The 72,089-nt window shown below is 42.1% G+C and overlaps 2 pseudogenes; both read left to right on the forward strand.

The window, feature by feature from the left end:
• Window positions 1-3,774: 3,774 nt before the first annotated feature.
• On the forward strand, window positions 3,775-15,655 carry LOC104660850 (annotated as a pseudogene).
• A 17,795-nt stretch (window positions 15,656-33,450) lies between these two features.
• Window positions 33,451-54,353, forward strand: LOC104665233 (annotated as a pseudogene).
• The last annotated feature ends 17,736 nt before the right edge of the window (window positions 54,354-72,089 follow it).

The following is a 72,089-nucleotide window of genomic DNA, read 5'->3' on the forward strand; positions in this document are numbered from 1 at the left end:
AGAGTATCGTTATTGAAGGTCAAATGAATGAAATGAAGCGAGAAGAGAAGTTTGGAGAAAAAAGAATAAAAAGAAATGAACAAAGCCTCCAGAAAATTTGGGACTATGTGAAAAGACCAAATCTACATCAGATTCCTGTACCTGAAAGTGACTAGTAGAAGGGAAAAAGTTGGAAAACACTCTGCAGGATATTATCCAGGAGCACTTCCCCAACCTAGCAAGGCCGACCAACATTCAAATTCAGGAAACACAGAGAATGCCACAAAGATACTCCTGGAGAAGAGCAACTCCAAGACACGTAATTGTAAGATTCACCAAAGTTGAAATGAAGAAAAAAATGTTAAGGGCCGCCAGAGAGGGAGTTCTGATTACCTACAAAGGGAATCCATCAGACTAACAGCGGATCTCTTGGCAGAAACTCTACAAGCCAGAAGAGAGTGGGGTCCAATATTAGACATTCTTAAAGAAAAGAATTTTCATCCCAGAATTTCTATCCAGTCAAACTAAGCTTCATAAGTGAAGGAGAAAAAAAATCCTTTACAGACAAGGAAATGCTGAGAGATTTTGTCACCAACAGGCCTGCCCTACAAGAGCTGCTGAAGGAAGCACTAAACATGGAAAGGAACAATCAGTACCAGTCACTGTAAAAACATGCCAAAATGTAAAGATCATCGACGCTAGGAGGAAACTGCATCAACTAACGAGCAAAATAACCAGCTAACATCACAATGAAAGGATCAAGTTCACACATAACAATATTAATCTTAAATGTAGATGGGCTAAATGGTCCAATTAAAAGACACAGACTGGAAAATTGGATAAAGAGTCAAGACCCATCAGCGTGCTGTATTCAGAAGACCTAGCTCACGTACAGGACACACATATTTATAATCCCAAAGGATTATAAATCGTGCTGCTACAAAGACACATGCACACATATGTTTATTACAGCACTATTCACAATAGCAAAGACTTGGAACCCACCCAAATGTCTATCGATGACAGACTGGATTAAGAAAATGTGGCACATATGCACCATGGAATACTACGCAGCCATAAAACAGCATGAGTTCGTGTCCTTTGTAGGGACATGGATGCAGTTGGAAACCATGATTCTCAGCAAACTATTGTAAGAATAGAAAACCAAATACCGCATGTTCTTACTCATAGGTGGGAATTGAACAATGAGAACACTTGGACACACGACAGGGAGCATCACACACTGGGGTCTGTTGTGGGGTGGGTGGAGGGGAAGGGAAAGCATTAGGAGATATACCGAATGTGAATGATGAGTTAACGGGTGCAGTACACCAACATGGCATATGTATACATATGAAACAAACCTGCACATTGTGCACATGTACCCTAGAACATAAAGTATAAAAAAAATTTTTAAAAAGCCAAAGGAAATTAAAAAGAAAAGAAAAGAAATGATGGAAGCCCAAAATTACGGTTATTGAAACTAATGATAATTCTTTAAGTTTTCGTCATATTCTCACCTAAGTGAGAGTACAGACACTCCAAAATAGAACCACACATGCTAGATGTTATACACTCCCACTGAAAATTTAAGGAAACAGATAGCTCTCACAACAGATCATATTTTTTCTGTAAAAAAAGATTCCAGTCTACCTGAGTGAGCATAATCAGGAAGTCCCCTCTGCTTTAACTTTTACCAAGAAAAGTGACCAGAAGTACTCTGATGTTAACCAATCAATTTATTTCTATGGCTTTGTTTACTGATCTGCATTTGACAAAACCCACTGTTATGTTATTGTATTGCCCAGGGGGAGTCATCACTGTATCTGTAGAGGGAGAGCTGCCCCTAATCATAAATGACAAATAAAAGCCAATTACATCTATAACTAAATTAGTTGTAATTTTGTCTTGTCACACATGTTCACAGTAAGCAAAGGCCAGTGGAGTCTCTCAGGCTGTATCATTCTCACCCTGACCTTCCTGCCTCTCTCTTTCTCTTACAAGGACCTTTATGATGACACTGGGCGCTACTGAGATAATCCAGAATAAGCTTTCCATCTGAAGATAAACAACTGCATCACCGTTGAACAGTGCTTTTTCCAAGAAAATTAATGCATGTGTTCCAAGTCTTAGGATGTGGATTTTGTTTTTTTTCTTTAAACAAAGTTTCACTCATGTTGCCCCGGCTGGAGTGCAGTGGGGTGATCTCAACTCAGTGTAACCTCCACCTCCCAGGTTCAAATGATTCTCCTGCCTCAGCCTCCCAAGTAGCTGGGATTACAGGTGCCCACAACCATGCCCAGCTAATTATTGCATTTTTAGTAGAAACAGGGTTTCACCATGTTGGCAAGGTTGGTCTCGAATTCCTGACCTCGTGATTTGCCCATCTCATCTTCCCAACGTGTTGGGATTACAGGCGTGAGCCACCGCACCCTGCCCGGATGTGGACATTTTTAAGCGGCCATTACTCTGTCTCATACAGGTCACTTTCATAAACATTACCCGCAACAAAAATACGTTTTGCCTTCCTTCCATGTCTCAATTTTCTGTCTGCACAAACCACAGTGAAACATACTAGCTCTGCTAAGAAGTGGCTGGATGACCCTAGGCCACTCGTTTGACCTCCCTCAGCCTCTTTCCTCATCTGCAGTGTAAGGCTGACTCTTACTGCATCAGAAAATGACAGTGGAAGAGTAAATTAACATGTGTAAGACATTAGTCACAGAGCCTGTTACCTGATAAGCCCTCTGTAAACATTCCTTTCAGTCCTTTCCTTTCACCATCCCATTTTTCTTGCCTTCAACCATCTTCTCCTTCAACTCCTTTCTCTTCGGTAACTTTCTCAGTCTAACCTGCCAATTAAAGAAGCCACGAGACTCCGTCTCAAAAAGAAAAAGAAAAAAATACAGTAAAGAAGGCTCTGTTGGAGCCTGGATAGGGGAAAATATACCAGAGAGGGACAGGGTCACAACAGGAAAATCACATTGAATTGTAATTGGTAAGAGGTAGGAAAATCTCAAGTGTTCTGTTTTCCTGGTTAATCATCACTGGCAACCACATTTTGAAAAATGATAATAATAACTATTATCGGATGACACTTCAAATGAAAATATAAGTAGGACATGAAACACTGTCCTTAGCAAAAAAACCTCAACAATTGGGGAAAGAAAAAAAAATAGCCCTGGCATGGAGGTCCCTGGGAACCCTCACATCTGCAGGAGTCTGCAGCCTGTCCCAGGCAATGGGGTGCAACCCAGATCACAAACGTCCCTGTTCTCACGGAGCTCATGCTCTCATGGGCAGGAAGACAGACATGCAAAGAGATTTAGAATGTGAAGTCAAGTGTTGACAAGAGCTCCGGAGGGAGCAGAGCATGGAAAGGTCAGAAATGGAAGACCCAGGGTCTCTGAAGGAGGTGTGAGGAAAGAAGTCTAAGGATGCCCTGATGTGAGCAGGACCTGAGGACAGTGTGGAGGGAGCCATGCAGACCCCTGGTGAAGAGGATTTCAAAGAGAAAATTGCCGAGGTCAGAAGTGTTGAAGGAATGGAGGTCGTGCCGCTGATCTTGACCCAGTAGGACAGTAGGACAAGAAAACACACACACACACAAAGGGGTGTGTGAGTTCAGTCTCAGCCAAGCACCTCATGGGGTGTGTGTGTGTGTGTGTGTGTCTTCAAGGCTGATGATTGAAGAGATCTTCTCAGGACCCAGGGCCCCATCTTTTCACCCCAATACATTGTTCTCAATATTGACTGATGCTCTCTCCACCTCCTAGCCTCTGGAACTCACTCACCATGGCCCAAGTCACGACTGAAGCCCAGCCAACCAAAGTTTCTGAGGGGAAGGATGTTCTGGTACTTGTCTACAATTTGCCCCAGAATGTTGCTGCCTACATCTGGTACAAAGGGCAAATAATGGACCTCCACCATTACATTACAGCATATACAATAGACACTGAAATGATTATATTTGGGCCTGCATACAGTGGATGAGAAACTGTATATCCCAATGCATCCCTGTTGATCCAGAATGTCACCCAGAAGGACACAGGATCCTACACCATTCAAATCACACAGCGAGGTGATGGAACTAAAGGAGTAACTGGACATTTCACCTTATACCGTGAGTGATTCCACATGATCCCTGGGTGTTGGGGGGTGGGGGTCACTTCTACTTTGCACACACAGGATGGTCAGGCCTCAACTGTGCCTGTGTCCCTCTCTGCATTATGTCCCATGTTGGGGTTTCGGCATTTAGTGCAGGACACACACAGAGGAGACAAACTACAACAGATCAGAATTCCTTTCCTGCCTCCAGACCCTGCAGACACTTGCTGCACAGGAAGGACAGTCTGATGGGGGGGGGGGGGTGCACAGCAGGAAGAGTTCAGTCTCAGCCAAGCACCTCATGCCCTCTTCATAAACTTGATCCTGAGAAAGACCCTGGAGAACTGAGTAGGGCTTTGCCTAAGAGGCCCCTTGAGATACTCTCAGAAATGCTCGGCCCTGGAAACCTCAACTCCAGACCCCTGTCCCTAAATCCTTACTCCAGATAAAGCTGAGGAGCCTGTGTCAGGGCTGGGTTGTGGCAGGGCTTACTGGGACCAAGGATTCACCAGCTGTCTGAGGACTGTGTCTCCTGGAGCTGCTCACCAGCCAGGGCTCAGCCCTCAGAGCCTCATCTGGGCAAGGACAGAGCTTTCTTCACCTGAGACTCAGAGTGGAGAGGACAGAAAGACAAGCTTTGTAGGCCATCAGTCAACTGCCTTGTGAGGCTTAGGACACTCCATAGAAAGTCTAATGTCCCCAGAAGCAGAAACAGAAGAGAGAAAATGGACCTGGCAGCAGCTTGTCCACTGGGATCTGACCTAAAGGTGTTCTCTCATGGAAGTGAAAAATAATAAATACTGTTTGTGTGAACACCTCCACTGTGCCAAGTATTAGGTCAGGTGACTGAAGAATTTACAATTTATTCACAGATAGCATGAAAAGCCACAGTCCATTCACCTTTTAGCTTATTTGACTGAGAGAAAACTGAGGCACAGGAAGGCACAGTCACTGAACCAGAATCACACAAACACAAAAGGCAGATCAGGGTCACATGAGGTCTGTCTGCAGCCACAGGCCCATCCTCTCCTCCACCAGAAGTGAGGAATTACTGGGTTCCAAGGACCCCGTAGTCATTTATTGGCTCAAATCCTCTCTTCTTAGGCATCCAAAGCTCAGAGGAGTGAGAGCAAATGGTCAGCTGATTAGTCTGTACTCCAGAACTAAATTACCTGCCTCAACCATCAGAGTCAGTGCAAAAAATGTCCAGGCCTCCCCCTCAGATCTTAACCCCTATCACTGAACCTGAAATCCTGTGTTTCCCAAAGTGTCCATGTCACTGTCATGACAGCATAAAGGAGAGGGCCTGTTTTCTTTCCCCACTCACACCCTGCACCAGCACGAGCCCTGTGAGAGACACACACTCAGGTGCTCTCACATAACAAATGCAGGAATTGAATGAAGAAATGAATGATCCATAACCTCTTTAGAGACTGGATCTCAGTTGCAGAATCCTAGAAGGTCTAGCCACATCTTTCCCTTGTCCTTCAGAGGCTGACACCCATCTTTCATCCCACCGTTACGTCTTGCCCCTAAAGACACCCCACCTCATGTAAGTCAAAACCCTTTGGCCACTGGAGGATTTTCAGGACTCCCTGGTCCTGGACTGTTGAACTGGGTCACCTGGTCCCTGGGGTCTCTGAAGTCATTGTAGCCCCCACTGTTCACTGCCATGCTGTCTCTGCCTCTCTCTGCTTCTCTGTGTCCCTCATCTACCTCCCACTTCATTCTAACTGGCAAGCCCCGTCCTGCACAGCTTCTTCCTCCACCCCTAGGCCTTCCCCAGACAATCCCTCTAACTAGGCTGCCTTCTATTCCCTTCCTGCTAACACTGTGAAATGGTCCACCTCTCAGGTAATAGGAAAGGCACAGAAATGTCCTGGAGTTTGCACTCCTGCCAGGCTTCATCTTGAGCCAATGTCCCCAAGTCACTAAGGGAATAAGCTTCCACTGTATCCCCATCCAGGGCTCTTTCCCTTTGTGAGGCTGATCTGTGCACAAGACCATGGGACAGGGATAGGCAGCTCCTCCATCAATTCTTATAATTCCAAGACATGTTCTTCTGGCCTCCTACACAAACAAAACCAATTTATTCAGATGATGATTTGCAGTAAAGAAAGATTTTAATGACTCCAAGTCTGCCAAATAGGACGACGGAGGTATATTTTTTCTCAAATCAGCTTCCCTAGTGGATCAGGGGTTAGAAATTAATTTTTTTAAAATTTTGAAATCTTTTTTTAAATATACTTTAAGTTCTAGGGTACATGTACACAACGTGCAGGTTTGTTATATATGTATATATTTGCCATGTTGGTGTGCTGCATCCATCAACTCGTCAGCACCCATCAACTCATCATTTACACCAGGTATAACTATCATTGCAACGCCATCCCCAACCCCTTCCCATAATAGGCCCCCGTATGTGTTGTTCCCCTTCCCGTGTCCAAGTGATCTTATTGTTCAATTCCCACCTATGAGTGAGAACACATGGTGCTTGGTTTTCTGTTCTTGTGATAGTTCGCTGAGAATGATGGTTTCCAGCTGCATCCATGTCCCTACAAAGGACACGAACTCATCCTTTTTTTATGGCTACATAGTATTCCATGGTGTATATATGCCAAATTTTCTTAATCCAGTCTGTCACTGATGGACATTTGGGTTGATTCCAAGTCTTTGCTATTGTGAATAGTGTCACAATAAGCATATGTGTGCACGTGTCTTTATAGCAGCATGATTTAGAATCCTTTGGGTATATACCCAGTAATGGGATGGCTGAGTCATATGGTATTTCTAGTTCTAGATCCTTGAGGAATCACCATTCTGTTTTCCACAATGGTTGAACTAGTTTACAATCCCACCAACAGTGTAAAAATATTCATATTTCTCCACATCCTCTCCAGCACCAGTTGTTTCCTGACTTTTTAATGATTGGCATTCTAACTGGTGTGAGATGGTATCTCATTGTGGTTTTGATTTGCATTTCTCTGATGGCCAGTGATGATGAGCATTTTTTCATGTGTCTGTTGGCTGCATGAATGTCTTCTTTTGAGAAATGTCTGTTCACATCCTTTGCCCACTTTTTGATGGGGTTGTTTGTTTTTTTCTTGTAAATTTGTATGAGTTCTTTGTAGGTTCTGGATATTAGCTCTTTGTCAGATGAGTAGATTGCAAAAATTTCTTCCCATTCTGTAGGTTGCCTGTTCACTCTGATGATAGTTTATCTTGCTGTGCAGAAGCTCTTTAGTGTAATTAGATCCCGTTTGTCAATTTTGGCTTTTGTTGTCTTTGTTTTTGGTGTTTTAGACATGAAATCTTAGCCCATGCCTATGTCCTGAGTGGTATTACCTAGGTTTTCTTCTAGGGTTTTTATGGTATTAGGTCTAACATTTAAGTCTCTAATCCATCTTGAATTAATTTTCGTATAAGGAGTAAGGAAAGGATCCAGTTTCAGCTTTCTTCTTATGGCTAGCCAATTTTCCCAGCACTATTTATTAAATAGGGAATCCTTTCCCCATTTCTTGTTTTTGTCAGGTTTGTCAAAGTTCTGATGGCTGTAGATGTGTGGTATTATTTCTGAGGGATCTGTTCTGTTCCATTGCTCTGTATCTCTGTTTTGGTACCAGTACCATGATGTTTTAGTTACTGTAGCCTTGTAGTATAGCTTGAAGGCAGGTAGCCTGATGCATCCAGCTCTGTTCTTTTGCGTTAGGATTGTCTTGGCAATGCGGGCTATTTCTTGGTTCCATACGAACTTTAAAGCAGTTTCTCCAATTCTGTGAAGAAACTCCTTGGTAGCTTGATAGGGATCGCATTGAATCTATAAATTACCTTTGGCAGTATGGCCATTTTCACGATATTGATCCTTCCTCTCCATGAGCATGGTATGTTTTTCCATTTGTTTGTGTCCTCTTTCATTTCACTGCAGAGGTTTGTAGTTCTCCTTAAAGATGTCCTTTACATCCCTTGTAAGTTGTATTCCTAGATATTTTATTCTCTTTGAAGCAATTGTCAATGGAATTTCATTCATGATTTGGCTCTCTGTTTGTCTGTTACTGGTGTAAAGAATGCTTCTGATTTTTACACGTTAATATTGTGTCCAGAGACTTTGCTGAAGTTGCTTATCAGCTTAAGGAGATTTCGGGCTGAGACGATGGGGTATTCTATATATACAATCATGTCATCTGCAAACAGGGACAATTTGACTTCTTCTTTTCCTAACTGAATGCCCTTTATATCTTTATCTTGCCTGATTGCCCTAACCAGAACTTCCAACACTATGTTGAATAGGAGTGGTGAGAGAGGGCATCCCTGCCTTGTGCCAGTTTTCAAAGAGAATGCTTCCAGTTTTTGCTCATTCGGTATGATATTGGCTGTGGGTTTGTTACAAATAGCTCTTAATATTTTGAGATATGTTCCATCAATACAGAATTTATTGAGAGTTTTTAACATGAAGAACTTTTGAATTTTGTCCAAGGCCTTATCTGCATCTATTGAGATAATCATATGGTTTTTGTCTTTGGTTCTGTTTATATGCTGGATTACATTTATTGATCTGTGTAGGTTGAACCAGCCTTGCATCCCAGGGATGAAGCTCACTTGATCATGGTGGATAAGCTTTTTGATGTGCTGCTGGATTCGGTTTGCCAGTATTTTATTGAGGATTTTTGCATCGATGTTCTTCAGGGATATTGGTCTAAAATTCTCTTTTTTTTATTGTGTCTCTGCCAGGCTTTGGTATCAGAATGATGCTGGCCTCATAAAATGAGTTAGAGAGGATTCCCTCTTTCTATTGATTGGAATAGTTTCAGAAGGAATGGTACCAGCTGTCAACATTAGACAGAGATTTTCAAGAATAGTTTCAGGGGCACAGGACTAAAAAATGGGTACTGCTGATTGTTTGGGGATGGAATCATGGGGGCAGAGGGAAATGATCTGTTTGTGCTTGAATCCGCCTCTAGGTGGGGACCAAGTGACTGGCTGAGTCATTAGTCATGGGTATGGATAAGGTCAGCCGGTTGCCAGAATGCAAAGAATGAGAAACATCTCAAAAGACCAATCTCAGGTTCTACGATAGTGATGTTATCTATAGGAGCAATTAGTTATGAATTTTGTAAACTCTGGCCAAATGACATTTGAGCAGTAAGGGATTATAGAAACTGTGCCTACATTTTAGTAGAATTCACTGCCCTCCTATAATCTTACTCTCATGGTCTTTCACCAGTTTTACGAAGGCAATCCCTGGGCAAAAGAAGGGTATTAGTGTTATGGAGGAACTATTATCATTCTTGCTTCAAAGTTAAACCATAAACTAAATTCCTCCCATGGTTAGCCTGGCCTATGTCCAGGAATGAGTGAGGACAGCCAGCCTGAGACTAGATGCCAGATGGAGTCAGCCATGCTAGTTTGCTGTCACTGTTGGAATCTTTGCACTGACTCACCAGGGTGTCAGAGGCTGGACAGGCTTGTAGTCTCCAAAGCCCATGGGCTGATTTCACCCATTTCACTCGTGACTCCATCCTTAGCCTACTATGGAGCTCGCATTCTCCAGTCACTTCCTAGAGACTTCTGGTTTCCTGTCAGGCATATGAGAAGCTTGAAATTTGTCACTCGGTTCTAACAGTAAGTAAACGGCTGAACAAACTCAAAAATCGACAACTTGTTAAAATACCTCAGAGATGGCCAGGCACACTGGCTCACGCCTGTAATCCCAGCACTTTGGGAGGCTGAGGAGGGCGGATCACGAGGTCAGGAGGTCAAGACCATCCTGGCAAACACGGTGAAAACCCATCTCTACTAAAAGTACAAACAAATGAGCTAGGCGTGCTGGCGGGTGCCTTTAGTCCCAGCTACACGCGAGGCTGAGGCAGGAGAGTGGCATGAACCCGGGAGGCAGAGCTTACCGTGAACCAAGATTGTGCCACAGCACTCCAGCCTCGGCAATAGAGTGAGACTCCATCTCAGGAAAAAAAAAAAAGTGCTGTTAGAGAAATGAAGAATGCTTTTGATGCTTACTGGTAGAATGCACGCAGCTGAGGAAAGAATCCCTAGCTTGAGGATGTGTCAATAGAAACTTCCATAAATGAAACAGGAAAGTTCAAAAAGAGTAGGGGGAAAAATTGGAGCAATATATTCAACTTCATATTTACCATTTTGTATTGACAACAGCAATTTTTAAATTTTGTAGTTATTGTACAACTACCAAGGCTGTAACATTCACGTAATGGGAATACTGGTGGGTTCGGGGACCTGTTGGAAGTGGTCAGTGGGTGCTATCTGATGGTGTTCCTGCCTGGGCCACACTCGATTGTTTCCTTATGATGATGCCATTTTCATAAGTTGGGATTCTTCATATGGGGGACACATGACCCATTGGCATCTCACTTAGACTCTTCTTAATTCACACAAACTTAAACTCTAGTTGTATTTCCTGAGGTTGAGAGAAAATGAAGAAAGTACTTCACATACCTGTTTTGGGCTCCTCCCAATTTTTCCTAACTCTGTACAGAAATTAGAAACAGGGAGTTCTTTCTATATTTACTAACATAACACACATCACTTCTTTTAATTCGGCATCATTCCTCCCTTTATGTAATTGACACACTGACCAGTTCTGTCCTTTTAACAGGACTCTTTCTACTTAAGGACTTGTTAATTTCAAATCACCTTTGGCATCTTTCTTTGAGCATAATGTGATCCTGCTGAATTCTCCCCACACCTAAACCTTAATTGGGTATCAAGAGAAATACTACTACCATCAACTCATCTTAGATATTTGGACCATCTGTAAAAATTTCCACTTATGACAACATTTTAACGTTTCCTTCAAATTTTTTGTTTTGTTTTGTTTTGTTACTAGAGTCAGATCATAACATGAGGTCTAAACTCCTGACAACTTTTTATGGGAAAATTACAATATTACAAATTGAGCATTCCAAATCCAGAAATCCAAAATCTGAAATGCACCAAAATCCAACACTTCTGACCTCTGATGTGATGCTAAAAAGAAATGCTCACTGGAGCATTTTGGATTTTAAATTTTTCAGATTTGGGATGCTAACCCAATACATCTACTGCAAATATTCCAAAATAAAAAAAGTTAGAACTCCAAAACACCTGGTTTTAAGCTTTCTGCATAAGGAACACTTTATCTGTATGAACTATAGGCATGAAGCTGCACAGGAGATCTCTAGAACCTCCTCATCCTGCATAACTGAAACTGCACACCTACGGAACAATGCCCTATTCCCCCGACACAGCTCCTGGAAAATGCTATTCTACTCTCTGATTCACTCTGGAATCCACTGAGATGAGGTAAATCGAGTAGTCAAACTCAGAATCAGAGAGTAGAATGTCTAATGAGAGAAAGTATCCGCAGGACTTCTTCCCAAATATTGGTCTAATAGCCACCAAACACATATGGTCCATGAGGGCCAGACTTCCATCATCAGTTCATGCTCGCCCTTTCCACCAGTCAGTTCTGCATTTGCAAACATCCACATGTATTTCTAGAAAGATCCACATGGTCCTCACCTGCCCTCTACAGGAGGAAGGGAGCATCATGGACACAGAACAGGGAACATAGTCTTGGTCCAAAGCTGTCAGCCCTTGCCTGTCCCCTTCGTTCTTTGTAGGTCATTCCTTGGACTTTACTCTATCTTTAGAGGTCACTGGCTCAAGTCAGCTGGGAAAGCTGCCTCACCTTGTGGCTCCACTCCCTGATGACTGAACTGACCTCCAGGCTTGACTCTGGTCTCCCCTGTGTTATTTCTGCTAAAGTACCCAGTCCTAGGCCAGGCTTCCCAGTAACCAAAGGGTTTAAGGACACCGGGAAGTTCCATCATCCATCTCTAGGATGCCCTTGGAAAGGGAAGCTGCAGAGAAAACATACTTTGGGGGGCAAAGTAAGACTGAAACTAATAAGATTCCAGCACTGCACGCTCCAGGTGAGGATCACAAGGTGGACAATGCATGCAGTTGGAGAGGGAGGGACTCAGAGAGGCACCAGGGGCTGTGACTGCCGGTCCCATGTCTTTCCATGACCCAATGCTGCTGCTGAATTCACACTTGAGAAAGTCTGTGCTTCTCCCACATACAGAAGGCAGCCTCACAATCTCTGAGCCCTCAGATTGCTATGCATCTGTCTTGTAACACACACACTTGCCATGGGCTTTTAAAGACTTGGGTGGACTGAGAAGTGTGAAATGCCATCTCTGATTGAAATATGTCTTTGGAAGAATCAAAGGTGCCACAGAGGGCAATCTTCTCTCTGTTATGTGCACAGTGGAGACTCCCAAGCCCTCCATCTCCAGCAGCAACTTAAACCCCAGGGAGGCCGTGGAGACTGTGATCTTATCTTGTGATTCTGACACTCAGGACGCAAGCTACCTGTGGTGGATAAATGGTCAGAGCCTCCCTATCAGTCGCAGTTGTAGCTGTCTGAAAAGAACAGGACCCTCGTTCTATCTGGTGTCACAAAGGATACTGCAGGACCCTATGAATGTGAAATGAAGAACCCAGTGAGTTCCAGCCACAGTGACCCAGTCACCCTGAATCTCATCTGTGAGTATCTTCTGTTCCTCTGTGAGCCAGGCTGTCATCCCAAATACAAATGGCCAGAGGCCAGGCCTCTCAGTCCCTCTCAGGTGCAAGTACAGAGAACTTTACCCCTGGACATCAAAGCTGGCCATGACTACTAAGAGTAGGCTTAGGCTTGATCTACAATGGGAGAGAAGAGGCTGCTCCAGTCATGGGAGACTCATGGTCCACAGGTTATGATGGGAGAAACAGGTCAATGTCTCAAGCTGCAGATCAGTGAACACAGCAGGGATTTGGCTGGGACTTCAGTGTTGTGACTTAGCTCACAGGGTCACTGTGGCCCTTCCACAGATGAGGATTTTCCCTTCCCTCTGACAACATCACCTGTGACTTTATTCTCTTTGCTCCAGATATCTTGGATGCCTCCACAATTTCTTCTTCAAACACCTATTACCATCCAGGGGAACTCCCCAAGCTCTCCTGCCTCACAGACTCTCACCCACTGGCAGAGCATTCTTGGCCGATTGATGGCAAGTTCCAGAAATCAGCACAAGTGTTCTTTATCCCCCAAATCACCAAAACATATAGAGGGGTCTATATCTGTTTCATCCATAGCTCAGTCACTGGTGGAAGAAATCTCGTAATCAAGAGGGTCATAGTCCCTGGTAAGTGGATCCCTGAAGCATTCACAATATGTTTTCCAGTGAAGTCTATCTGACTATCAGGGAAGAGCCACCTGCCCTCTGCAAAGGGAGAGGGAAAATCAAAAACCCAGGACAGGGATATGTTTCTGCTTCAAAACCACCAGCTTTTGCCTGTCCCCTTCACTTTTTCTAGATCATTCCTTGCAGTCTGCTCTATCTTTGGGTGTCACTGGCTCAAGTAAGTCGTCATGAAACACCTGCAAAAAACCGCCCCTCCTTGTGCCACCACAGCCGGATGACTGAACTGACCTCCAGGTTTGACTCTGGTCTCCCCTGTCTTCTTTCTGCTGAAACATCCAGTCCCAGGCCAGGCTGCTCAGTATCTTCAGGGTTTCAGGACAATGGGAAGTCCCATTATTACTCATCTCTACAATGTCCTTGGAAATGGAAGCTGCAGAGAAATCACATCTAGCGGGGCAAAGTAGCATGGAATTTGGAAGGGGCCCAGCATTTGCACATTCCGGGTAAGGAACCCAAAGTGAGCCAGTCAGCCAGCTGATTAGAGAGGCACTGGGAGGTGTAACAGGGGCTGTGGCTCCCACTGACGTGTCTGTCCATAACCCAACACTGCTGTTCATTTCGCACTTGAGAAAGTCTGTGCTTCCCTAAGACACAGCAGGCGGCCTCATAGTCTTTGAGCCATTAGATCATCATGAATCTGTCTTGTGACACACGCACCAGCTATTGACTTTCAAGGACTCAGGTGGGCTGAGAGGTGGGAGATGCCAACTCTGACTGAAGGATGCCTGTGGAGGAATCAAAGGTGCCACACAGGACAAACTTCTCTCTGTTATCGACACAGTGGAACTGCCGGAGCCCTACATCACCAGCAAGAATTTCAACCCCATGGAGAATAAGAATGTTGTAGCCTTAACCTGTGAACCTAAGACTCAGGGCTACACCTATGTGGGGAGGGTAAATTGTCAGAGCCTCCCGGTCAGTCCCAGGCTAAAGCAATCCGGTAAAAACAGGATCCTCATTCTAACCAGTGTCACAAGAAATGACACAGGACCCTATGAATGTGAAATATGGGGCCGAGTTGGTAGCATCTGCAGTGACCCAGTCACCCTGGATGTCCTTTGTATCTTTAGTTTCTCTGTGGCCAGGCCACCAGATAAAATCCAAATGACCAGAGATCAGGCATCTTAGTCTCTCTCAGGTACGAGTACGGACACTTTTATTTCTGGACACCCAAGCTGGCCATGACTCCCTGCCCTGGGAAAATCTGGGTAGGCACAGCCTCAACCAAGAATACAAGGGGAGGGGATGCTTTTGTCATGGGAGACTTGGCATCTACGGCCTGTGATGGGAGAAACAGATGAATACCTCAGGCCTCGTCTCAGTGAACACACAAGGGTTTGGCTGGGCCTTGAGGGTGTGTCTTGGCTTAGAGGGACACTGGTCCCTTTAAGAGACCAGGAACATCCCCCTCCCTTGGATGACTTCACCTGTGGCTTTATTCTCTTTACTCCAGTTGGTCCAGATGTCCCCAGCATTTTCCCTTCACTCACCGATTACCAATCAGGAGAAAACCTTTACTTGTCCTGCTTCACGGATTCTAACCCACCGGCAAAGTATACTTGGTCAATGCATGGGAAGTTTCTGCAATCAAGACAAGAGCTCTTTATCCTCCAAACTACTACAAAGCATACCAGGATCTATGGTTGCTCTGCTCATAACTCAACCACTGGCAGGGAACGTTCCATATTCAAGATGATCAGAGTCTCTGGTAAGTGGATCCCTGCATCACTGGCAATAGGGTTTTAGGTAGAGTCTATCTGGCTTTCAGAGAAGACTCAGGAAAACATTTTAATTCCCAGCCTGTGTCCCATGGGCAGAAGCAAATCCTAAATTCTACTCTTGAACCCTCCCAATTTGTCTCTACAGACTCTCTTCTCCTTGTTTTTCTGTTTTCTCATGACTGACATTGTGTCCAGCCTGAGAAAGGTAGGGAGGGGACTTTGTCAGCCCTGAGCCCTATGTGGTGGAAGAGTCTTCATAGAGGGACAAGAAGGAGAGTCCTCAAGATCAAGTTGCTTCTTGCTGTCACCAACACATCCCTTTCTACCACGTCTTTGTTTTCTTTTACTTACTCCATGAGCTACAAGGAACATCTGAGGCTTTGAAATAAGCTCAAATTTTTCCCCCAAATGAGAGGAGGAAGCCCCTTGGATGAGAGAGGAGCAGCTCAGACTGCTGCCTGCTCTGCTCTGGGCTTCTCCAGTGACTGGCCCTTCCTGACTCCATCTGGTGTGGGACCAGCATGTGTGGAGAAAGAGTCCTGGTGGCCTCTCCTGAATTCGGTTAAATCGAACTGCCAGTTGAAGTGAAGGCTAGGTTTCAGGGAAATTAGAAGAGAGGAAGCCTCGGGGCAGGCTCTTGAGCTGTGTCATGGCTCTGAAGTCAGCGGCTGTATGAGACTGTTGACACAGCACGTGGGACACAGCACAGAGGACAGTGAGTGATGCACACTTGTAGAAACAGGGAGATTCACCTCTGGGGCTCTGCATGGCAGGAAAGGGGCAATACCAAAAAGTGTGTATTTATAGAGTGTAAGACTACCAGGACACTTTATATATATATCTAATATAAGACTTATCTTTAACTATTTCTAAGTGTGCAATTTAGTATTGTGTAACCATCACACTATCCATTTCCAGTACTTTTTCCTTTTACCATATCAAACCTCTGCACAAAAGAAACGGTAACTCTCAACCCTTCTCCCCCTAACCCTTAGCACCCACCATTCTACTTTCTTTCTCAATGTAACTCGCTATTCTATCTTTTATAAATGGAATTATATAATAATTATCCTTTTGTGTCTGGCTTATATCAGTTAGCATAATGTCTTCAAGGTTCATCCATTTTGCACGATGTATTGGAATTTTATTCCTTGTTAAGGTTGAATAACATTTCGATGTATAGATATATCTCATTTGCCAACCCACTTATCTTTCAATGGACATTTCCGTTGTTTCCATTTTTGGCTATTGTGAGTAATGCTTCTCTGAACATCAATGTGCAAATATTTGTTCAAATTTCTTTCAATTCTATAGGCAATATGTCCAGAAGTGGAATTGCTGGATCAAATGGTAATTTATTGTTTGATTTTTTGAGAAACAGCCACACCACTTTCTACAGTGGCTATAACATTTTCCATTCTCATCAGCAATGCACTAGAGCTCCAATTTTTCCATCTGTTTGAAAACACTTGTTGTTTTGTGTTGTTGTCGTTGTTGTTTATCAAAGTCATCCTAAAGTGTGTGAGGTGGTGTCACATTGTGGTTTCGATTTGCGTATCTCTAAGTATTCGTGACGCTGAGGAACTTTCTGTGGGCTTACTGGATATTTGTATATCTTCCTTGGAGAAAACTCAATTTTAATCCTTTGCTCATTTTTTAATTGGGTTTTTGGATGTTTGCTGTTGTTGACTTGTAGTTTTTCATGTATTCTGGAAATTAATTTTGTATCCCACATGCAATTTGCAAATATATTTCTCATTTCATGGGTTGCCTTTTTACTTTCTTGATAATATTCTTTGATATATAAAAAGTTTTGATTTTTAAGAAGTCCAATTTATCCATTTTATTTGTTGCCTATGCTTTTGTTGTTACAACCAAGTAATCATTGTGAAATCCAGTATCATGAAGCTTTTCTCCTATGCTTTCTTCTAATAGTTGTATAGATTTTGCTCTTACATTTAGATCTTTGATCTATTGTGGGTTAATTTTTGTATATTTTGTTAGGTAAAAGTTCCACTCATTCTTGCCCTTGGATATCCAGCTTTCCCAATTCATTTGGTGAAAGCACTGTCCTTTCCCCTTTGAACGATCTTGGCACAATTGATGAAAATCATTTGGCCATATATGCAAGTATTTCTTTCTGGGCTCTCTGTTCTATTGCACTAATTTCTATGTCCTCCTTTATGCCAGTACCACACTGTAATGGTTACTGGGGCGTTGTAGTAAATGCTGAAATCAGGAAGTGTGAGTCCTGCAGCTTCTTTCCTCCTCTTCAAGGTTGTTTGTCTATTTAGAGTCATGAGATTCAATGTAAATTTTAGGACAGATTTTTCTTTTTCTGCAAAAATGTCACTGAGATTCTGATAGGAAGTGTGTTGAATCTGCAGCTCACTTTGGGTAGCTCTGTCCTCCTAACAATACTGAGTCTTCTAATTCATGAAAACAGAATGTCTTTCATTTTATTGATGTCATCATTAGGCAATATTTTATGGATTTCAGGTATAATCATTTCAGCTCTTTGGTTAAACTTATTCCTAAATAGTTTATTCTTTTTGATATTAATACAAATTAAAATTTTTGTCTTAATTTCCCTTCAGATTGTTCATGGTTAGTGTATTAAAATACAACTGATGTTTGAATGTTGATTTTGTATTATGCAACATTACTGAATTCATTTATTAATTCTAATAAGTTTGTTCCATCTTTAGGATTTTCTACATATAAGTTCAAGTTATCTGCTAACCGAAATAATTTTACTCCTTTCTTCCAATTTGAATGTCTTTTTTTAAATTCTCACCTAGTTTTTCTAACTAGACATTTCAAAGCTACATTGAATAGAAGTGTCAAAAGCAGCATCCTTGTCTTGTTCCTGCTCATACAGGGAAAGCTTTCAGTCTTTCTCCATTGAGTATGATATTAACATTGGGTTTCTCACATATTGCCTTTATGTTGAGGTGGTTTCCTTCCATTCTTAGTTAGAACGTTTTTATTATGAAAAAACATTGAGTTTCATCAAATGCTTTTATTGATTCAATCTTATTACTGGTTATAGTTCTATTCATATTTTTGTGTTTTTCTAGGAATTTGTCTATTTCATCTAAGTTATACAATTTATTGGCATACAATTATTTACAGTAATTTTAAAATCATTTTATTAGAATTGGTAATAATCATTTCATTTTTTTCTTTTTTTTTTTGTCTTTTTTTTTTTTTTTTTTTTTAAGAGAGAGAGACAGGCTCTTACTCTGTAGGCCAGCCAATGATGAAATATAGTGGCGTGATTATGACTTACCGCCGCCTCAACCTCCTGGGCTCAAGCAATTCTCATTCTTCAACCTCCCAAGATACAATGACTACAGATGCATGCCAATATGCCCAGCTAATTGGTTTTTAATTTTTTTTATAGAGACAGGGTCTCCCCATGTTACCTACGCTGGTCCAAACACCTGGCCTCAAGAAATCCTCACATTGTGACCTCCCAAAGTGCTACTATTAAAATATAACCCACCATACTCAGACTCCATTTTCATTTCTGATTTTAGTAATTTTAATCTTCTCTCTTTTCTTTTTAGTCAGTCTAGTAAATGGTCATCAATTTTCTTGATTTTAGTTTGAAGAATCAACTTTTTGTTTCATTAATTTTCTATATTATTTTTCCTTTCTCCATTTTATTTTTATCCACTCTAATCCTTATTGTTTCCTTCATTCATTGTGCTTGGGTTAATTTCTACTTCTTTCATACCCTGAAGTATGAGAGAGCTTGCTTCTTACCATTCTTTTAAAGGTTTAACGTAGTCAGTGAAACAAGATGCCACACACTGACGAACCAATGTCAGCTGCTATATTACTACCATCGTCATTACCGTTGAGGTCAAATACTCCTAGAATGAATTCTCAGATCCACCTATTACTAGCCATATGACATCAGGAAAGATTTCACACTACACTAAGCTTCTGTCTTTTCATTGGCAAAATGGAAACAATGTCTACCTGACAGGGTTAGTGTGAGAATTAAATGAAGTACAGGTAAAGTATTTAGCACAGGGCCTGGCACATAGGACATGCCCCTCAACAGTACCTATTTACACATATATAGAGAACAAGGGGTAACACATAAAACTCTAGGACATGGTTACTGACAACTTGTAGGAGAGAAAGGAAAAAACCTAAGTGCAAAGAATCAATCCTGGTATGTTAGTTTTTACCAGCTGAGATGCATCCAGGATGGGATTAGACATATAAGATAATGTATCAGGGAAGATACCTGTGAGGGATTGTGGGCAGGCATGAAGGTAGTGTGGGAGAACTCACAGACCACTATGCAAAGCTGACTCCTGTGTAAAAGAAAGAGAAAGAAATTTTAGGTATCAATGCAGTTCTAAGAGAGTATTTGCAAGGCTGATGGGGAGTCCTCCACCAGTTACACATTAAAGTAAAAGACAGCCCCAGAGAACTAGATTTACTTTCATGCCCTTGCTGGGAGTCTGTGGGAAGGAAGCTTTCTGTGCAAAGGAGGTGGGGAATTTAAAATGCACTGACCTGGGCCTTCTGTCAATCATGTCCCTGCCATGAAAACCTGGCAGGGTCTCATTCACGGCTGCCACCACAGAGACACTGAGAAAAATATGCAACCATGAAAAGGTGGAAAAGTGGAAAGTTCCAATGACATAGAAAATAGCAATCAGCCTTACTCACATCTGAAAGCTTTCTGAAATATCTGAATGCGGTAGAGAATTGACAGGACTGATCACCAACTGAGAAACATGGTGAGAGGGGAAATCAACTGCAAGAATATAATCATCTCCCATCAACTTTCCAACAGAAATAATATATTCCTTGAAGAAACAGTTATACAGCACCTCATGTTGCATGCTTGCTCTGAGGCTTCCCCCAGTAAAATGACATCACCTCCATTCCTTCTTTTCCATTCTTTCCATGACAGCTCCTTTAAGAAGAGGACATCTACCCTGGGTTAATCCGATATAGCAACCGTGATGTCATTTCTGTATTTCAGGAAGACTGGCAGGTATAATGGCCTTTTCTCTTGTCCTGTTTCCTCCAGGGCTGACTACCATGTTTGGGAGAGGGAAAAGACTTATTGGCCTGTATCTGGGACTGGATCTCCTCCTTCCTCCACCAAACTCCTGCTTCTCAGCACTAATTCCTGCAGTTCCCTTTCTCCCTGGCCTTTATGCTCCCTGTACCCCCACTGTCTTTTAGACATAATTATCTCCAGCCTCTGCCTGTTTGTTTCTCAGATTCAAATGAGAAACACAATTTCACATTGTGAAACCGTTTTCATTATTTTTAACATCTCTCAATAGTATAATTCTCTCCATTCCATAAAGCTCAACCACTTCTCAAAGTGCTGCTTGACTTCTTGTCTCCAGACTTTGAAACCTTCCTTGCATATGATTGCCTCATTAACTTTCTAAAATCTAGTTAATTCACTTAATCAAGAATCTCCAGGGGTCTACTCTAGCCTATTTGGTAAGTTCACATTTCTTCTATTTACTAATCCTTCTCACTCCCTTTACCTCTACTTCCTAGTATAATGCCTCCATCCTAACTAGAACTGTTTTCCTACACATCCTGCCCCTTCACCCATATAGACAAAAAATTTTTAGTTCCAATGCTATGCCTAAAAACAGGGTGAACTCCCCTCCACCATCTGCACTACAGACTTAACCACACCCTTCATCACAAGCAATCTCTGACCTCATGGAGAAAAAAGACTTTAGGATTTACCTGTGAACCTGAGACTCAAAACGCAACCTGTGTGTGGTTGAGACACTTTCCTGATGACCAATTCACGTGTTCAGAAAAGATACAGAAATGAAAATGGCAAGGTCCCTACCCCAGGGGACATAAAGCATAAGACAGGAAATGAGACCTGAGAATAATCATGATACCAAAATAGAAAAAAAAGTGGAGGCCACAAGAAATCAGAGAAATCTGATGGGAAATATAGCTACACATTGGAATCACTGGAAAACATTTTTAAAAGTGGCTGCTCGAGCCTCACCCATGAGTTCCAGTTTAAAGGTCTGGAGAGGGACAGAGACACTGGTAATTTTTAAGTCTTCCCTGATACTACAAACATGTAACGAAAATGGAGAACTCTTGTTGTAATAGGTAGAACTTAAAACTAAATCAATGATTTTCAGTAGAAGTACTGGAATTACCTAAGGACCGTTTTCAACATATGTAAGACTACACTTTTTTGGCCCTACCTGTTAATGGGCTACACCAAGAACTCAGTAATCCAGTTGGGAAACAGAAGCTGAATGGAAAAAGCACTTTATTTGATATATTAAAATATATATAAAGCACTTTCAAATGAGGGATAAGTGATGCTAAACCTTCTCTAAATAATATTTATGGGAATGTTAAAAATATGAGTATTCTAGGCTGGGAGCGGTGGCTCACACCTGTAACCCCAGCACTTTGGGAGGCCGAGTGGGGAGATCATGAGGTCAGGAGATCGAGACCACCCTGGCTAACATGGTGAAACCCCGTCTCTACTAAAAATACAAAAACAAACTTAGCTGTGGGTGGTGGCAGTCGCCTGTAGCCCCAGCTACTCCGGAGGCTGAGGCAGGATGATGGTGTGAACCTGGGAGGCGGAGGTTGCAGTGAGAAGAGATTGTGCCACTGCACTCCAGCCTGGGCGACAGAGTGAGACTCTGTGTCAAAAATAAATAAATAAATAAAATTTAAAAAATGAGTATTCTAAAAACTATATAACATTTCTGGAAATTGAATACGTTATCAGTCATAGTGTCATATGCCACAGAAGTAACTAGATTTCTATGTGAGCTGTGTCTTTGCCATAATAAACCTAATAAAAGTCTCATTAGATTTTTAACCATAGTCATTTTAAATCTTTGTCATTCCCAGACAGTTGCTTTGGTTATTCCTTGAACTGTTTATAATCAGCTACAGTCCAAAATTGCTTTTTCTTCGAGGAGATATATGGAAAACACTCTGACAACGACTCTTGAATACAAGTTTCTGATAACTTCAAGATCGTACCACTGGACTCTCTGAGAACTTTCAAATTTTTAATGAACAGGCTGATACCTTCACGAAATTCAAGACAAAGAAGAAGACAAGAACTCAGTTTTATTGAACTAAACAATCAAAAAGATAATGTTTTCATAACTTTTTATTTGAAAATGTGCTGATTCGTTGAATGTTTTATTCTCCAGATTTATGAACTTTTTCTTTTAAGCTATTTATACTTACAACAATTTGGTAAAGTATACCTTTGTAAACAAAAATAGAAACATTTGCTTTTGCTCCCAATATGAGTGACTCAGAATTGGAAAACTATTCATGTGTATTCATATGTTTATGGTAATAAAGTTATTTGCACAAGTTCAGTAAGAATTTTCTCTTTTTATAACAGGACACATTTGAAAACATTGATTATATTACCAAGGTTTTGACTGGATTTTCTATTTGAGAATATCTGTAGAATAAACCCATAGGGAATGCAGGCAAACTCTGAAGTTGGCCTTGGTTTGGCTTCCTAGTCTCAAGAGGTTTTTGACTCACATAGTCTCAAAATAAAGGGATGGAGGAAGATCTACCAAGCAAATGGAGAACAAAAAAAAGCAGGGTTGCAATCCTAGTCTCAGATAAAACAGACTTTAAACCATCAAAGATCAAAAGGTACAGAGAAGGTCATTACATAATGGTTAAGGAATCAATTCAACAGGAAGAGCTAACTATCCTAAATATATATGCACCCAATACAGGAGCACCCAGATTCATAAAGCAAGCCCTTAGAGACTTACAAAGAGACTTAGAATCCCATAGAATAATAATAGGAGACTTCAACACCCCACTGTCAACATTAGACAGATCAACTAGACAGAAAGTTAACAAGGATATCCAGGAATTGAACTCAACTCTGCACCAAGTGGACCTAATAGACATCTACAGAGCTCTCCACCCCAAATCAACAGAATATACATTCTTCTCAGCACCACATTACACTTATTTCAATATTGACCACATAATTGGAAGTAAAGCACTCCTCAGCAAATGTAAAAAAACAGAAATTACAACAAACTGTCTCTCAGACCACAGTGGAATCACACTACAACTCAGGACTAAGAAACTCAATCAAAACCGCTCACCTACAGGGAAACTGAACAACCTGCTCCTGAATGACTACTGGGTACATAACGAAATGAAGGCAGAAACAAAGATGTTCTTTGAAACCAATGAGAACAAAGATACAACATACTAGAATCTCTGGGACACATTTAAAGCACTGTGTAGAGGGAAATTTATAGCACTGAATACCCACAAACGAAAGCTGGAAAGATCTAAATTTGACACCCTAACATCACAATTAAAATAACGAGAGAAACAAGAGCAAACACATTCAAAAGCTAGCAAAAGGCAAAAAATAACTAAGATCAGAGCAGAACTGAAGGAGATAGAGACACGAAAAATCCTCCAAAAAATCAATGAATCCAAGAGATGGTTTTTTGAAAAGATCAACAAAATTGATAGACTGCTAGCAAGACTAATAAAGAAGAAAAGAGAGAAGAATCAAATAGACGCAATAAAAAATGAAAAATGGGATATCACCACCGACCACACAGAAATACAAACTACCATCAGAGAATACTATAAACACCTCTACGCAAATCAACTAGAAAATCTAGAAGAAATGGATAATTTCCTGGACACTTACACTCTCCCAAGACTAAACCAGGAAGAAGTTGAATCCCTGAATAGACCAATAGCAGGCTCTGAAATTGAGGCAATAATTAATAGACTACCAACCAAAAAAAGTCCAGGACCAGACGGATTCATGGCCGAATTCTACCAGAGGTACAAGGAGGAGCTGGTACCATTCCTTCTGAAACCGTTGCAATCAATAGAAAAAGAGGGAATCCTCCCTAACTCATTTGATGAGGCCAACATCATCCTGATACCAAAGCCTGGCAGAGACACAACAAAAAAAGAGAATTTTAGACCAATATCCCTGATGAACATCGATGCAAAAATCCTCAATAAAATACTGGCAAACCGAATCCAGCAACACATCAAAATGCTTATCCACCATGATCAAGTGGGCTTCATCCCTGGGATGCAAGGTTGGTTCAACATATGCAAATCAATAAATGTAATACAGCATATAAAGAGAACCAAACACAAAAACTATATGATTATCTCAATAGATGCAGAAGAGGCCTTTGAGAAAATTCAGTAACCCTTCATGCTAAAAATTCTCAATAAATTCTGTATTGATGGAACATATCTCAAAATAATAACAGCTATTTATGACAAACCCACAGCCAATATCATACTGAATGGGCAAAAGCTGGAAGCATTCCCTTTGAAAACTGGCACAAGACAGGGATGCCCTCTCTCACCACTCCTATTCAACAGTGTTGGAAGTTCTGGCTAGGGCACAGGCAAGAGAAGGAAATAAAGGGTATTCCGTTAGGAAAAGAAGAAGTCAAATTGTCCCTGTTTGCAGATGACATGATTGTATATTTAGAAAACCCCATTGTCTCAGCCCAAAATCTCCTTAAGCTGATAAGCAACTTCAGCAAAGTCTCAGGATACAAAATCAATGTGCAAAAATCACAAGCATTCTTATACACCAGGAACAGACAAACAGAGAGCCAAATCATGAATGAACTTCCATTCACAATTGCTTCAAAGAGAATAAAATACCTAGGAATACAACTTACAAGGGATGTAAAGGACCTCTTCAAGGAGAACTACAAACCACTGCTCAGTGAAATCAAAGAGGACACAAACAAATGGAAGAACACACCATGCTCATAGATAGGAAGAATCAATATCGTGAAAATGGCCATACTGCCCAAGGTAATTTATAGATTCAATGCCATCCCCATCAAGCTACCAATGACTTTCTTCACAGAATTGGAAAAAACTGCTTTAAAGTTCATATGGAACCAAGAAAGAGCCCGCATTGCCAAGACGATCCTAAAGCAAAAGAACAGAGCTGGATGTATCACGCTACCTGCCTTCAAACTATACTACAAGGCTACAGTAACCAAAACAGCATAGCTCTGGTGCCAAAACAGAGATATAGAGCAATGGAACAGAACAGAGCCCTCAGAAATAATAACACACATCTACAAACATCTGAACTTTGACAAACCTGACAAAAACAAGAAATGGGGAAAGGATTCCCTATTTAATGAATGGTGCTGGGAAAATTGGCTAGTCATAAGTAGAAAGCTGAAATTGGATCCTTTCCTTACTCCTTATACAAAAATTAATTCAAGATGGATTAGGACTTAAATGTTAGACCTAATACCATAAAAACCCTAGAAGAAAACCTAGGTAATACTAATCAGGACATACACATGGACAAGGACTTTATGACTAAAACACCAAAAGCAACGGCAGCAAAAGCCAAAATTGACAAATGGGATCTAATTAAACTAAAGAGCTTCTGCACAGCAAAAGAAACTACCATCAGAGTGAGGAGGCAACCTATAGAATGGGAGAAAATTTTTGCAATCTACTCATCTGACAAAGGGCTAATATCCAGAACCTATAAAGAACTCAATCAAAATTACAAGAAAAAAAGAAACAACCCCGTCAAAAAGTGGGCAAAGGATATGAACAGACACTTCTCAAAAGAAGACATTCATACAGCCAACAGACACATGAAAAAATGCTCATCATCACTGGCCATCAAAGAAATACAAATCAAAAGCACAATGAGATACCATCTCACACCAGTTAGAATGGTGATCATGAAAAAGTCAGGAAACAACAGGTGCTGGAGAGGATGTGGAGAAATAGGAACACTTACACTGTTGGTGGGACTCTAAACTAGTTCAAACATTGTGGAAAACAGTGTGGCGATTCCTCAAGGATCTAGAACTAGAAATACCATTTGACCCAGAGATCCCATTACCAGGGGTATACCCAAAATATTATAAGTCATGCTGTTATAAAGACACATGCACACATATGTTTATTGCAGCACTATTCATAATAGCAAAGACTTGGAATCAACCCAAATGTCCATCAGTGACAGACTGGATTAAGAAAATGTGGCACATATACACCATGGAATACTATGCAGCCATAAAAAAGGATGAGATCATGTCCTTTGTAGGGACATGGATGCAGCTGGAAACCATCATTCTCAGCAAACTATCGCAAGAAAAGAAAACCAAATACCGCATGTTCTCATTTATAGGTGGGAATTGAACAATGGGATGTGGACACAGGAAGTGGATTATCACACACAGGGTCCTATTGTGGGGAGGGGGTGGGGGGAGGGATAGCATTAGGAGATATACCTAATGTAAATGACGAGTTAATGGGTGCACCACACCAGCATGGCAAATGTATACATATGTAACAAACCTGCACGTTGTGCACATGTACACTAGAACTTATAGTATAATAATAAAAAAGAAAGGGATGAGTTCATGTCCTTTGTAGGGACATGGATGCAGCTGGAAACCATCATTCTCAGCATACTATCACAAGAACAGGAAACCACACACCGCATGTTCTCATTCATAGGTGGGAATTGAACAATGAGAACACTTGGACACAGGACAGGGAACATCACACACCAGGGTCTGTGTGGGATGGGGGGAGAGAGGGGATAGCATTAGAAGATATACCTAGAGTAAATGATGAGTTAACGGGTGCAGCACACCAACATGGCACATGTATACATATGTAACAAACCTGCACGTTGTGCACATGTACCCTAGAACATAAAGTATAAAAAAATTTTATAAAGGCAAAGGAAATTAAAAAGAAAAGAAGAGAAATAATGGAAGCCCAAAACTATGGTTATTGAGACTAATGATAATTCTTTAAGTTTTGATCATATTCTCACGTAAGTGAGAGCACAGATACTTCAAAATAGAGCCTCACATGCTGGATGTTACATACTCCCACTGAAATTCTAAGGAAGCAGATAGCTCTCAAAACAGATCATGCTTTCCTGTAAATAGAAGATTTCAGTCTACATGAGTGAGCATAATAAGGAAGTCCCCTCTGCTTTAACTTTTACCAAAATAAGTGACCTGAAGTACTCTGATGTTAATCAATCAATTTATTTCTATGGCTTTGTTTACTGATTCACATTTGACAAAACCCAATGTTTTGTTATTGTATTGCCCAGGGGGAGTCATCACTGTATCTGTAGAGGGAGAGCTGCCCCAAATCATAAATCACAAATAAAACCCAACTACATCTATAATTAAATTAATTGAAATTTTGTCTTGTCACACATGTTCACAGAAAGCAATGGCCAGTGGAGTCTCTCAGGCTGCATCATTCTCCCTCTGACCCTCCTGCCTTTCTCTTTCACTTACAAGGACCTTTATGATGACACTAGGAGTCACCCAGATAATCCATAATAAACTTTCCATCTCAAGATACTCAACTGCATCACCGTTGAACAGTGTTTTTTCCAAGAAAAGTAAATGCATGTGTTCCAAGGGTTAGGATGGGAATTTTTTGTTTTTTTTTTTTTGAGACAGTTTCACTCATGTTGCCCCAGCTGGAATGCGGTGGGGTGATCTCAGCTTACTGCAACCTCCACCTCCCAGGTTCAAATGATTCTCCTGCCTCAGCCTAACAAGTAGCTGGGATTACAGGTGCCCGCCACCACGTCCAGCTAATTTTTGCATTTTTAGTAGTAACAGGGCTTCACCATGTTGGCCAGGCTGGCCTCGAATTCCTGACCTCGTGATTTGCCCGTGTCGACCTCCCAAAGTGCTAGGATTACAGGCGTGAGCCACTGCACCCAGCCCGGATGTGGACATTTTTAAGAGACTATTATTCTGCCTCATACAGGTCACTTTCATAAACATTACAACAAAAATATGTTTTGCCTTCCTTCCATGTCTCACTTTTCTGTCTACACAAACCACAGTGAAACATACTAGCTCTGCTATGAAATGGCTGGATGACCCTAGGTCCCTCATTTGACCTCCCTAAGCCTCTTTCCTCATCTGCAGTTTAAGGCTGACTCTTACTACATCGGAAAATGACAGTGGAAGAGTAAATTAACATGTGTAAGACATTAGTCACAGAACCTCGTACCTGATGCGCCATCGGTGAACATTCCTTTCAGTCCTTTCCTTTCACTATCCCATTTTTCTTGCCCTCACTCATCTTTTCCTTCAACTCCTTTCTCTTCAATAACTTTCTCAGTCTATCCTACCAATTAAAGAAGCCACAGAACCCATTCTCTCATGATTCTGATGTTATGTTCTTGTGACAGAGTCTGTTATCCACTCAAGGCAATGGTATTATGTATATGAAGAGGTCTGTTTGCAACAAGAAATCCTTTTTATGTTCACACAAAATTTATACACGATTTGTTTTAACTTACACATACCAGTCTCAGTTCTACCCTGTTATTTCATACATGCACTTCATTATTTTATTCTTCAGACTTTCTCCTTACACCTTAAAAATTAGGATAGTACAAAAGCAATAGTAATGGCCTGGGCCAGAAGAGGGTATTCCTTTAGCAAGATGAAAGCTTTCCTTTCTCAAGATGAATGCTATCTGCAAGGCAGTCCTGAAGCCCATTTCTGGGTTTGGCTTGCATCACAGCCACTCCACTCTAGGACACATTCTTAGATTCCCAGGAGATAATGATTGTCACGGAAGCCACACCCACTCTGAGCATTCCTACTGTTAGGTAAACAAATGTTTACAGAAGGTTGTGCATGAGTTACTCCTCCTAAACTCTTCTACTCCTGAAAGTTAAGCTTCCCCACTAACCAGCCTCATCTCCAGCTGGCCTGCCTGGACCCTGACTGGAAAGTACCTCCCCACTCTGGATGGCCAGGGTGGCACTTTCACCTATTCCCATAATTATAATAGCTCACACACTGATGCAGCACTCACTATGACCAGGCACTATCCTAAGAGCTTTTCATGTAGCTACAGTCCTGACAAAAATACCCTCAGTGCCACCACTCCATTTTTAGAGATTAAAAAAAAGAAAAAAAAACTGTGGCAAGGAAGTATGTACCCACTGTCACCTAACTCCATAATTTAACCTCATCCTCCACTTCATCTGCTAAGATGACACTCTAAAATTAACAAGGTCTCCTGAATGACACCCACCTTCAAAAGTGGTTTTTGTCCCATTTGCTTTCAAGATTTGACAGCCAGCATTTTGTTTTCTGTCTCATCCTTCACTTATGCACCTGTTCCCTAACACTGTTTTCACAACTGCACAGCCCTGCATAAAAGCTAGCTTATAGAAACCTCAATCACTTTTGGAAAAAAGAAAGGCCACGTTCCAAGTCACACAAAAAGTCATTTTTTATTCTATTGTCAACTATTTGCATGACCATTCTCTGGCCATAAACAAGTGCTCTAGAAACAGAAAGTGTAATAAGAAGAAAGTAGGAGGAGGGTGAGTTTCTAGATAGACACACAGGGAAAAGATGCCAAATCCAGAAAAACTCATAAAATTCATCCAGGGAGTGTTGCTTTGAACAATGACAGCCTCACCTGCCACGTTCCACGGTGTTGGCCTCTTACTTCCTTCTCAACCTGCCCTTCCTCGTCTTGCTTTCAACCAGCACAGGTCCCATAGGGCGGCCTCGATGTCAGGCCCTGGATGACATGTGAGGCTATAATGATACAACCACAACGTGAAAGTGTAAGTGTTTTTACTACTTACAGACACTAGGGAGCACTCGGCATACCTGGAGACCACAGATACAGAGGTCAGTGAGCCCAGGCAGAGAGGAGAGAAGAGACAGATAACCCAATGGCTTTAGTAAGTCCAGGTATTATCTGACATCTTTCAAGCAAAGAGCTCTTTTTTTTTTCTTTTTTTCTTTTTTATTATACTTTAAGTTCTAGGGTACATGTGCATAACGTGCAGGTTTGTTACATATGTGTATTTGTGCCATGTTGGTGTGCTGCACCCATCAACTCGTCAGCACCCATCAATTCATCATTTATATCATGTATAACTCCCCAATGCAATCCCTCCCCCCTCCCCCCTCCCCATGATAGGCCCCAGTGTGTGATGTTCCCCTTCCCGAGTCCAAGTGATCTCATTGTTCAGTTCCCACCTATGAGTGAGAACATGCGGTGTTTGGTTTTCTCTTCTTGTGATAGTTTGCTAAGAATGATGGTTTCCAGCTGCATCCATGTCCCTACAAAGGACACAAACTCATCCTTTTTTATGGCTGCATAGTATTCCATGGTGTATATGTGCCACATTTTCTTAATCCAGTCTGTCACAGATGGACATTTGGGTTGATTCCAAGTCTTTGCTATTGTGAATAGTGCTGCAATAAACATACGTGTGCATGTGTCTTTGTAATAGAATAATTTATAATCCTTTGGGTATATACCCAGTAGTGGGATGGCTGGGTCATATGGTACATCTAGTTCTAGATCCTTGAGGAATTGCCATACTGTTTTCCATAATGGTTGAACTAGTTTACAATCCCACCAACAGTGTAAAAGTGTTCCTATTTCTCCACATCCTCTCCAACACCTGTTGTTTCCTGATTTTTTAATGATTGCCATTCTAACTGGTGTGAGATGGTATCTCATTGTGGTTTTGATTTGCATTTCTCTGACGGCGAGTGATGAGCATTTTTTCATGTGTCTGTTGGCTGTATGAATGTCTTCTTTTGAGAAATGTCTGTTCATATCCTTTGTCCACTTTTTGATGGGGTTGTTTGTTTTTTTCTTGTATATTTGTTTGAGTTCTTTGTAGATTCTGGATATTAGCCCTTTGTCAGATGAGTAGATTGCAAAAATTTTTTTGAATGTGTTTAAAGCAAGCAGCAAACACTGGGACCAGGAGATAATGCTGTGACTGACAAGTGGTCAATTTAAATGTTAGGACAAATGTCAGAATTACCAGTTTAAAGAAAGCAGATAGAGAGAGAGAGTAGCCCAGTACACCAAGCAGGAAAGATGCCTCTAAGATCTTATCTCTGGCCACCAACTGGAGCCACTTGAACCAGATACAGTATTGAAAACAGCCATGGTGAGCAAGGCCTGCCTCTGATGGCAGGCAAATAAATTTACACCACAAAAAATGAATGCCAAGGTACCATGACACTATGAGCACTCATGACATCCCAGGACACCAGCAAGGTGTGGTACTGCGTCCTGGAGTCAGAGTGCTGGGTTCTGGTCCCTGGGAGTGAGAAAATGAAAGTGACTTGTCCCTGCTTCCCCGGCATTGATCCTCCCGCCCTGCTGCTCCATTTTCTGCTCCCAAGTCCATGTGCAGTGCTCAGCCCCAGACATCACTGCCACCAGGGTATTCACAGTGCCGCCTACTGCACGCAAACATACAGTCACAGAAGGCGACAAAAATCTGCATTCGGAATATCTGATTGTGAAAGAGGGAGAACAGTGAACGTGGAGCCGCAGAGACTGGAACTCACGGGGCTGGAAGGTGATGGAGCTGTAACATAACATATGTGTGACCTCGCGTGAAATGTGCAGATCCTTGTGGAATAAAACACGCAGCCTGGCCTAGGACTTCGGTCACCCACACTTCCCTTCCAGTCCACCAGAGGGCAGCAGAGTCCCTCCAGCCTGAAGCTTTCCCAGGTGATGCAGACCTCCCTCAGCAGAACCCATAGCCAAGCAGGGTCCACCCTCACCAAGGTCACCTCGGCCCAAGTCCTCAACGTCCTCCATGCTCCCCACACGGACTCTGTCAGCTCCTCCCTGACATGGCGGCCGCCAACCTAATACCACTCCCTCTGCAGGCAGCTCCTGCCCCACACACCTGCTCCTTCCCTGGGGTCAGCTAAAAAGACATCTCCCAGGGCAGCGATGGTGCAGGCCACACCACACTGCCCGCTTTCCCCTGATGACCTCCCTCCATCCTCATCAACTCTTTCTGTCACTGCTCCCTAAATGCCTGCCCCTGCTCCATCTGTCCTGTTTTCAGAGGCATCCCAGGCCAAGGCTAGCGCTGACACAGAACAGCGGCTGCCTGAGGGCCCACAGCCTCCCTGAGAATCAGTCAGACACCCTGACCTGCCTGCCCGCTGCACCCCATGGGGCTCAGAGCACGTGTGATGGTCACACACAGGCACCATCCAGGATGTGGCCACCTACCCCCTTCAGTCCCTTGGGAAGACAGACCTCTCCTGTGTCCCTGCCGGGAGAAGGGGGTATTATTGCTCTTTGCTCCCAGAACACAACTCACTCCCACCTGCCTTCTCAGGGGTGAGCAACGTCCCTCCAAACAGGATCTCTGGCGACTGCCTGTTCCTTCTCTACAGAGAGCAGCTTGGCCAGGTCAAAACCCTCAGGACAGACTCCTGGGTATGTCAGCACATGGAGGGCTGCGCCCATCACAGCCACGCAGTAAGTCGGGATGAATCTCTCTAGCTCTGAACCCTGCTCTGTCCCAGGCTCTCCTTCCTGAGTCTCCATGAGCCATGTTCCACGGGGTTCCTGGGTAACGCCCCACTTCCTCCTGCACCACCACGGGGAAGTGTACTGTGGTGACTACAGTACAATCTGATGTGCAGAGAAAAGAGGACACCAAGCATGGTCAGAAAGAAATGAGAAACCCTGAGCCCCAGCTCAGCCACCAGTCCCCAGGGAACAATAGCATGACTGAGAACTGTCCCTTTGACCATGGGACTCATAGCCCCCACTGAGCAACCAGCACAGGCCTCTCCTCCCAAGAGACATGAGAGATTCACCCTGCACACCTCCAGGAAGGACAGTTTCCTCTGGGACACCCAGGTCCTGAATGTCCATCCTTGGAAGCTGCAGCCAAGCTAGACACAATTAGAGAAACGAAGGATCCCTCACACCAGGCAACACACAGCTCACCCACAGCATTATGGGGTATCCCTGTGACAGGGACCTGGTGCAGCTCCAGCTTCCTGCACTGAAGGGGAGAGCCAGATGGAGATGAAAGTGAGCAAAGGGTGCAAATGTGCACCCTGATCCAGAGCCATGGGGACAGCAGGAGGCTGAGGCCCAGGACCGTGCTTGCCCAACCTACAGGGTATGTGTGTGACTGTGTGTGTCTGTTTGTGTCTCTTTTGTGTTTGTGTTTCTGCACATAGTGTGCATTGAGATTTGGTGACAGAATCACTGCTGGAAAGAGGCAGAGGCCTCCACAATTCCCAGGGACCTGACACACAGACAAATGAAAAAGAGAAGGAGGGACAAGGAGACAGGACTGAGAGGGGAGGGGACAGAGAGGTGTCCTGGGCACAGACCCCACCCATGAGCCTGAGAAGTGCTCCTCCCTCAGGAAGAGGCTCAGCACAGAAGGCGGAAGGACAGCACAGCTGACAGCCGTGCTCAGAAAGTTTCTGGATCCCAGGCTCATCTCCACAGAGGAGAACACGCAGGCAGCACAGGCCATGGGGCCCCTCTCAGCCCCACCCTACACACTACACATCACCTGGAAGGAGCTACTGCTCACAGGTGAGGAGAGAACTTCCTGTGAGAGGACAGGAGGAGGAAGTAGAATGATTGGATGGGGTTTCCTAGAGAGAACGGGGTCCTTAAAAGTAAAAGTCAGCACTTTGGGAGGCTGAGGTGGGTGGATCATCAGGTCAGGAGTTCAAGACCAGTCTGCTCAACATAGGGAAGCCCCGTCTCCACTAAAAACAAAAAAAATTAACTAGGTGTGGTGGTGTGCTCCTGTAATCCTAGCTACTCAGGAGGCTGAGGCAGGAGAATAGCATGAACCCAGGAGGCAGAGGTTACAGTGAACGGAGACTGTCCACTGCACACCAACCTAGCCAACAGTAAGAGACTCCGTCTCAAAAAAAAAAAAAAAAAAAAAAAAATACAGGAAAAAAGGCTCTGTTGGAGCCTGGATAGGGGAAAATATACCAGAGAGGAATAGGGGTCAAAACAGGAAAATCACATTGAACTGGAAGTGGTAAGAGGCAGGAAAATCTCAAGTGTTCTGTTTTCCTGGTTAAACATCACTGGCCACTACATTTTGAAAAATGATAATAAAAACTATTATCAAATGACACTTCAAATGAAAATATAAGCAGGGCATGAAACACTGTCCTCAGCAAAAAACCTCAACCATTGGGTAAAGAAAAAAAAATACCACCCCCCCTCCCCCGCATGGAGGGTCCTGGGAACTCTCACATCTACAGGAGTCTGAAGCCTGTCCCAGGCACTGGGGTACAAACAAGATCACAAAAGTCCCTGTCCTCACGGAGCTCATGCTCTCATGGAGAGGAAGACAGACATGCAAAGAGATCTGGAATGTGAGGTCAGGTGTTGACAAGAGCTCCGGAGGGAGCAGAGCAGGGAAAGGTTAGAAAGGGAAGACCCAGGGTCCCTGAAGGAGGTGTCCAGAAAGAAGTCTAAGGATGCCCTGATGTGAGCAGGACTGAGGGCATTTTGGAGGAAGCTATGCAGACCTCTGGGGAAGAGGATTCCAAACAGAAAAATGCCGAGGTCAGAAGTGTTGAAGGAATGGGGGTCATGCTGCTGACCTTGACCCAGTAGGACAGTAGGACACAAACACACAATCACAAACACACAAAAAAGGGGTGTGTGTTTGTGTGTGTCTTCAAGGCTGATGATTGAAGAGGTCATCTCAGGACCCAGGGCCCCATTTTTTCACGTCAATACATAGGTCTCAATACTGACTGACACTCTCTCCACCTCCTAGCATCACTTTCAATCTTCTGGAACCCACCCACCACTGCCCAAGTCACGATTGAAGCTCAGCCAACCAAAGTTTCTAAAGGGAAGGATATTCTTCTACTTGTCCACAATTTGCCCCAGAATCCTGCTGCCTACTTCTGGTACAAAGGGCAAATAATGGACCTCCACCATTACATTCAGCATATACAATAGACACTGAAAGAGTTATATTTGGGCCTGCATACAGTGGACGAGAAACAGTATATTCCAACGCTTCCCTGCTGATCCAGAGTGTCACCTAGAAGGACGCAGGATCCTACACCGTAGAAATCATAAAGCGAGGTGATAGGACTGAAGGAGTAACTGGACATTTCACCTTATACCGTGAGTGATTCCACATGATACCTGGGTGTTGGGGGGTGGGGGTCACTTCTACTTTGCACACACAGGATTGTCAGGCCTAGACTGTGCCTGTGTCCCACTCTGCGTGTGTCCCATGTTGGGGTTTCGGCATTTAGTGCAGGACACACACAGAAGAGACAAACTTCAGCAGATCAGAATTCCTTTCCTGCCTCCAGACCCTGCAGACACTTGCTGCACAGGAAGGACAGTCTGATGGGGGGTGCTCAGCAGGAGGAGATCAGTCTCAGCCAAGCACCTCATGCCCTCTTCATAAACTTGACCCTGAGAAAGACCCTGGAGAACTGAGTAGGGCTTTGCCTAAGAGGACCCCTGAGATACTCTCAGAGAAACTCAGCCCAAGAAGCCTCAACCCCAGTCCCCTGACCCTAAATCCTTACTCCAGATAAAGCTGAGGAGCCTGTGCCAGGGCTGGGTTGTGGCAGGGCTTACTAGGATGAAGGATTCACCAGCTGTCTGAGGACTGTGTCTCCTGGAGCTGCTCACTGCTACGGCTCAGCCCTCAGAGCCTCATCTGGGCAAGGACAGAACTTTCTTCACCTGAGACTCAGAGTGGAGAGGACAGAAAGACAAGCTTTGTAGGCCATTGGCCAACTGCCTTGCGAGGCTTAGGACACTCCCTAGGAAGTCTAATGTCCCCCGAAGCAGAAAGAGAAGAGAGAAAATGTAACTGGCAGCAGCTTCTCCACAGGGATCTGACCTAAAGGTGTTCTCTCATGGAAGTGAATAATAATAAATGCTGTTTGTGTGAACACCTCCACTGTGCCAAGCATTAGGTCAGGTGACTGTGAATAATTTACAGTTTATTCACAGATAGCATGAAAAGCCCCAGTCCATTTGTCATTTAGCTTATTTGACTGAGAGAAAACTGGGGCACAGGAAGGCACAGTCACTGAACCAGAGTCACACAAATGCAAAAGGCAGATCAGGGTCCCGTGAGGTCTGTCTCTAGTCACAGGCCCATCCTCTCTTCCACCAGAATTGAGGGCTTATTGGGTTCCAAGGACCCTGTAGTCATTTATTGGCTGAAATCCTCTCTTCTTAGGCATCCAAACCTCAGAGGAGTGAGAGCAAATGCTCAGCTGATTAGTTCTGTACTCCAGAACTAAATCACCTGCCGCAACCATCAGAGTCAGTGCAAAAAATGTCCAGGCCACCCCCTCAGTACTTAACCCCTATCACTGAACCTGAAATCCTGTGTTTCCCAAAGTGTCCATGTCACTGGCATGACAGGATAAAAGAGAGGACTTTGTTTTCCTTCCCCAATCACACCCTACACAGCACAAGTACAGTGAGAGACACACATTCAGGAGGTCTCACATAACAAATGAAGGAATTGAATGAAGAAATGAATGATCCATAACATCTTTAGAGACTGGATCTTGGATGCAGAATCCTACAAAGTTTTAGCCACACCTGTCCCTTGTCCTTCAGAGGCTGACACTCATGATTCATCCCCCCACTTCCTCTTGCCCCTAAAGCCATCCCACCTCATGTGTCACTCTTAAGCTCTTTGGCCACTGGAGGGTTTTGAGGGCTCCCTGGTCCTGGACTGGAAATTGGGGCACCTGGTCCCTGGGGTCTCTGAAGTCACTGTAGGTCCCACTGTTCACCGCCATGCTGCCTCTGCCCCTCTCTGCTTCTCTGTGTCCCTCATCTTCCTCCCACTTCATTCTAACTGGCAAGCCCTGTCCTGCACAGCTTCTTCTTTCACCGCTAGGCCTTCCCCAGACACTCCCTCTAACTAGGCTGACTGTTCTGTTCCCTTCCTGCTAACACTGCGGCCTGGCCCACCTCCCAGGAAATAGGAAAGGCACAGAAATCACCTGGAGTTGCCACTCCTCCCAGGCTTCATTTCGAGCCAATGTCCCCAGGTCACTAAGAGAATGAGCTTCCACTGTATCCCCATCCAGGGCTCTGTCCCTTTGTTAGGCTGTTCTGTGGACAACACCATAGGACAGGGATAGGCAGCTCCTCCATCCACTCTTATAATTCCCAGACAAGTTCTGGCCTCCTGCACAAACAAAATCAATTGATCCAGATGGTGATTGGCAGTAAAGAAAGATTTTAATGATGCCAAGTCTGCCAAAAAGGAGGACAGAGGTTTATTATTACTCAAATCAGCCTCCCTAGTGGATCACGGGTTAGAGATTTTCAAGGATAGTTTCGGGGCACAGGACTAAAAAATGAGTACTGCTGACTGTTTGGGGATGAAATCTTGAGGGCAGAGGGAAATGATCTGTTAGTGCTTGAATCCGCCTCTAGGTGGGGACCAAGTGACTGGCTGAGCCATTAGTCATGGGTATGGATGAGGTCAGCGGGTTGCCAGAATGCAAAGAATGAGAAACATCTCAAAAGACCAACCTCAGGTTCTACAATAGTGATGTTGTCTGTTGGAGCAATTACTTAAAAATTTTGTAAACTCTGGCCAAATGACATTTGAGCATTAAGGGATTATAGAAACTGTGCCTACATTTTAGCAGAATTCAGTTCCCTCCTATAATCTTACTCTCATGGTCTTTCACCAGTTTTACAAAGGCAATCTCTGGGCAAAATAAGGGTATTAGTTTTATCGAGGAACTATTATCATTGTTTCTTCAAAGTTAAACCATAAACTACATTCCTCCTATGGTTAGCCTGGCCTATGTCCAGGAATGAGTGAGGACAGCCAGCCTGAGACTAGATGCCAGATGGAGTCAGCCATGCTAGTTTGCTGTCACTGTTGGAATCTTTGCACTGACTCACCAAGGTGTCAGAGGCTGGACAGGCCTGCGGTCTCCAAAGCCAATGGGCTCATTTCACCCATTTCACCCACTTCACTCCATTTCACCCATTTCACTCCATCCTCAGCCTACTATGGAGCTCACATTCTCCAGTCACCTCCTAGAGACTCCGGGTTTCCTGTCAATCATATAACAAGTTTGAAATTTGTCACTCGGTTCTAACAGTAAGTAAACAGCTGAACAAACTCAAAAGTCAACACCTCATTAAAATCCCTCAGAGATGGCCGGGCACAGTGGCTCATGCCTGTAATCCCAGCACTTTGGGAGGGCGAGGCAGGCGGATCACAAGGTCAGGAGATCGAGACCATACTGGCAAACACGGTGAAACCCCACCTCTACTAAAAATACAAACAAATGAGCCAGGCATGGTGGCGGGCGCCTGTAGTCCCAGCTACATGGGAGGCTGAGTCAGGAAAATGGCGTGAACTTGCAGTGAGCCAAGATCGTACCACTGCACTCCAGCCTGGGCAACAGAGCGAGGCTCCATCTCAGAAATAAAATAAAATAAAATAAAATAAAGTGCTGTTAGAGAAATGAAGAATGCTTTTAATGCTTACTGGTAGAATGCACACAGCTGAGTAAAGACTCCTTAGCTTGAGGATGTGTCAATAGAAACTTCCAAAAGTGAAATAGGAAAGTTCAAAAAGAGTGGGGGGAAAAAAGTGGGACAACATACTCTACTTCACATTTAACAGTTTGTATTGACAATAGCAATTTTTAAATGTTGTAGTTGTGGGACAACTACCAAGGCTGTGACACACACGTAATGGGAATACTGGTGGTTTTGGGAACCTGTTGGAGGTGGCCAGGGATTGCTATCTGGTGGTTTTACTGCCTGGGCCACATACAATTGTTTCCTCATGATGATGACATTTTCATAAAGTGGGGTTCTTCGTGTGGGGGACACATGAGCTATTGGCGTCTCACTTAGACCCTTCCTAATTCACACAAACTGAAACTCTAGTTGTATTTCCTGAGGTTAAGAGAAAACGAAGAAAGCATTTCACATACCTGTTTTGGGCTCCTCCGCATTTTTCCTAACTATGCACAGAAATTAGAAACAGGGAGTTCCTTCTATATTTACTAACATAACACACTCACTTCCTTTAATTTGGCTTCATTCCTCCCTTTATTTAATTGACACACTGACCAGTTCTGTCCTTTTAACGGGACTCTCTCTACTTAAGGACTTGCTAATTTCAAATCACCTTTGGCATCCTTCTTCGAGCATGCTGGAATTTGATCCTGCTGGAATTCACCCCACACCTCAACCTTAACTGGGTATCAAGAGAAATACTACTACCAGCAATTGATCTTAGATATTTGGACCATCAGTAAAAATTTCCACTTATGACAACATTTCAATGATTCCTTCAAATTTTTTTTTTGTCTTGTTACTAGAGTCAGAACATAACATGAGGTCTAAACTCCGGAGAACTTTTTATGGGAAAATTACAGTATTACAAATTGAGCATCCCAAATCCAGAAATCCAAAATCTGAAATGCTCCAGAATCCAACACTTCTGACTCCTGATGTGATGCTGAAAAGAAGTGCTCACTGGAGCATTTTGGATTTTTAATTTTTCAGATTTGGGATGCTAAACCAGTACATCTACTACAAACATTCCAAAATAAAAAAAGAAGTTAGAAATCCAAAACACCTGGTTTTAACCTTTCTGCCTAAAGAACACTTTATCTGTATGAACTATAGGCATGAAGCTGTACAGGCGATCTCTAGAACCTCCTCAACCTGCCTAACTGAATCTGCACAGCCACGGAACAATGCTCTATTCCCCCAACCCCAGCTCCTGGAAACTACTATTCTACTCTCTGATTCACTTTGGAATCCCCTGAGATGAGGTACATAGAGTAGTCAAACTCATAAAATCAGAGAGTAGAATGTCTAGTGAGAGAAAATATCTGCAAGACTTCTTCCCAAATATTGTTCTAATAGCCACCAAACACATATGGACCGTGAGGGCCAGACTTTCGTCATCAGTTCATGTTCTCCCTTTCCACCAGTCAGTTCTGCATTTGCAAACATACACATGTATTTCTAGAAAGATCCACATTTTCCTCACCTTTCCTCTACAGAGGGAAGGGAACATCATGGACACAGAACAGGGAACATGGTCTTGGTCCAAAGCTATCAGCTCTTGCCTGTCTCCTCCACCCTTTGTAGGTCATTCCTTGGAATCTGCTCTATCTTTGGAGGTCACTGGCTCAAGTCAGTCACTACCAGACAGCTAGGAAAACTGCCCCACCTTGTGGCTCCACTACCTGATGACTGAACTGACCTCCAGGCTTGACTCTGGTCTCCTCTGTGTCATTTCTGCTGAAGTACCCAGTCCCAGGCCAGGCTTCCCAGTACCCAGAGGGTTTAAGGACAATGGGAAGTTCCATCATCTATCTCTAGGATATCCTTGAAAGGGAAGCTGCAGATAAAACATACCTTGGGGGGCAAAGTAAGACTGAAACTAAGAAGATCCCAGCACTGCATGCTCCAGGTGAGGACCACAGGGTGGCCAGGCAGGGAGTTGGAGAGGGAGGGACTCAGAGGGGCACCAGAGACTGTGACTGCTGGTCCCATGCCTTTCCATGACCCAATACTGCTGCTCAATTCACACTTGAGAAAGTCTGTACTTCTCCCATATAAAGCAGGCAACCTCACAATCTCTATGCCCTAAGATTGCCATGCATCTGTCTTGTAACACACACATCTGACATGGGCTTTTAAGGACTTGGGTTAGCTGAGAGGTGGGAAATGCCATCTCTAATTGAAAAATGTCTTTGGAGAAATCAAAGGTGCCACATAGGGCAATCTTCTCTCTGTTTTCTCCACAGTGGAGACTCCCAAGCCCTCCATCTCCAGCAGCAACTTAAATCCCAGGGAGGCTATGGAGACTGTGATCTTATCCTGTGATCCTGACAATCAGAACGCAAGCTACCTGTGGTGGATAAATGGTCAGAGCCTCCCTATCAGTCCCAGGTTGCAGCTGTCCGAAAACAACAGTATCCTCTTCTATTTGGTGTCACAAAGTATACTGCAGGACCCTATGAATGTGAAGTGAAGAGCCCAGTGAGTTCTAGCCACAGTGACCCAGTCACCCTGAATCTCATCTGTGAGTATCTTCTGTTCCTCTGTGAGCCAGGCTGCCATCCCAAATACACATGGCCAGAGGCCAGGCCTCTCGGTCCCTCTCAGGTCCAAGTACAGAGACCTTTACCCCTGGACATCAAAGCTGGCCATGACTACTAAGAGTAGGCTTAGACTTGATCCACAATGGGAGAGAAGAGGCTGCTCCTGTCATGGGAGACTTAGGGTCCACAGTTTATGATGGGAGAAACAGGTGAATGTCTCAGGCTCCAGATCAGTGAACACAGCAGGGATTTGGCTTGGATTTCAGTGTTGTGACTTAGCTCGCAGGGTCACTGTGGCCCTTCCATAGACCAGGATTTTCCCTTTCCTCTGACAATATCACCTGTGACTTTATTCTCTTTGCTCCAGTTGGCCTGAGTGTCCCCATCATTGCTTCTTCATACACCTATTACCATCCAGGGGAATTCTCCAAGCTCTCCTGCCTCACAGACTCTCACCCACTGGCAGAGCATTCTTGGCTGATTGATGGGAAGTTCCAGAAATCAGCACAAGTGTTCCTTATCCCTCAAATCACTAAAACATATAGAATGGTCTATGTCTGTTTCATGCATAACTCAGCTACTGGTGGAACAAATCTCATAATCAAGAAGATCATAGTGCATGGTAATTGGATCCCTGGAGCACTGGCAATATGTTTTCCAGGGAAGTCTATCTGACCATCAGGGAAGAGCCACCTGCCCTCTGCAAAGGGAGAGGGAAAATCAAAAACCCAGGACAGGGCATATGTTTCTGCTTCAAAACCACCAGCTTTTGCCTGTCCCCTTCACTCTTTTGACATCATTCTTTACACTATACAGTAACAATGAACAATCTGAAAGGAAATTAAGAAAAGAATTTCAATTCACATTAACATCAAAAGGAATAAAATATTTTGGAATAAGTTTAACCAAAAACGTCTAAGTGTTATACCATGAAAACTGCAAAGTGTTACTGAAAGACATTAAAGACAACATCAATATTTGGAAAAACATTTCATTTTCATGGATTGGAAGAATCAATATTGTTAGGAAGACAATACTACCCAAAGTGAGCTGCAGATTCAACGCAACCCCTACCAGAATCCCAGTAACATTTTTTGCAGAATTACAAAAACCTGTCCTAAATCTGACCTGACAGGCTCTTATTAATGTCTGACACAACAGAGACACTGAGGAAAAAATGCAACCATGGAAACGTGGAAAGTTTTGATAACATAGAAAATAGCAATCATTATATCTCACATCCCAAAGCCTTCAAAACTATACAAGTGCAGCATGAGCAGTACGTAATCGACTAAAAACCAATCACAAAGCTAGAAACGTGGTGAGAGAAAAAAAAAAAAAGACATGAATTTATTTGGCTTATCACCTCCCACTTTGGCGTACTTAACTGATGCTGAAAAGAAATGCTCACCAGAGCATTTTAGATTTTGAATTTTTTAGATTTGGGATGCTGAACCAGTAAGTATGTGACAAATGTTTCAGAATCAAAAAAGGTCAGAAATCCAAAACACTTTTTGTCCTAAGTCTTATGCATAAGAAACACTCAATCTGTGAACTGTAGGCATTAAGCTGTACAGCAGATCTCTAGAACATCCCCATCTTGCATGACTGAAACTGCACACCCATGAACAACTTCTGATTCTCCCCACTCCCAGCTCCTGGCAACAAGCAGTCTCTTCTCAGATTCACTCTAGAATCCATTTACATGAGGTCCCTAGAGTAGTCAAACCCATGGAATCAGAGACTAGAGTGTCCAATGAAAGAAAATATTTGCAAAACTTCTCCCCAAATTTGTCTCATATCCATCAAATACACATGGTCCATGAGGATCAGATTTCCAGCAGTTCATTCCCACTCTTTCCACCAGTGAGTTCCGCATTTGAAAATCTCCAGATGTATTTGTGAAAAAATCCACATAGTCCTCACCTGCTCTCTGCAGAAGGAGAGGAAACTTAAAGAACCCAGAACAGGGAACATGGCTCTGCTCCAAAGCCACCAGCTCTTGCCTGTCCCCTTCACTCTTTCTAGATCATTCCTTGCACTCTCCTCTGTCTTTGGAGGTCACTGGCTCAAGTAAGTCATCATGAAACACCTGCAGAAAACTGCCCCACCTTGTGCCTCCACTGCCTGATGACTGAACTGACCTCCAGTCTTGACTCTGGTCTACCCTGTCTTCTTTCTGCTGAAACATCCAGTCCCAGGCCAGTCTGCTCAGTATCTTCAGGGTTTCAAGACAATGAAATGTCTTGAATTTCAATGAGTAATAATGGGAAGTCCCATTATTACTCATCTCTAGAATGTCCTTGGAAATGGAAGCTGCAGAGAAATCACATCTAGGGGGGCAAAGTGGGATGGAATTTGGAAGAGGCCCAGCAGTTGCACATTCTAGGTAAGGAACCCAAGGTGAGCCAGCCAGACAGCTGATTTGAGAGAGACTGGGAGGGGTACCAGGGGCTGTGGCTCCCACTGACGTGTCTGTCCATGACCCAATACTACTGCTAAATTCACACTTGAGAAAGTCTGTGCTTCCGTAAGACAGAGCAGGTGGCCTCACAGTCTTTGAGCCCTTAGACCATCATGCATCTGTCCTGTGACACACGCACCAGCTATTGTCTTTCAAGGACTCGGGTGGGCTGAGAGGTAGGAGATGTCAACTCTGATTGAAGGATGCCTGTGGAGGAATCAAAGATGCCACACAGGACAATCTTCTCTCTGTTATCCACACAGCGGAACTGCCCAAGCCCTACATCACCAGCAACAACTTCAACCCCATGGAGAATAAGAATGTTGTAGCCTTAACTGTGAACCTAAGACTCAAGGCTACACCTACGTGTGGTGGGTAAATGGTCAGAGTCTCCCGGTCAGTCCCAGGCTAAAGCAACCCGGTAAAACTAGGATCCTCATTCTAGCCAATGTCACAAGAAATGACACAGGACCCTATGAATGTGAAATACAGTACCGAGTTGGTAGCATCCCCAGTGACCCAGTCACCCTGGATCTCCTTTGTATCTTTGGTTCTTCTGTGAACCAGGCCACCAGATAAAATCCAAATGACCAGAGGCCAGGCATCTCAGTCTCTCTCAGGTCCAAGTACAGACACTTTTATTTCTGGCACCCGAGCTGGTCATGACTCCCTGCCCTGGGAAAACCTGGGTAGGAACAGCCTTAGCCAAGAATATAAGGGGAGGAGATGCTCTCATCATGGGAGACTTGGGTTCTATAGCCCATGATGGGAGAAACACGTGAATACCTCAGGCCTCGACTCAGTGAACACAGAAGTGGTTTGGCTGGGCCTTGAGGGTGTGTCTTGGCTCAGAGGGACACTGGTCCCTTAAGAGACCAGGAGCATCTCCTTCCCTCAGATGACATCACCTGTGGCTTTATTCTCTTTACTCCAGATGGTCCACACCTCCCCAGCATTTTGTCTCCATTCACCTATTACAGTACAGGAGAAAACCTCTACTTGTACTGCTTCACGGAATCTAACCCACCGGCGGAGTACTCTTGGATGATTAATGGGAAGTTTCTGCAATAAGGACAAGAGCTCTCTACCCCCAAAATTACTACAAAGCATAGCGGGCTCTATGGTTGCTCTGCTCGTAACTCAGCCACTGGCAGCGAACGTTCCACATTCAAGATGATCAAAGTCTCTGTTAAGTGGATCCCTGCACCATTGGCAATAGGGTTATAGGTGAGTCTATCTGGCTTTCAGAGAAGAGTCAGGAAAACATTTTTATTCCCAGCCTGTGTCCCATGGGCAGAAGCAAATCCTAAATTCTCCTCTTGAACCCCCCTAATTTGTCTCTATAGACTCTCCTTTCCTTGAGTTTCTGTTTTCTCATGGCTGACCTTGTGTCCAGGCTAAGAAAGGTTGGGAGGGGGCTTTGTCAGTCCTGAGCCCTATGTGGTGGAAGAGACTTCACAGAGGGACAAGAAGGAGGGTCCTCAAGGTTAAGTTTTTTCTCGCTGTCACCAACACATCCCTTTCTACCACTTCTTTGTTTTCTTTTACCTACTCCATGAGCTACAAGGAACATCTGAGGCTTTGAAACAAGCTCACATTTTCCCCTGAAATCAGAGGAGGAAGCCCCTTGGATGAGAGAGGAGCAGCTCAGACTGCTTCCTGCTCTGCTCCAGGCTTCTCCAGTGACTGGTCCTGCCTGACTCCACTAGGGGTGGGACCAGCATGTGTGGAGAAAGAGCCCTGGTGGCCTCTCCTGAATTCGGCTAAATCGAGCTGACAGATGAAGTGAAGCCTAGGCTGCATGGAAATAAGAAAAGAGGGCGCCTCGGGGCAGACTCTTGAGCTGTTTCCTGGCTCTGAAGTCACCGGCTGTGTGAGGCTGTATGCACAGCACTGGGACACAGTGCAGAGGCCAGTGAGTGATGTACACTTGGAGAAATAGGGAGATTCACCTCTGGGGCTCTGCATGGCAGAAAGGGGCAATACCAAAAAGTGTGTATTTATACAGTGTAAGACTGCCAGGACACTTTTTATATATCTAATATAAGGCTTATCACTATTTCTAAGTGTGCAATTTAGTGTTGTGTAACCATCACACTATCCATTTCCGGAACTTTTTCCTCTTACCATATTAAACCTCTATACCCAAGAAACAGTAACTCTCACTCCTTCTTCCCCTAACCCTTAGCACCCACCATACTACTTTCTGTCTCTATTTAACTGGCTATTACATCTTTTACAAATGGAATTATGTAATAATTATCCTTTTGTGTCTGGCTAATTATTAGCATAATGTCTTCAGGTTCATCGATTTTGCACGATGTACTGGAATTTTATTCTTTGTTAAGGTTGAATAACATTTCGATGTATAGATATACCTCATTTCCCTACCCACTTATCTTTCAATGGACTTTTCCACTGTTTCCATTTTTTGGCTATTGTGTGTAATGCTTCTCTGAACATCAATGTACAAATAATTATCCAAATTTCTTTCAATTCTATAGGGAGTATGTCCAGAAGTGGAATTGCTAGATCAAATGGTAATTTATTCTTTAATTTTTTGAGAAACAGCCACACCACGTTTTACAGTGGCTATAACATTTCCCATTCCCATCAGTAATGCACTAGAGCTCCAACTTTTCCGTCTATTGGAAAACACTTGGGTTGGGAGCAAGATGGCCGAATAGGAATAGCTCCAGTCTCCAACTCCCAGCGCGAGCGACACAGAAGACTGGTGATTTCTGCATTTTCAACTGAGGTACTGGGTCATCTCACTAGGGAGTGCCGGACAATCGGTGCTGGTCAGCTGCTGCAGCCTGACCAGCGAGAGCTGAAGCAGGGCGAGGCATAGCCTCACCTGGGAAGCGCAAGGGGGAAGGGAATCCCTTTTCCTAGCCAGGGGAACTGAGACACACAACACCTGGAAAATTGGGTAATTCCCACACCAATACCGCGCATTAAGCAAACGGGCACAGCAGAAGAATATATCCCTCACCTGGCCGGGAGGCTCCAGCGCCCATGGAGCCTCCCTCATTGCTAACACAGCAGTCTGCGGCGATCTAACCGCAAGGCAGCAGCGAGGCTGGGGGAGGGGTGCCCGCCATTGCTGAGGCTTAAGTAGGTAAACAAAGCCGCTGGGAAGCTCGAACTGGGTGGAGCTCACAGCAACTCAAGGAAACCTTCCTGTCTCTATAGACTCCACCTCTGGGGGCAGGGCACAGCTAAAAAATCAACAGGGGAAGCAGCAGAGGCCTGAGCAGATGCAAACGACTCTGTCTGACAGCTTTGAAGAGAGCAGTGGATCTCCCAACACGGAGGTTGAGATCTGAGATCGGACAGACTGCCTGCTCAAGTGGGTCACTGACCCCTGAGTAGCCTAACTGGGAGACATCCCCCACTAGGGGCAGTCTGACACCCCACACCTCACAGGGTGGAGTACACCCCTGAGAGGAAGCTTCCAAAGGAAGAATCAGACAGGTACATTTGCTATTCAGCAATATTCTATCTTCTGCAACCTCTGCTGCTGATACCCAGGAAAACAGGGTCTGGAGTGGACCTCAAGCAATCTCCAACAGACACATAGCTGAGGGTCCTAACTGTCAGAAGGAAAACTATCAAACAGGAAGGACACCTACACCAAAACCCCATCAGTACGTCACCATCATCAAAGACCAGAGACAGATAAAACCACAAAGATGGGGAAAAAGCAGGGCAGAAAAGCTGGAAATTCAAAAAATAAGAGCACATCTCCCCCTGCAAAGGAGTGCAGCCCATCGCCAGCAACGGATCGAAGCTGGTCAGAGAATGACTTTGACAAGATGAGAGAAGAAGGCTTCAGTCCATCAAACTTCTCAGAGCTAAAGGAGGAATTACGTACCCAACGCAAAGAAACTAAAAATCTTGAAAAAGGAGTGGAAGAATTGACAGCTAGACTAATTAATGCAGAGAAGGTCATAAACGAAATGACAGAGATGAAAACCATGACACGAGAAATACGTGACAAATGCACAAGCCGACTCGATCAACTGGAAGAAAGAGTATCAGCAATTGAGGATCAAATGAATGAAATGAAGCGAGAAGAGAAACCAAAAGAAAAAAGAAGAAAAAGAAATGAACAAAGCCTGCAAGAAGTATGGGATTATGTAAAAAGACCAAATCTACCTCTGATTGGGGTGCCTGAAAGTGAGGGGGAAAATGGAACCAAGTTGGAAAACACTCTTCAGGAAATCATCCAGGAGAACTTCCCCAACCTAGTAGGGCAGGCCAACATTCAAATTCAGGAAATACAGAGAACGCCACAAAGATACTCCTCCAGAAGAGCAACTCCAAGACACATCATTGCCAGATTCACCAAAGTTGAAATGAAGGAAAAAATCTTAAGGGCAGCCAGAGAGAAAGGTCGAGTAACCCACAAAGGGAAGCCCATCAGACTAACAGAAGATCTCTCGGCAGAAACTCTACAAGCCAGAAGAGAGTGGGGGCCAATATTCAACATTCTTAAAGAAAAGAATTTTCAACCCAGAATTTCATATCCAGCCAAACTAAGTTTCATAAGTGAAGGAGAAATAAAATCCTTTACAGAGAAGCAAATGCTTAGAGATTTTGTCACCACCAGGCCTGCCTTACAAGACACCCTGAAGGAAACCCTAAACATGGAAAGGAACAACTGGTACCAGCCGTTGCAAAAACATGCCAAAATGTAAAGACCATCGAGGCTAGGAAGAAACTGTATCAACTAACGAGCAAAATAACCAGTTAATATCATAATGGCAGGATCAAGTTCACTCATAACAATATTAACCTTAAATGTCAATGGACTAAATGCTCCAATTAAAAGACACAGACTGGCAAACTGGATAAAGTGTCAAGACCCATCAGTCTGCTGTATTCAGGAGACCCATCTCACATGCAGAGACATACATAGGCTCAAAATAAAGGGATGGAGGAAGATCTACCAAGCAAATGGAAAACAAAAAAAAAAGCAGGGGTTGCAATCCTAGTCTCTGATAAAACAGACTTTAAATCATCAAAGATCAAAAGAGACAAAGAAGGCCATTACATAATGGTAAAGGGATCAATTCAACAGGAAGAGCTAACTATCCTAAATATATATGCACCCAATACAGGAGCACCCAGATTCATAAAGAAAGTCCTTAGAGACTTACAAAGAGACTTAGACTCCCATACAATAATAATGGGAGACTTCAACATTCCACTGTCAACATTAGACAGATCAACGAGACAGAAAGTTAACAAGGATATCCAGGAATTGAACTCATCTCTGCACCAAGCAGACCTAATAGACATCTATAGAACTCTCCACCCCAAATCAAAAGAATATACATTCTTCTCAGCACCACATCGCACTTATTCCAAAATTGACCACATAATTGGAAGTAAAGCACTCCTCAGCAAATGTATAAGAACAGAAATTATAACAAACTGTCTCTCAGACCACAGTGCAATCAAACTAGAACTCAGGACTAAGAAACTCAATCAAAACCGCTCAACTACATGGAAACTGAACAACCTGCTCCTGAATGACTACTGGGTACGTAACTAAATGAAAGCAGAAATAAAGATGTTCTTTGAAACCAATGAGAACGAAGATACAACATACCAGAATCTCTGGGACACATTTAAAGCAGTGTGTAGAGGGAAATTGATAGCACTAAATGCCCACAAGAGAAAGCAGGAAAGATCTAAAATTGACACTCTAACATCACAATTAAAAGAACTAGAGAGGCAAGAGCAAACACATTCAAAAGCTAGCAGAAGGCAAGAAATAACTAAGATCAGAGCAGAACTGAAGGAGATAGAGACACAAAAAACGCTCTAAAAAATCAATGAATCCAGGAGTTGGTTTTTTGAAAAGATCAACAAAATTGACAGACCGCTAGCAAGGCGAATAAAGAAGAAAAGAGAGAGGAATCAAATAGATGCAATAAACAATGATAAAGGGGATATCACCACGGACCCCACAGAAATACAAACTACCATCAGAGAATATTATAAAACCAACTAGATAATCTAGAAGAAATGGATAATTTCCTGGACACTTACACTCTCCCAAGACTAAACCAGGAAGAAGTTGAATCCCTGAATAGACCAATAGCAGGCTCTGAAATTGAGGCAACAATTATTAGCCTACCCACCAAAAAAAGTCCAGGACCAGATGGATTCACAGCTGAATTCTACCAGAGGTACAAGGAGGAGCTGGTACCATTCCTTCTGAAACTATTCCAATCAATAGAAAAAGAGGGAATCCTCACTAACTTATTTTATGAGGCCAACATCATCCTGATACCAAAGCCTGGCAGAGACACAACAAAAAAGAGAATTTTAGACCAATATCCCTGATGAACATCGATGCAAAAATCCTCAATAAAATACTGGCAAACCGGATTCAGCAGCACATCAAAAAGCTTATCCACCATGATCAAGTGGGCTTCATCCCTGGGATGCAAGGCTGGTTCAACATTCGCAAATCAATAAACGTAATCCAGCATATAAACAGAACCAAAGACAAGAACCACATGATTATTTCAATAGCTGCAGAAAAGGCTTTTGACAAAATTCAACAGCCCCTCATGCTAAAAACGCTCAATAAATTCGGTATTGATGGAACGTACCTCAAAATAATAAGAGCTATTTATGACAAACCCACAGCTAATATCATACTGAATGGGCAAAAACTGGAAAAATTCCCTTTGAAAACTGGCACAAGACAGGGATGCCCTCTATCACCACTCCTATTCAACATAGTGTTGGAAGTTCTGGCTAGAGCAATCAGGCAACAGAAAGAAATCAGGGGTATTCAGTTAGGAAAAGAAGAAGTCAAATTGTCCCTGTTTGCAGATGACATGATTGTATATTTAGAAAACCCCATCGTCTCAGCCAAAAATCTCCTTAAGCTGATAAGCAACTTCAGCAGTCTCAGGATACACAACTAATGTGCAAAAATCACAAGCATTCTTATACACCAGTAACAGACAAGCAGAGAGCAAATCAGGAATGAACTTCCATTCACAATTGCTTCAAAAAGAATAAAATACCTAGGAATCCAACTTAGAAGGGATGTAAAGGACCTCTTCAAGGAGAACTACAAACCACTGCTCAGTGAAATCAAAGAGGACACAAACAAATGGAAGAACATACCATGCTCATGGATAGGAAGAATCATTATTGTGAAAAGGGCCATACTGCCCAAGGTTATTTATAGATTCAATGCCATCCCCATCAATCTACCAATGAGTTTCTTCACAGAATTGGAAAAAACTGCTTTAAAGTTCATATGGAACCAAAAAAGAGCCCGCATTGCCAAGACAATCCTAAGTCAAAAGGACAAAGCTGGAGGCGTCACGCTACCTGACTTCAAACTATTCTACAAGCCTACAGTAACCAAAACAGCATGGTACTGGTACCAAAACAGAGCTATAGACCAATGGAACAGAACAGAGTCCTCAGAAATAATACCACACATCTACAGCCATCTGATCTTTGACAAACCTGAGAGAAACAAGAAATGGGGAAAGGATTCCCTATTTAATACATGGTGCTGGGAAAATTGGCTAGCCATAAGTAGAAAGCTGAAACTGGATCCATTCCTTACTCCTTATACGAAGATTAATTCAAGATGGATTAGAGACTTAAATGTTAGACCTAATACCATAAAAACCCTAGAAGAAAATCTAGGTAGTACCATTCAGGACATAGGCATGGGCAAGGACTTCATGTCTAAAACACCAAAAGCAAGGCAGCAAAAGCCAAAATTGACAAATGGGATCTAATTAAACTAAAGAGCTTTTGCACAGCAAAAGAAACTACCATCATAGTGAACAGACAACCTACAGAATGGGAGAAAATTTTTGCAATCTACTCATCTGACAAAGGGCTAATATCCAGAATCTACAAAGAACTCAAACAAATTTACAAGAAAAAAACAAACAACCCCATCAAAAAGTGGGCAAAGGATATGAACAGACATTTCTCAAAAGAAGACATTCATACAGCCAACAGACACATGAAAAAATGCTCAGCATCACTGGCCATCAGAGGAATGCAAATCAAAACCACAATGAGATACCATCTCACACCAGTTAGAATGGCAATCATTAAAAAGTCAGGAAACAACAGGTGCTGGAAAGGATGTGGAGAAATAGGAACACTTTTACACTGTTGGTGGGATTGTAAACTAGCTTAACCATTATGGAAAACAGTATGGCGATTCCTCAAGGATCTAGAACTAGATGTACCATATGACCCAGCCATCCCACTACTGGGTATATACCCAAAGGATTATAAATCATGCTGCTGTAAAGACACATGCACACGTATGTTTATTGTGGCACTATTCACAATAGCAAAGACTTGGAATCAACCCAAATGTCCATCTGTGACAGACTGGATTAAGAAAATGTGGCACATATACACCATGGAATATTATGCAGCCATAAAAAAGGATGAGTTTGCGTCCTTTGTAGGGACATGGATGCAGCTGGAAACCATCATTCTTAGCAAACTATCACAAGAAGAGAAAACCAAACAACGCATGTTCTCACTCATAGGTGGGAACTGAACAATGAGATCACGTGGACTCGGGAAGGGGAACATCACACACTGGGGCCTATCATGGGGAGGGGGGAGGGGGGAGGGGGGAGGGATTGCATTGGGGAGTTATACATGATATAAATGATGAATTGATGGGTGCTGACGAGTTGATGGGTGTAGCACACCAACATGGCACAAATATACATATGTAACAAACCTGCACGTTATGCACATGTACCCTAGAACTTAAAGTATAATAAAAATAAATAAATAAATAAATAAATAAATAAATAAATAAATAAAAAAGAAAACACTTGTTGTTTTGTGCTGCTGTCATTGTTACTGTTTATCAAAGCCATCCTAAAGTGTGTGAGGTGGTGTCACACTGTGGTTTTGATTTCCATATCTCTAAGTATTCGTGATGCTGAGGAGTTTTGAATGGGCTTATTGGATATTTGTATATCTTCCTTGGAGAAACTCTATTTTAATCCTTTGCTCATTTTTTAATTGGGTTTTTGGATGTTTGCTAGCTTTTCATGTATTCTGGAAATTAATTTCTTATCACACTTATAATTCGCAAATATTTTTCTCGTTTCATGGGTTGCTTTTTTACTTTCTTGTTAATGTTCTTTGATATATAAAAGGTTTTGATTTTTATGAAGTCCAATTTATCCATTTTATTTGTTGCCTATGCTTTTGTTGTTACAACCCAGAAATCATTGTGAAATCCAATATCATGAAGCTTTTCTCCTGTGTTTTCTTCTGAGAGTTGTATAGTTTTTGTTCTTACATGTAGATCTTTGATCTATTGTGGGTTAATTTTTGTATATGATGTTAGGTAAAGGTTCCACTCATTCTTGCCTTGGATATCCAGCTTTTCCAATATCATTTGGTGAGAACACTATCCTTTCCCCATTGAACGATCTTGGCACACTCGAATAAAATCATTTGGACATATATGCAAGTATTTCTTTCTGGGCTCTCTCTTCCATTTCATTAATTTCTATGTCCTCCTTTATGCCAGTACCACACTGTATTGGTTATGGGGGCTTTGTTGTAAATCCTGAAATCAGGAAGTGTGAGTTCTCCAGCTTCATTCTTCCTTTTCAAAGTTGTTTGTGTATTTAGGGTCATGAGTTTCAACATAAATTTTAGGATGGATTTTTCTTTTACTGCAAAAATGTCACTGAGATTCTGATAGGAATTGTATTGAATCTGCAGCTCACTTTGGGTGGCATTGTCCTCCTAACAATAGTGAGTCTTCTAATTCATGAAAACAAAATGTCTTTCATTTTGTTGATGTCATCGTTAAGCAATATTTTATGGATTTCAGGGATAATCATTTCACCTCTTTGGATAAACTTATTCCTAAATATTTTATTCTTTTTGATATTAATACAAATCAAAATTTTGCCTTAATTTCCCTTCAGATTGTTCATGGTTAGCGTATTGAAATACAACTGATGTTTGAATGTTGATTTTGTATTGTGCAACATTACTGAATTCATTTATTACTTCTAATAGGTTTGTTCCATCTTTAGGAATTTCTACATATAAGTTCAACTTATCGGAGAATAGAAATAATTTTACTCCTTTCATCCAATTTGAATGTCTTTTTAAAAATTCTCATCTAATTTTTCTGACTAGACTTTTCCATACTACATTGAATAGAAGTGTCAAAAGCAGCATTCTTGTCTTGTTCCTGCTCATACAGGGAAAGCTTTCAGTCTTTCTCCATTGAGTATGATATTAGCATGGAGTTTTTCACATATTGCCTTTATGATGAGGTTGTTTCCTTCCATTCTTAGTTAGAATGTTTTTATTATGAAAAAATATTGAATTTCTTCAAATGCTTTTATTGAGTCAATCTTATTACTGATTATAGTTCTATTCATATTTTTGCCTTTTTCTAGGAATTTGTGTATTCCATCTAGGTTATCCAATTTATTGGCATACAATTATTTATAGTACTTTCATAATCATTATTTTATCAGAATTGGTAGTAATCATTTCATTTTCTTTTTTCCTTTCTTTTTTTAGACGGAGAGACAGGCGCTCAATCTGTAAGCCAGCCCAGGCTGAAATACAGTGGTGTGACTATGCCTCACTGCAGCCTCAAGCTCCTGGGCACAAGCAATTCTCCTCCTTCAGCATCCCAAAATACTAGGACTACAGATGTATGCCACTATGCCCAGCTAATAAGTTTTAAATTTTTTTTGTAGAGACAGGGTCTCCCCAGGTTACCTATGCTGGTCCAAACACCTGGCCTCAAGGAATCCTTGGATTGTGACCTCCTAAAGTGTTAAGATGAAAATATGACCCCCCATGCTCAGACTCCATTTTCATTTCTGATTTTAGTAATTTTAATTTTCTCTCTTTTTTTCTTAGTCTACTTAATGGTCGTCAATTTTGTTGATTTTATTTTGAAGAATCAACTTTGGTTTCATTAATTTTCTGTATTCTTTTTCCATTCTCCATTTTGTTTTTATCCACTCTAATCCATATTGTTCCCTTCATTCACTGTGCTTGGGTGTAGTTTGTTCTTTTTTCATATCCTGAAGTATGAGAGAGCTTGCTTCATACCATTCTTTTAAAGTTTTAGTGCAGTCAATGAAAAAAGATGCCACACACAGACGAACCAATGTCAGCTGCTATATTACTACCATCATCATTAGCCTTGAGGTCAAATATTCCTAGAATGAAATCTCAGATCCTCCGATTACTAGCCATATGTCACCAGGAAAGATTTTACATTACTCTAAGCTTCTGCCTTTTCATCGGCAAAGTGAATTACATGAGGTACAGGTAAAGTATTTAGCACAGGGCCTTCCAGATAGGATGGGCCCCTCAACAGTACCTATTTCCATATATATATATATATATATATAGAAAAAGAGGTAACATAAAACACTAGGACATGGTGACTGACTACTTGTGGGTGAGAAAGGAAAAAAATCTAAGTGCAAAGAATCAAGCCTGGTATGTTAGTTTTCACCAACCAAGATGCATCCATGATGGAGTTAGACATATAAGATAATTTATCAGGGAAGACACCCGTGAGGAAATGTGGGGCAGGCATGAAGGTAGTGTGGGAGAACCCACAGACCACTATGCAAAGCTGACTCCTGTGAAAAAGAAAGAGAAAGAAGTTTTAGGTATCAATTCAGTTCTAAAAGAGTTTTTGCAAGGCTGATGGGGAGTCCTCCAACCAGTCACCCATTAAAGTTAAAGAGAGTCTCAGAGAACTAGGCTTGTTTTCACGCCCTTGCTGGTAGCCTGTGGGAAGGAAGCGTTCCGTGCAAAGGAGGTGGTGAATTTGAAATGCACTGACCTGGGCCTTCTGTCAATCAGGTCCCTGCCATGGACACCTGGCAGAATCTCATTTATGGCTGCCACCACAGAGACACTGAGAAAAACATGCAACCGTGAAAAGGTGGAATGGTGGATAGTTCTAATGACAAAGAAAATAGCGATCAGCCTTTCTCCCATCCAAAAGCTTTCTGAAATATCTGAGTGCAGCAGAGAATTCACAGACTACTGATCAAAAACTTAGAAACACGGTGAGAAGGGAAAAAAAACTGCAAGAATATAATCATCTCCCATCAGGTTTCCAACAGAAATAACGCATTCCTTGAAGAAACAATTATAGAGTACATCATTTCACATCTTGTTCCTGAGGTTCCCTCATGTAAAATAGCATCATCTTCATTCATTCTTTCCTTTTCTTTCTATGACAGCTCCTTTAGGAAGAGGACATCTATCCTGGAACTGTCCGATATAGCAACCGTGATGTCATTTCTGTATTTCAGGAAGTCTGGTAGGTATGATGGCCTTTTCTCTTCTCCCATTTCCTGCAGGGCTGACTGCCATGCTTGGGAGAGGGAAAAGACTTATTGCCCTGTATCTGGGACTGGATCTCCTCCTTCCTCCACTAAACTCCTGCATCCCAGCACTAATTCCTGCAGTTCCCTTTCTCCCTGGTCTTTATGCTCCCTGTACCCCACTATCTTTTAGACATAATTATCTGCAGCCACTGCTCATTTGTTTCTCAGATTTAAATGAGAAACACATTTTCACATTGTGAAACCCTCTTCATTACTTTTAACATCTCTCAATAGTGTAATTCTCTCCATTCTCATAAAGCTCAACCACTTCTCAAAGTGTTTCTTGACTTCTTGTCTCCAGACTTTGAAACCTTCCTTGCATATGACTGCCTCATTACCTTTCTAAAATCTAGTTAATTCACTTAATCAAGAATCTCCAGGGGTCTACACTAGCCTCTTTGGTAAGTTCACATTTCTTCTATTTACTAATCCTTCTCACTTCCTTTACCTCTACTTCCTAGTATAATTCCTCTGTCCTAATTAGAACTGTCTTCCTGCAGATCCCTGTCCCTTCACCCACATAGACATAAAATTCTTAGTTCCAATGCTAAGCCTAAAAACAGGGTGAACTCCCCTCCACCATCTGCACTACAGACTTAACCACAACCTTCATCACAAGCAATCTCTGACCTCCTGGAGAACAAAGACTTTAAGATTAGCCTGTGAACCTGAGACTCAGAACACAACGTATGTGTGTTTGAGACCTTTTTCTGATGACCAATTCACATGTTCAAAAAAGATACAGAAATGAAGAAGGCAAGGTCCCTACCCCAGGGGACATAAAGCCTAAGACAGAAAATGAGACCTGAAAATAATGATGATACTAAAATAGAAAAAAAGTGAAGGCTGCAAGATATCAGCGAAATCTGATGGGAAATATAGTTACACACCGGAATCACTGGAAAACATTTTTAAAAGTGGGTGCTCAAGCCCCACTCATGAGTTCCAGTTTAAAAGTCTGCAGAGGGACAGAGGCACTGGTAATTTTTAAGTCTTCCCTGACACTACAGACATGTAAACAGGATGGAGAACTCTTGTTGTAATAAGTAGAACTTAAAACTAAATTAATGATTTTCAGGTAGAAGTACTGGAATTACCTAAGGACCTTTTTTGACGTACATAATAATATACGTTTTTAGCCCTAATTATTAATGGGCTACACCAAGAACTCAGTAATCCAGTTGGGAAACAGAAGCTGCATGGAAAAGCCGCCTTATCTGATTTGTTAAAATACATATAAAGCATTTTCAAATGAGTGATAAGTGATGCTAAACCCTCTCTAAATAATATTTATGGGAATGTTAATAATATGAGTATTCTAGGCTGGGTGTAGTGGCTCACGCCTGTAATCCCTGCACTTTGGGAGGCCGAGGCTGGCAGATCATGAGGTCAGGAGATCGAGACCATCCTGGCTAACATGGTGAAACCCCGTCTCTACTAAAAACTCAAAAACAAAATTAGCTGGGTGTGGAGGCTGGCACCTGTAGTTCCAGCTACTCCGTAGGCTGAGGCAGGAGAATGGCGTGAACCCAGAGGTGGAGCTTGCAGTGAGCAGAGATCCTGCCACTGCACTGCAGCCTGGTCTACAGAGCGAGATTCCATCTCAAAGAAAAAATAATTAAGAATTTTTTTAAAAAATGAGTTCTAAAAACTGTATGAAATTTCTGGAAATCGAATATGTTATCAATCATAGTGTCATATGCCATGGAAGTAACTAGATTTCTATGTGAGCTGTGTCTTCACCATAATAAACATAAAAAAACTCATTAGATTTTTAATCATGGTCATTTTAAATCTTTGTCATTCCCAGACAGTTGCTTTGATTCTTCCTCAAAGTATTTACAGTCAGCTATGGTCCAAAATTGCTTTTTCTTCAAGGGGATATATGGAAAAGACTCTGACAACGACCCTTGAATACAAGTTTCTGATAACTTCAAGATCATACCACTGGACTCTCTGAGAACCTTCAAATTTTTAATGAACAGGCTGATACCTTCATGAATTCAAGACAAAGAAGAAAAAAACTCAGTTTTATTGGACTTAATAATCAAAAGAATAATGTTTTCATAATTTTTTATTTGAGAATGTGCTGATTCTTTGAATATTTTATTCTCCAGATTTATGAACTTTCTCTTTTAAGCTCTTCATACTTTACAGCTATTGGGTAAATTACACTTTTGTAAACAAAAATGGAAACATTTGCTTTTGTTCCCAATCTGAGTGCCCCAGAATTGAGAAACTATTCATGAGTATTCATATGCTTAGGGTAATAAAGTTATTTGCACAAGTTCAGAAAGAATCTACTCTCTGTATAACAGGACACATTTGAAAACATTGGTTATATTACCAAGGCTTTGACTGGGATGATCTGCTTGAGAATGTACACAGAATAAACCCACAGGGAATGCAGGGAAAGTCTGAAGTTGGCCTTGGTTTGCCTTCCTAGTCTGAAGAGGTTTTTGGAAGTTTAATCTGAGAGTCTTTTAAAACTTCTAGCAAACAAAGTTTAAAAAGATCCTCTATGGTCCATTGCTACTCTTGCTGTACTTAGGTAAAAAATCTAGGCAAGTTCGGTGAGACTCAGCCTATTTTGCAAACAAATTCATCATACTGGGATTATCCTTGGTAAAAATAGAGACCCCAATATAGAGACAAATTATTTTGAAAAGAAAAACTGTAGTACACCTGCTACCAGACTGAACCACTGTTCATTATCTTTGAGCATTTATATTCTAATGGTAGACTGGACTGGACCCTGAATTCTTTTAGTTCTTCCAATTCAATTTTCTCCAATGAAATCATTAAGAATAAGAACAGCTCTGTTCCTGAAGCCATATAAGCTAGAGGTGGACAACTCAATGTAAATTTCATGGAAAAACCCTCATGTCTGAGGTGTGGGCCACTCAGAGCTCACCAAATGTTCAACACCATCACTTAGAGACACGTAAACTGCAAAGCACAACAGCAAGTTGATGACTGTACACTGTGGACAGCTTTTCTCAAGATGTCAGAACAAAACTATCAATCATGATGAGACTCTTACCTCTCTTAATTTGTCCTTGCTTATGCCTGTCTCCTTTGCTTCCCAGAATAGTACTGTACTTAGGATTTCACAAGAAGTAGCTTCTGAGAGTAAGTTAACAGTGTCAGATATTTCATGTCAACAACACTTTTTTTTTTTAAAGATGGAGTTTCTCTCTTGTTGCCCAAGCTGGAGGGCAATGGCACAATCTTGGCTCACCACAACCTCTGCCTCCTGGGTTCAAGTGATTCTCCTGCTTCAGCCTCCCTACTAGCTGGGATTATAGGTATGCACCACAACACCAGGCTAATTTTGTATTTTTAGTACAGACGGGGTTTCTACATGTTGGTCAGGCTGGTCTCGAACTCCCGACCTCAGGTGATCTGCCTGCCTTGGCTTTCCAAAGTGCTGGGATTACAGATGTGAGCAACCGCACCTGGCCCACACATTTTTACATAACAAGAGATCCTTTAGTCCACCCAAAGGCTGACGTTAGCTGCATCTTTAACACAACTTTTTCCTCAAATGTGTGGAGCTATTATTATTATTATTATTATTATTATTATTATTATTATTCTACTTGTATACTTGCCTATTCCTCTCACTCCCTGTTTTAATTTAACATGGACATGCAATGCTAGAAAATAGAATTGCTCTCTACCAGCTAAATAGGGGGGAGCCTGTGCAGGTTCTGACACTTCTTGTTACACATGGATAAATACATCGGGTATTATAGAGACTCAGTTGTAAAAATCAACAAATGTGCTGCCTGGTTAAAGTGACTAGACTCTTCTGGCTTCTTTGATCTATTCTATTGTAGTTGGTTTGCATCTTGCCTAAGGTGCATATTCCAACCTCTTGATATTTTCATCCTGATAGTCATACTGGTAGTCTCCCTCATGTGGTGCAATCTACAAATATTTCTATTTGTGTGCAGCCATCCTTCAAATATCAAATTATTTCTCTTGGGCTGGAATTTGAAAACTGAAAGAAATGTGTGGTTTATGGGCCGGGTGCAGTGGCTCACGTCTGTAATCCCAGTACTTTCAGAGGCCACGGTAGGTAGATCACAAGGTTCAGAATTCGAGACCAGCCTCGTCAATATGGTGAAACCCTGTCTCTACTAAAAATACAAAAATTATCCGGGTGTGGTGGCGCGCACCTGTAGTCCTATAGGGAGACCCCCTGAAACCATTGCTATGGAATAAAAGATGAAATGCTCCTGATTGTTGTAAATTCAAAATTGCATGCAGGATTGTGTAAAGAAAATGCCAGATTGGGCTGCCAGAATGAGCCAACAGTGTGTGATGTACTTCCCCCTGCAGAGAGCCTATAAATGGACGTGTATTCAGGGACGTTTCACATCACCAAGATTCCTATCCCGGAAAAGCAGATATTCATAGCTCCGGGAATGGAATGCAACCCTTGGGGAGAGTCTATTAAGGGACACATGAGGGGCGCCTGTTCATATGGATAGGATAGGGTTATAAACGCCCTTATCTTGCCACAGCTCTTCTACGTCTCTTTAGGATTTAGGCATACTCCCTTCTGAGAATTTTTTGGTTTAACTAGTTGTCTAGCTTCACGTCCTCTTTCTATTGATTGTTTGCAACCAGCTTTTCCTGCAACTGTTACTGCTGATTAATATCTTGCTAATCATGGAATATGGATAGACTGTTTTTCTGTTTTAAGGCTCCTTTAGAAATTACTGACACACACACTATGTTGTAAATTCTTATCTCTGTATACTCTACTTCTGCATACCGATGTTATGTTAAAGAATTACTTCATCCTCATGTGACCATCTCACCTCATAATCCAACGACCCTAAATCCCTCACTAACCTACCCTCGCCCTCACTAAACTTAATAATAATTACAGACGAGCAAATGCTGAGAGATTTTGTCACCACTAGGCCTACCCTACAAGAACTCCTGAAGGAAGCACTAAACATGAAAAGGAACAACCGGTACGAGCTATTGCAATAACATGCCAAAATGTAAAGACCGTCGATGCTAGGAAGAAACTGCACCAACTAACAAGCAAAATAACCATACAGTTACACCATGACAGGATCAAGTTCACACATAACAATATTAACCTTAAATGTAAATATGCTAAATGGTCCAACTAAAAGACACAGAAGGGCAAGTTGGATAAAGAGTCAAGAGCCATCAGCCTTCTGTACTTAGGAGAGCCATCTCACATACAGAGACACACATAGGCTCAAAATAAAGGGATGGAGGAAGATCTACCAAGCAAATGGAAAACAAAAAAAGGCAGGGGTTGCAATCCTAGTCTCTGATAAAACAGACTTTAAACCAACAAAGATCAAAAGAGATAAAGAAGGCCATTATATAATGGTAAAGGGATCAATTCAACAACAAGAGCTAACTATCCTAAATATATATGCACCCAATACAGGAGCACCCAGATGCATAAAACAAGCCCTTGGAGACTTAAAAAGAGGCTTAGACTCTCACACAATAATAATGGGAGATTTTAACATCCCACTGTCAACATTAGATAGATCAACTAGACAGAAAGTTAACAAGAATATCCAGGAATTGAACTCAACTCTGCACCAAACAGACCTAATACACATCTGCAGAACTCTCCAACAGGAATCAACAGAATATACATTCTTCTCAGCACCACATCACACTTATTCCAAAATTGACCACATGGTTGGAAGTAAAGCACTCCTCATCAAATGTAAAAGAACAGAAATTATAACAAACAGTCTCTCAGATCACAGTACAATCAAACTAGATCTCAGGATTAAGAAACTCACTCAAAACCACAAAACTACATGGAAACTGAATAACCTGCTCCTGAATGACTACTGGGTACATAACAAAATGAAGACAGAAATAAAGATGTTCTTTGAAACCAATGAGAACAAAGATACAACATACCAGAATCTCTGGGACACATTTAAAGCAGGGTGTAGTAGGAAATTTCTAGCACTAAATGCCCATAAGAGAAAGCAGGAAAGATCTAAAATTGACACCCTAACAACACATCACAATTACAAGAACTAGAGAAACAAGAGCAAACACATTCAAAAGCTAGCAGAACACAAGAAATAACTAAGATCAGAGGAGAACTGAAGGAGATACAGACACAAAATCCCTTCAAAAACATCAACGAATCCAGGACCTGGTTTTTTGAAAAGATCAACAAAATTGATAGACCTCTAGCAAGACTAATAGAGAAGAAAAGAGAGAATAATCAAATAGACACAGTAAAAAATGATAAAGGGGATATCACCACTAACCCAATAGAAATACAAACTACCATCAGAGAATACTATAAACAACTGTACGCAAATAAACTAGAAAACTAGAATAAATGGATAAATTCCTGGACACTTACACTCCCCCAAGACTAAACCAGGAAGAAGTTGAATCCCTGAATAGACCAATAACAGACTTTGAAATTGAGGTAATAATTCATAGCCTACCAAGCAAAACAAGTCCAGGAACAGATGGATTCACAGCCAAATTCTACCAGTTACAAGGAGGAGCTGGTACCATTCCTTCTGAAACTATTCCAATCAGTAGAAAAAGAGGGAATCCTCCCTAACTCATTTAGGAAGCCAACATCATCCTAATACAAAAGCCTGGCAGTGAGGGCAGAGCAAGATGGCCGAATAGGAACAGCTCCAGTCTCCAACTCCCAGCGCGAGCGACACAGAAGACCGGTGATTTCTGCTATTTCAACTGAGTCTCCACCTCTGGGGACAGTGCACAGCTGAAGACCAACAGAGGAAGTAGCGGGAGCCGGTGTAGACACGAACGACTCTGTCTGACAGCTTTGGAGAGAGCCGTGGATCTCCCAACGCGGATGTTGAGATCTGAGAACGGACAGACTGCCTGCTCAGGTGTGTCCCTGACCCCTGAGTAGCCTAGCTGGGAGAAATCCCCCACTAGGGGCAGTCTGACACCCCACACCTCACAGGGTGGAGTACACCCCTGAGAGGAAACTTCCAAAGGAAGAATCAGACAGGTACACTCGCTGTTCAGCAATATTCTATCTTCGGCAACCTCTGCTGCTGATACCCAGGAAAACAGGGTCTGGAGTGGACCTCAAGCAATCTCCAACAAACCAACAGACAGTTCTTCTGACTGTCAGAAGGAAAACTATCAAACAGGAAGGACACCTATACCAAAACCCCATCAGTACGTCACCACCATCAAAGACCAGAGACAGATAAAACCACAAAGATGGGGAAGAAGCAGGGCAGAAAAGCTGGAAATTCAAAAAATAAGAGCGCATCTCCCCCTGCAAAGCAGCGCAGCCCATCGCCAGCAACGGATCAAAGCTGGTCAGAGAATGACTTGGACGAGAGGAGAGAAGAAGGCTTCAGTCCATCAAACTTCTCAGAGCTAAAGGAGGAATTACGTACCCAGTGCAAAGAAACTAAAAATCTTGAAAAAAGAGTGGAAGAATTGACAGCTAGACTAATTAATGCAGAGAAGATCATAAACGAAATGACAGAGATGAAAACCATGACACGAGAAATACGTGACAAATGCACAAGCTTCAGTAACCGACTCGATCAACTGGAAGAAAGAGTATCAGCGATTGAGGATCAGATGAATGAAATGAAGCGAGAAGAGAAACCAAAAGAAAAAAGAAGAAAAAGAAATGAGCAAAGCCTGCAAGAAGTATGGGATTACGTAAAAAGACCAAATCTACGCCTGATTGGGGTGCCTGAAAGTGAGGGGGAAAATGGAACCAAGTTGGAAAACACTCTTCAGGAAATCATCCAGGAGAACTTCCCCAACCTAGTAGGGCAGGACAACATTCAAATTCAGGAAATACAGAGAACGCCACAAAGATACTCCTCCAGAAGAGCAACTCCAAGACACATAATTGCCAGATTCACCAAAGTTGAAATGAAGGAAAAAATCTTAAGGGCAGCCAGAGAGAAAGGTCGGGTTACCCACAAAGGGAAGCCCATCAGACTAACAGCACATCTCTCGGCAGAAACTCTACAAGCCAGAAGAGAGTGGGGGCCAATATTCAACGTTCTTAAAGAAAAGAATTTTAAACCCAGAATTTCATATCCAGCCAAACTAAGTTTCATAAGTGAAGGAGAAATAAAATCCTTTACAGATAAGCAAATGCTTTGAGATTTTGTGACCACCAGGCCTGCCTTACAAGAGACCCTGAAGGAAGCACTAAACATGGAAAGGAACAACCGGTACCAGCCATCGCAAAAACAGGCCAAAATGTAAAGACCATCGAGGCTAGGAAGAAACTGCATCAACTAACGAGCAAAATAACCAGTTAATATCATAATGGCAGGATCAAGTTCACTCATAACAATATTAACCTTAAATGTTAATGGACTAAATGCTCCAATTAAAAGACACAGACTGGCAAACTGGATAAAGAGTCAAGACCCATCAGTCTGCTGTATTCAGGAGACCCATCTCACATGCAGAGACATACATAGGCTCAAAATAAAGGGATGGAGGAAGATCTACCAAGCAAATGGAGAACAAAAAAAAGCAGGGGTTGCAATCCTAGTCTCTGATAAAATAGACTTTAAACCATCAAAAATCAAAAGAGACAAAGAAGGCCATTACATAATGGTAAAGGGATCAATTCAACAGGAAGAGCTAACTCTCCTAAATATATATGCACCCAATACAGGAGCACCCAGATTCATAAAGCAAGTCCTTAGGGACTTACAAAGAGACTTAGACTCCCATACAATAATAATGGGAGACTTCAACACTCCACTGTCAACATTAGACAGATCAACGAGACAGAAAGTTAACAAGGATATCCAGGAATTGAACTCATCTCTGCACCAAGCGGACCTAATAGACATCTATAGAACTCTCCACCCCAAATCAAAAGAATATACATTCTTCTCAGCACCACATCGCACTTATTCCAAAATTGACCACATAATTGGAAGTAAAGCACTCCTCAGCAAATGTAAAAGAACAGAAATTATAACAAACTGTCTCTCAGACCACAGTGCAATCAAACTAGAACTCAGGACTAAGAAACTCAATCAAAACCGCTCAACTACATGGAAACTGAACAACCTGCTCCTGAATGACTACTGGGTACATAACGAAATGAAAGCGGAAATAAAGATGTTCTTTGAAACCAATGAGAACAAAGATACAACATACCAGAATCTCTGGGACACATTTAAAGCAGTGTGTAGAGGGAAATTGATAGCACTAAATGCCCACAAGAGAAAGCAGGAAAGATCTAAAATTGACACTCTAACATCACAATTAAAAGAACTAGAGAGGCAAGAACAAACACATTCAAAAGCTAGCAGAAGGCAAGAAATAACTAAGATCAGAGCAGAACTGAAGGAGATAGAGACACAAAAAAACCTCCAAAAAATCAATGAATCCAGGAGTTGGTTTTTTGAAAAGATCAACAAAATTGACAGACCGCTAGCAAGGCTAATAAAGAAGAAAAGAGAGAGTAATCAAATAGATGCAATAAACAATGATAAAGGGGATATCACCACGGACCCCAGAGAAATACAAACTACCATCAGAGAATACTATAAACGCCTCTACGCAAATCAACTAGAAAATCTAGAAGAAATGGATAATTTCCTGGACACTTACACTTTCCCAAGGCTAAACCAGGAAGAAGTTGAATCCCTGAATAGACCAATAGCAGGCTCTGAAATTGAGGCAACAATTAATAGCCTACCCACCAAAAAAAGTCCAGGACCAGATGGATTCACAGCTGAATTCTACCAGAGGTACAAGGAGGAGCTGGTACCATTCCTTCTGAAACTATTCCAATCAATAGAAAAAGAGGGAATCCTCCCTAACTCATTTTATGAGGCCAACATCATCCTGATACCAAAGCCTGGCAGAGACACAACAAAAAAAGAGAATTTTAGACCAATATCCCTGATGAACATTGATGCAAAAATTCTCAATAAAATACTGGCAAACCGGATTCAGCAGCACATCAAAAAGCTTATCCACCATGATCAAGTGGGCTTCATCCCTGGGATGCAAGGCTGGTTCAACATTCGCAAATCAATAAACGTAATCCAGCATATAAACAGAACCAAAGACAAGAACCACATGATTGTCTCAATAGATGCAGAAAAGGCTTTTGACAAAATTCAACAGCCCTTCATGCTAAAAACGCTCAATAAATTCTGTATTGATGGAACGTATCTCAAAATAATAAGAGCCATTTATGACAAACCCACAGCTAATATCATACTGAATGGGCAAAAACTGGAAAAATTCCCTTTGAAAACTGGCACAAGACAGGGATGCCCTCTCTCACCACTCCTATTCAACATAGTGTTGGAAGTTCTGGCTAGGGCAATCAGGCAAGAGAAAGAAATCAAGGGTATCCAGTTAGGAAAAGAAGTCAAATTGTCCCTGTTTGCAGATGACATGATTGTATATTTAGAAAACCCCATCGTCTCAGCCAAAAATCTCCTTAAGCTGATAAGCAACTTCAGCAAAGTCTCAGGATACAAAATTAATGTGCAAAAATCACAAGCATTCTTATACACCAGTAACAGACAAGCAGAGAGCCAAATCAGGAATGAACTTCCATTCACAATTGCTTCAAAGAGAATAAAATACCTAGGAATCTAGCTTACAAGGGATGTAAAGGACCTCTTCAAGGAGAACTACAAACCACTGCTCAGTGAAATCAAAGAGGACACAAACAAATGGAAGAACATACCATGCTCATGGATAGGAAGAATCAATATCGTGAAAATGGCCATACTGCCCAAGGTTATTTATAGATTCAATGCCATCCCCATCAAGCTACCAATGACTTTCTTCACAGAATTGGAAAAAACTGCTTTAAAGTTCATATGGAACCAAAAAAGAGCCCGCATTGCCAAGACAATCCTAAGTCAAAAGGACAAAGCTGGAGGCATCACGCTACCTGACTTCAAACTATACTACAAGGCTACAGTACAAAACAGCATGGTACTGGTACCAAAACAGAGCTATAGACCAATGGAACAGAACAGAGTCCTCAGAAATAATACCGCACATCTACAGCCATCTGATCTTTGACAAACCTGAGAGAAACAAGAAATGGGGAAAGGATTCCCTATTTAATAAATGGTGCTGGGAAAATTGGCTAGCCATAAGTAGAAAGCTGAAACTGGATCCTTTCCTTACCCCTTATACGAAGATTAATTCAAGATGGATTAGAGACTTAAATGTTAGACCTAATACCATAAAAACCCTAGAAGAAAATCTAGGTAGTACCATTCAGGACATAGGCATGGGCAAGGACTTCATGTCTAAAACACCAAAAGCAACGGCAGCAAAAGCAAAAATTGACAAATGGGATCTCATTAAACTAAAGAGCTTTTGCACAGCAAAAGAAACTACCATCAGAGTGAACAGGCAACCTACAGAATGGGAGAACATTTTTGCAACCTACTCATCTGACAAAGGGCTAATATCCAGAATCTACAAAGAACTCAAACAAATATACGAGAAAAAAACAAACAACCCCATCAAAAAGTGGGGAAAGGATATGAACAGACATTTCTCAAAAGAAGATATTCATACAGCCAACAGACACATGAAAAAATGCTCATCGTCACTCGCCATCAGAGAAATGCAAATCAAAACCACAATGAGATACCATCTCACACCAGTTAGAATGGCAATCATTAAGAAGTCAGGAAACAACAGGTGTTGGAGAGGATGTGGAGAAATAGGAACACTTTTACACTGTTGGTGGGATTGTAAACTAGTTCAACCATTATGGAAAACAGTATGGCAATTCCTCAAGGATCTAGAACTAGATGTACCATATGACCCAGCCATCCCACTACTGGGTATATACCCAAAGGATTATAAATTAGTCTACTACAAAGACACATGCACACATGTTTATTGCGGCACTATTCACAATAGCAAAGACTTGGAATCAACCCAAATGTCCATCTGTGACAGACTGGATTAAGAAAATGTGGCACATATACACCATGGAATACTATGCAGCCATAAAAAAGGATGAGTTTGCGTCCTTTGTAGGGACATGGATGCAGCTGGAAACCATCATTCTTAGCAAACTATCACAAGAACAGAAAAGCAAACACCGCATGTTCTCACTCATAGGTGGGAACTGAACAATGAGATCACTTGGACTCGGGAAAGGGAACATCACGCACTGGGGCCTATCATGGGGAGGGGGGAGGGGGGTGGAGGGAGGGATTGCATTGGGGAGTTATACATGATATAAATGATGAATTGATGGGTGCTGACGAGTTGATGGGCGCAGCACACCAACATGGCATAAGTATACATATGTAACAAACCTGCACGTTATGCACATGTACCCTAGAACTTAAAGTATAATAAAAAAAAAAAAAAAGAAAAAAAAAAAAAAAAAAAAAAAAGCCTGGCAATGATACAATAAAAAAAAAGAGAATTTTAAACCAATATCCCTGATGAACATCGATGCAAAAATTCTCAATAAAATACTGACAAACAGAATCCAGCAGCACATCAAAAAGCTTATCCACCATGATCAAGTGGGCTTCATCCCTGGGATGCAAGGCTGGTTCAACATACCCAGATCAATAAATGTAATCCAGCATATAAACAGAACCAAAGAAAAAAACCACATGGATTATCGCAATAGATGCAGAAAAGACCTTAGAAAACTTCAACAGCCCTTCATGATAAAAACTCTCAATAAATTCGGTATTGATGGAACCTATCTCAAAATAATGAGAGCTGTTTATGACAAACCCACAGCCAATATCATACTGAATGGGCAAAAACTAGAAGCATTCCCCTTGAAAACTGGAACAAGATAGGGATGCCCTGTCTCACCACTCCCATTCAACATAGTGTTGGAAGTTCTGGACAGGGTAATCAGGCAAGAGAAAGAAATAAAGGGCATTCAATTAGGAGAAGAGGAAGTCAAATTGTCCCTGTCTGCAGATGACACGATTGTATATTTAGAAAACTCCATCGTCTCAGCCCAAAATCTCCTTAAGCTGATAAGCAACGTCAGCAGAGTCGCAGGATACAAAATCAGTATACCAAAATCACAAGCATTCTTCTACACAAATAACAGACAAACAGAGAGCCAAATCATGAATGAACGGCCATTCACAACTGCTTCAAAGAGGATAAAATACCTAGGAATCCAACTTACAAAGGATGTGAAGGGCATCTTCAAGGAGAACTACAAACCACTGCTCAGTGAAATAAAAGAGGACACAAACAAGTGGAAGAACATTGCATACTCACGGATAGGAAGAATCAATATCGTGAAAATGGCCATACTCTCCAAGGTAATTTATAGATTCAATGCCATCCCCATTAAGCTACCAATGACTTTCTTCCCAGAAGTGGAAAAAGCTACTTTAAAGTTCATATGGAACCAAAAAAGAGTCCACATTGCCAAGACTATCCTAAGCCAAAAAAACAAAGCTGGAGGCATCATGCTACCTGACTTCAAACTATACTACAAGCCTACAGTAACCAAAACAGCATGGTACTGGTACCAAAACAGACATATAGACCCATGGAGAAGAAGAGAGCCCTCAGAAATAATACCACACATCTACAACCATCTAACCTTTGACAAACCTGACAAAAACAAGAAATGGGGAAAGGATAGCCTATTTAATAAAGGGTGCTGGGAGAATGGGCTAGCCATAAGTAGACAGATGAAACTGGATCCCTTCCTTACACCTTATACAAAAATTAATTCCAGATGGATTAAAGACTTAATTGTTAGACCTAAAACCATAAAAAAACCTTAGAAGAAAACCTAGGCAATACCATTCAGGACATAGGCATGGGCAAGGACTACATGTCTAAAACACCAAAAGCAATGGCAACAACCAGAATTGAAAAATGGGATCTAATTAAACTAAAGAGCTTCTGCATAGCAAAAGAAACTACCATTAGAGGCAACAGGCAACCTACAGAATGGAAGAAAATTTTCACAATCTACTCATCTGACAAAGGGCTAATATCCAGAACCTACAAAGAACTCAAACAAATTTACAAGAAAAAGCAAACAACCCCATCAAAAAGTGGGTAAAGGATATGAACAGACACTTCTCAAAAGAAGACATTTTTGCAGTCAACAGACACATGAAAAAATGCTTATCATCACTGGCCATCAGAGAAATGCAAATCAAAACCACGAGATACCATCTCACATCAGCTAAAGTGGCGATCATTAAAGAGTCAGGAAACAACAGGCATTGGAGAGGATGTAGAGAAATAGGAACACTTTTACACTGTTGGTGGGACTGTCAACTAGTTAAACCATTGTGGAAGACAGTGCGGCGATTCCTCAAGGATCTAGAACTAGAAATACTATTTGAGTCAGTCATCCCATTACTTGGAATATGCCCAAAAGATTATAAATCATGCTGCTATAAAGACATGTGCACATGTATGTTTATTGCGGCACTATTCACAATAGCAAAGACTCGGAACCAACCCAAATGTCCATTAATAAGAGACCGGATTAAGAAAATATGGCACATATACACCATGGAATACTATGCAGCCATAAAAAAGGATGAGTTCATGACCTTTGTTGGGACATGGATGCAGCTGGAAACCATCATTCTCAGCAAACTATCGCAAGAACAGAAAAGCAAACATCACATGGTCTCACTCATAGTTGGGAATTGAACAATGAGAACACTTGGACACAGGATGGGGAACATCACACATTGGGGTCTGTTGTGGGGTGTGGGAATAGGGAGAGATAGCATTAGTAGATACACCTAATGTAAATGACGAGTTAACGGGTGCAGCACACCAACATGGCACATGTATACATATGTAACAACCTGCATATTGTGCATACATACCCTAGAACATAAAGTACAAAAAACATTTAAAAAGACAAAGGAAATTAAAAAAAGAAAAGAAGAAAATGATGGAAGCCCAAAACTATGGTTATTGAGACTAATGCTAATTCTTTAAGTTTTTATCATATTCTCACCTAAGTGAGAGTACAGACACTTCAAAATAGAGCCAAACACACTGGATGTTATATACTCCCACTGAAATTTTAAGGATTCAGATAGCTCTCAAAACAGATCATATTTTTCTGTAAAAAGAAGATTCCAGTCTACCTGAGTGAGCATAATAAGGAAGTCCCTCTGCTTTAACTATTACCCAAATAAGTGACCAGAAGTACTCTTATGTTAACCAATCAATTTATTTCTATGGCTTTGTTTGCAGATTCGCATTTGACAAAACCCACTGTTTTGCTATTGTATTGCCCAGGGGGAGTTATCACTGTATCTGCAGAGGGAGACCTGCCCAAAATCATAAATTACAAATAAAACCCAATTACATCTATAACTAAATTTGTTGAAATTTTGTCTTGTCACACATGTTCACAGAAAGCAGTGGTCAGTGGAGTCTCTCAGGCTGGATCATTCTCACTTTGACTCTCCTACCTTTCTCTTTCACTTACAAGGACCTTTATGATGACATCTGGAGAAACCCAGATAATCCAGAATAAGCTTTCCATCTCAAGATACTCAACTGCATCACCGTTGAACAGTGTTTTTCCAGAAAAGTAAATGCATGTGCTCCAAGGGTTAGGATGGGATTTTTTTTTTTTTTTTGAGACAGAGTTTCACTCATGTTGCCCCAGTTGGAATGCAGTGGGGTGATCTCAGCTCACTGCAACCTCCACCTCCCAGGTTCAAATGATTCTCCTGCCTCAGCCTCCCAAGTAACTGGGATTACAGGTGCCCGCCACCATGCCCAGCTACTTTTTGTATTTTAATAGAAACAGGGTTTCACCATGTTGGCCAAGCTGGTCTCGAATTTCTGACCTCCTGATTTGCCCATCTCATTGTCCCAAAGTGCTGGGATTACAGGCATGAGCCACTGCACCCAGCCCGGATGTGGACATTTTTAAAAGGCCATTATTCTGCTTCATAAAGATCACTTTCATAAACATTACCCACAACAAAAATATGTTTTGCCTTCCTTCCATGTCTCACTTTACTGTCTACACAAACCACAGTGAAACATATTAGCTCTGCTATGAAGTGGCTGCATGACCCTAGGCCCCTCATTTGACCTCCCTCAGCCTCTTTCCTCATCTGCAGTGTAAGGCT

Source organism: Rhinopithecus roxellana, chromosome 12, assembly GCF_007565055.1.
Source record: "Rhinopithecus roxellana isolate Shanxi Qingling chromosome 12, ASM756505v1, whole genome shotgun sequence".
Classification (NCBI taxonomy): domain Eukaryota; kingdom Metazoa; phylum Chordata; class Mammalia; order Primates; family Cercopithecidae; genus Rhinopithecus; species Rhinopithecus roxellana.